Below are 70,137 nucleotides of genomic sequence, written 5' to 3' on the forward strand. Positions count from 1 at the left end.
CAGCTGTCTCGCCCCCTCTCCTGCCTGCCCCCAGCTCCCTGCAGTGCAGCGGCAGGGCCCTTGCGCCACCACTTCCTGCCCTCCCAGCCCCACTCAACCCCTTCTCTCCCTCCTCCCACAGGCCATGGCTGACACAACCTTCCTCCCCCTGCTCGTGCAGAGCATCCTCCAGCTCCTGCACATGGTCTGCCAGGAGCTGGGTGAGGCCACCTGCGGGCACATGCGGCAGCACGCGCAGCAGCTGAGCCAGCCCAAGACTCGGCTGCTGCAGGACATGGAGCAGAACGCCTCGGCCTGGGGAGACCTGCTCTTCGCTGCCTTGCAGCACTGGCAGGTCTGGGCGCTCGCTGCAGTCCTCGTCCTGATCTTCAGGCTCTGCCGGCACCTCAGCAAAAGGAGCCCCCAGCCAGGCAGCAGCGCTGCAGAGGAGAGCTCAGGCAGCAGCACAGAGTGCGGCAACGAACAATGTGCAGGAGAAGGTTCTGGCGACTATGAGAAGCGTGTGTTTGGGAGGTTTGCAAAGCGCATCCGGTCATCAGTGCAGCGCCTGGCCTACAGGAGCCGCGTGGTGGAGGAGCTGGTGGGCGACCTCCTGGCTGTCCTGCAAGAGCGCTTGTCCAACAGTTTCTTCCCGGTCCTGCAGCCAGCCATCGGGGTGGGCAGCGCCTTCGAAGGTTGGAGTCCCCGTGGGCGTGATGCTGTGTACCGCCTGCTTGTGCCCCTTAAGCCCCCCCGTGGGCACGTTTTCCACCTGGAGCTGGGCACTGCAGCGGAGATGCCGGCAAAGAACTCCCGCGTCCGCGTGGAGCTGGCGTGTACCTGCAGCAGGGATCAGCTGGTGGAGAACACGCCGTTCTACCTCCACCACCCCCAGGAGGAGGAGCTGAGGAAAAATCCGTCTGCCAGCCTCCTTGGCACCCTCTGCACCGGCTCCTACCTGGATGTGCACAAAACCGCCCAGTGGTTGCAGAACCTGGTGAGCTCAGCCTGGGAAGAGATGCCTCAAGCGCAGCACTACAGCATGAAGGTGCTGCCTTCCAGCCGCTCCTGCAAGCTGCAGCTGACAAACGCCTCTGGGAAAAGCCTCCTCGTTGACATCATGTTTGGGGTGCGGCGAGGCGACTCGGACATCTTCCTGAGCAGCCGGGAGACTCCAGAGGCCATCCTCACCCCCAGCACAACATGGGCAGAGAACTACGCGGTGGCAGAGGTGAAGTTCTTCAGGCATGTGGCCAGGCAGGCCCCACACGACACCTCCCACCTCAAATGCCTCCAGCTCTTTGCCGCTATCCTGCTGGGCACTGGCTTTTCCACCGCTACCTTCAAGACGGTTGCCATGCACCTCCTCAACACCTTACCAGTGTCGAGCTGGAGCAGGAGGGAATTCCTCATGCGGCTGCAGGATATCCTGTGGTACCTGCGCAGCTGCCTGCACGACAAACGCCTCGACCACTTCTTCTTTGCTAATGAGAACATGCCCGAGGACATCGTCTTGCCCCCAGCCCTCCAAACAGCGGAGCCACTCAACCTCTTCCAGCGCCTGCTGCATGACCCAGCCGCCCACGCCAAGGCAATGCGTGAGGCTGATGAGCTGCAAGATCGGCTCACAAGCCTGCTCTTCTACGGACACCGAAAGAGCTCCTCACGCACGGAGCTCTCTTAGTGTCCCCTAGATACTCCCCTGGGAGCTGGTGCTGCGGAACTGAGCACGCTGGGCACGCACAACACGCTACTCAGTCGGCTCTGGGAACTGCTGCCACACCTTTCCTCTGCAGCAGAACCGCACTCTGGGGAGTGGGACGCGATGCGGCTGGAGTCGCCCTTGCAAGGAGCCTTGCGACAGAGACTCCTGTTACCACGGGCACAGCCACTGCTCTGTCCCTCGCGGAGCTTTACCCTGTACATAGATGTCAATAAATCATTTGTTTCACACCCAAACGTGCGTCTGTGCATGTGTGGACATGGGTTTTGGGGGGAAGGCGGGCATAGGGTGCTGAGCGCTCGGCTGCCCTAGAGTGGCGGAGCATTTTGCTGAAGAGCTGATGTGCTGGGCTCTGCTTTCACTGATTGTGGAGCTAAGGCTGGCACCTGTCTCTGCTCCAGTGCTGGGGCAATGGCAATCACTTGTTCCCCTCCACAGCTCTGCACATTGCCTGGGTGGCTCCGTAGGTAGGGAGCCTGCAGTGGCCCTGGTAGCCCGACAGCCCTTGGGTGACCCCCGTGAGGTGGTTAGGACGCTGCCCGAGTGGGGAGCCCTGTGCACAGGGAACAAGTGTCACGACTGCTGAGCAGGGCTCTGCCTCCTGTACGAGCACCAGGCTCATTCTCCATACCCTCGTGGGACCTGCGCAACCTTCACCCGGCACACGTCACACGTGTTTTTTTTCCCTTGTTGCCCTGTAACAGCACAGAACATCCTCTCTAGCCAGAAGGAAGGGGGAATGTATACATGTATATCCACAGTCTAAGGAGGGTCACCTTTTGCTGGAACTTGGATCTCACTCCCTACCCCAATCCAAAATGCGAGAACAGAGCTAGCTCTGGAAGGACAGAGCCCTCTACGAGCTAGGAGCCACGAGGCAATCAGTAGATCGCAGGCTGATGATTTGCTTTCTGCATCTGAATGATCTTGCCGAAGCCACCTCTTCCCACATCGTAGTCTGTCCGGTATTCATCTCGCACCTGTCCTCCAGTTTTTCCTCTTCCATACTGTCGCCCCTCCTTAAACCCTGCATCCCAGTCAGTTTGAATGATGCGATCATCTAGTCGCGTGTCGTTGATAAATCGCATTGCGTGTTCAGCGTCTGCTCTTGTGTAGTATTCGACGAAGCAGAAGCCACGTGCAGCGAGGTTCCAGAAAGCTTTGGAGATGTCTCCAATTCAAGGCACGCACTTGCGCCATCCAGGCCACCTTGAGGAGAAGCCATGGCCTGATGGCAGCTGCGTGGCAGGAGACCTGTACTCATACCTCTCTTTGGGACACCTGCTGTGGAAATCCAATGACCCTATATGGGCAAAGACTTGCAAGATCTCTGAGAATTGTCCCCTCAAAAGAGCTGCCTCTGTCTGAGAGCTAAAGAAGCCCAATGGGCGCCCGCTGCCCATCAGCCCAAGGGACGTGGCTTCTCCGGGCTCTCCCAGGGCCCTGCTCTTACAACACCCACTCTGGCCTTTTTTTGCAGCAGGCCAAGTCGCGGACAGCTCCTGCTCCCTGTCTCTCCTGGCACCCGGCTCACAGCTGCCAATAACCTCTCCTCCAAGACCAAGGCAAGAGCAAAGTGCCAGCTCTTCTCAGTAGCAACCTACAGGGGGTAGCGGGAGGTGCAGCGACTCACTGAGTGTCTGCCAAAGCCATCACTGCCCGAGTTACACCACCAATGCGCCTTCTAGAGTAGTGGCCACACACCCATGTGCAGCTGCTGAGAAAAAACAGCCCCTTACTCAAGAGAAAAACCACCCTCCGACTCAAGACCAATCGAACCCGCTCCGAGATGTCCTGTGTCTTTGCCTCTGCAACTATGGAGAGAACATGAGGAAGTGGGAGGGAGAACTGGAAGGCTGCTCTGACCTATGGTAGGCCATCCTACGGACCAGGTAGGAACTCCTCTGCTAATCGTAGGTGCTGTGGTCAACGTTTGAGGTGCCCTGCCTCCAGCCATGAGGAGGAGAGGGACAACTGGATTTGTTGGACTGTGTGGATTCGATGGCCTGGCACGTCAGAGCCACAAAAGTATAAAGCCCTAGTGGGCACTGGTGCCCAGCGTAAAGATCAGCAGGTGCCAATTGCTGCTGCCACGGTGCATCGACAGCAGTATCGCACCAACTGGGACTCCCTCATTCCTATCAACGGCTAGAGAGCCAAGGAGTGATCAGCAAAACTCGCTCACCCTTGAACAGCCTTATATGGCCAGCGCAAAAGTCTGATGGGAACTGGAGACTAACAGTAGACTATCGTGGCCTGAATGAAGTCACACCACCTGGTCCTGAGGCACAGCTCCTCCTGGCACCCCCATTACCAGGACTGAGCTGGATGTTCAAGGGTAAAGTTCCCTCTACTCATCACACCACCGATGCTACCCTGGAGTAAGTGGATTGCCTCAATGACACAGCGAGCTCAAACAGGAAACCCTAATTGCCCAGGAATGGTAGAAGTGATCACAAACTGGCCCGAAGGCAAGGCCTTTGGGGTGCCACCAGAGGAGGTGGTGACACGTGCTGAGGAAGCTCCACCATATCATGAACTCTCATTCTCTCAGCTAATGAGAACCAGCATGCTCTGGTTACTGATGGGCCTTGTCGTACTGTAGGAAAGCATCGAAGGTGGAATGCTGCGGTGTGGAGTCCTACAGGACGAGTGGCAGAAGCTGCTGAAGGACAAGGTGAGCGGAGTCAATCTGCAGAGGGAAAAGCCATCCAGCTGGCGTTAGCTGTTGCTGAAGGAGAAAAGTGGCCAAGACTCTCTCTCTCTCCTGACTCCGGGACGGCAGCAAATGCTCTGCGGGGGCGGCTAAAGCAGTGGAAGCAGAGCAACTGGCAGCCCTGTCCTGCCGGCTGGGCCTGTACTCTGTGTCTGTCGGGGCTCTGGTTGCCGGGGGCAGCTGTGAGGCGCTGAGGCGGGGGGGCTGGTTGGCGGCTGTGCCGGTGATGCGCTCTGGCGCTTGTGACATCAGAGGGGCCGTGTCACAATGGGGGCAGCTATAAAAGGCGCCCGCAGGCAGCACTGCCCCAGCACAGCCTGAGCCAGAGGTGAGTGCGCAGGCGGCGGGAGGCTGGGCCGGAGCGGGGCCCGGGCAGAACGGCGGGCCCCCGGGGGGGTGGGTTCTCATCCTGCATCAAGGGCCCAGCCGCTGGCGGGAGCGCCTGGGGCCGGGCACGCTGCCACCGCCGCCACCGGGGCTGGGCGCAGGCCTTGCTGCCCCCCAGCTGTCTCGCCCCCTCTCCTGCCTGCCCCCAGCTCCCTGCAGTGCAGCGGCAGGGCCCTTGCGCCACCACTTCCTGCCCTCCCAGCCCCACTCAACCCCTTCTCTCCCTCCTCCCACAGGCCATGGCTGACACAACCTTCCTCCCCCTGCTCGTGCAGAGCATCCTCCAGCTCCTGCACATGGTCTGCCAGGAGCTGGGTGAGGCCACCTGCGGGCACATGCGGCAGCACGCGCAGCAGCTGAGCCAGCCCAAGACTCGGCTGCTGCAGGACATGGAGCAGAACGCCTCGGCCTGGGGAGACCTGCTCTTCGCTGCCTTGCAGCACTGGCAGGTCTGGGCGCTCGCTGCAGTCCTCGTCCTGATCTTCAGGCTCTGCCGGCACCTCAGCAAAAGGAGCCCCCAGCCAGGCAGCAGCGCTGCAGAGGAGAGCTCAGGCAGCAGCACAGAGTGCGGCAACGAACAATGTGCAGGAGAAGGTTCTGGCGACTATGAGAAGCGTGTGTTTGGGAGGTTTGCAAAGCGCATCCGGTCGTCAGTGCAGCGCCTGGCCTACAGGAGCCGCGTGGTGGAGGAGCTGGTGGGCGACCTCCTGGCTGTCCTGCAAGAGCGCTTGTCCAACAGTTTCTTCCCGGTCCTGCAGCCAGCCATCGGGGTGGGTAGCGCCTTCGAAGGTTGGAGTCCCCGTGGGCGTGATGCTGTGTACCGCCTCCTTGTGCCCCTTAAGCCCCCCCGTGGGCACGTTTTCCACCTGGAGCTGGGCACTGCAGCGGAGATGCCGGCAAAGAACTCCCGCGTCCGCGTGGAGCTGGCGTGTACCTGCAGCAGGGATCAGCTGGTGGAGAACACGCCGTTCTACCTCCACCACCCCCAGGAGGAGGAGCTGAGGAAAAATCCGTCTGCCAGCCTCCTTGGCACCCTCTGCACCGGCTCCTACCTGGATGTGCACAAAACCGCCCAGTGGTTGCAGAACCTGGTGAGCTCAGCCTGGGAAGAGATGCCTCAGGCGCAGCACTACAGCATGAAGGTGCTGCCTTCCAGCCGCTCCTGCAAGCTGCAGCTGACAAACGCCTCTGGGAAAAGCCTCCTCGTTGACATCATGTTTGGGGTGCGGCGAGGCGACTCGGACATCTTCCTGAGCAGCCGGGAGACTCCAGAGGCCATCCTCACCCCCAGCACAACATGGGCAGAGAGCTACGCGGTGGCAGAGGTGAAGTTCTTCAGGCATGTGGCCAGGCAGGCCCCACACGACACCTCCCACCTCAAATGCCTCCAGCTCTTTGCCGCTATCCTGCTGGGCACCGGCTTTTCCACCGCTACCTTCAAGACGGTTGCCATGCACCTCCTCAACACCTTACCAGTGTCGAGCTGGAGCAGGAGGGAATTCCTCATGCGGCTGCAGGATATCCTGTGGTACCTGCGCGGCTGCCTGCACGACAAACGCCTCGACCACTTCTTCTTTGCTAATGAGAACATGCCCGAGGACATCGTCTTGCCCCCAGCCCTCCAAACAGCGGAGCCACTCAACCTCTTCCAGCGCCTGCTGCATGACCCAGCCGCCCACGCCAAGGCAATGCATGAGGCTGATGAGCTGCAAGATCGGCTCACAAGCCTGCTCTTCTACGGACACCGAAAGAGCTCCTCACGCACGGAGCTCTCTTAGTGTCCCCTAGATACTCCCCTGGGAGCTGGTGCTGCGGAACTGAGCACGCTGGGCACGCACAACACGCTACTCAGTCGGCTCTGGGAACTGCTGCCACACCTTTCCTCTGCAGCAGAACCGCACTCTGGGGAGTGGGACGCGATGCGGCTGGAGTCGCCCTTGCAAGGAGCCTTGCGACAGAGACTCCTGTTACCACGGGCACAGCCACCGCCCTGTCCCTCGCGGAGCTTTACCCTGTACATAGATGTCAATAAATCATTTGTTTCACACCCAAACGTGCGTCTGTGCATGTGTGGACATGGGTTTTGGGGGGAAGGCGGGCATAGGGTGCTGAGCGCTCGGCTGCCCTAGAGTGGCGGAGCATTTTGCTGAAGAGCTGATGTGCTGGGCTCTGCTTTCACTGATTGTGGAGCTAAGGCTGGCACCTGTCTCTGCTCCATTGCTGGGGCAATGGCAATCACTTGTTCCCCTCCACAGCTCTGCACATTGCCTGGGTGGCTCCGTAGGTAGGGAGCCTGCAGTGGCCCTGGTAGCCCGACAGCCCTTGGGTGACCCCCGTGAGGTGGTTAGGACGCTGCCCGAGTGGGGAGCCCTGTGCACAGGGAACAAGTGTCACGACTGCTGAGCAGGGCTCTGCCTCCTGTACGAGCACCAGGCTCATTCTCCATACCCTCGTGGGACCTGCGCAACCTTCACCCGGCACATGTCACACGTGTTTTTTTTCCCTTGTTGCCCTGTAACAGCACAGAACATCCTCTCTAGCCAGAAGGAAGGGGGAATGTATACATGTATATCCACAGTCTAAGGAGGGTCACCTTTTGCTGGAACTTGGATCTCACTCCCTACCCCAATCCAAAATGCGAGAACAGAGCTAGCTCTGGAAGGACAGAGCCCTCTACGAGCTAGGAGCCACGAGGCAATCAGTAGATCGCAGGCTGATGATTTGCTTTCTGCATCTGAATGATCTTGCCGAAGCCACCTCTTCCCACATCGTAGTCTGTCCGGTATTCATCTCGCACCTGTCCTCCAGTTTTTCCTCTTCCATACTGTCGCCCCTCCTTAAACCCTGCATCCCAGTCAGTTTGAATGATGCGATCATCTAGTCGCGTGTCGTTGATAAATCGCATTGCGTGTTCAGCGTCTGCTCTTGTGTAGTATTCGACGAAGCAGAAGCCACGTGCAGCGAGGTTCCAGAAAGCTTTGGAGATGTCTCCAATTCAAGGCACGCACTTGCGCCATCCAGGCCACCTTGAGGAGAAGCCATGGCCTGATGGCAGCTGCGTGGCAGGAGACCTGTACTCATACCTCTCTTTGGGACACCTGCTGTGGAAATCCAATGACCCTATATGGGCAAAGACTTGCAAGATCTCTGAGAATTGTCCCCTCAAAAGAGCTGCCTCTGTCTGAGAGCTAAAGAAGCCCAATGGGCGCCCGCTGCCCATCAGCCCAAGGGACGTGGCTTCTCCGGGCTCTCCCAGGGCCCTGCTCTTACAACACCCACTCTGGCCTTTTTTTGCAGCAGGCCAAGTCGCGGACAGCTCCTGCTCCCTGTCTCTCCTGGCACCCGGCTCACAGCTGCCAATAACCTCTCCTCCAAGACCAAGGCAAGAGCAAAGTGCCAGCTCTTCTCAGTAGCAACCTACAGGGGGTAGCGGGAGGTGCAGCGACTCACTGAGTGTCTGCCAAAGCCATCACTGCCCGAGTTACACCACCAATGCGCCTTCTAGAGTAGTGGCCACACACCCATGTGCAGCTGCTGAGAAAAAACAGCCCCTTACTCAAGAGAAAAACCACCCTCCGACTCAAGACCAATCGAACCCGCTCCGAGATGTCCTGTGTCTTTGCCTCTGCAACTATGGAGAGAACATGAGGAAGTGGGAGGGAGAACTGGAAGGCTGCTCTGACCTATGGTAGGCCATCCTACGGACCAGGTAGGAACTCCTCTGCTAATCGTAGGTGCTGTGGTCAACGTTTGAGGTGCCCTGCCTCCAGCCATGAGGAGGAGAGGGACAACTGGATTTGTTGGACTGTGTGGATTCGATGGCCTGGCACGTCAGAGCCACAAAAGTATAAAGCCCTAGTGGGCACTGGTGCCCAGCGTAAAGATCAGCAGGTGCCAATTGCTGCTGCCACGGTGCATCGACAGCAGTATCGCACCAACTGGGACTCCCTCATTCCTATCAACGGCTAGAGAGCCAAGGAGTGATCAGCAAAACTCGCTCACCCTTGAACAGCCTTATATGGCCAGCGCAAAAGTCTGATGGGAACTGGAGACTAACAGTAGACTATCGTGGCCTGAATTAAGTCACACCACCTGGTCCTGAGGCACAGCTCCTCCTGGCACCCCCATTACCAGGACTGAGCTGGATGTTCAAGGGTAAAGTTCCCTCTACTCATCACACCACCGATGCTACCCTGGAGTAAGTGGATTGCCTCAATGACACAGCGAGCTCAAACAGGAAACCCTAATTGCCCAGGAATGGTAGAAGTGATCACAAACTGGCCCGAAGGCAAGGCCTTTGGGGTGCCACCAGAGGAGGTGGTGACACGTGCTGAGGAAGCTCCACCATATCATGAACTCTCATTCTCTCAGCTAATGAGAACCAGCATGCTCTGGTTACTGATGGGCCTTGTCGTACTGTAGGAAAGCATCGAAGGTGGAATGCTGCGGTGTGGAGTCCTACAGGACGAGTGGCAGAAGCTGCTGAAGGACAAGGTGAGCGGAGTCAATCTGCAGAGGGAAAAGCCATCCAGCTGGCGTTAGCTGTTGCTGAAGGAGAAAAGTGGCCAAGACTCTCTCTCTCTCCTGACTCCGGGACGGCAGCAAATGCTCTGCGGGGGCGGCTAAAGCAGTGGAAGCAGAGCAACTGGCAGCCCTGTCCTGCCGGCTGGGCCTGTACTCTGTGTCTGTCGGGGCTCTGGTTGCCGGGGGCAGCTGTGAGGCGCTGAGGCAGGGGGGCTGGTTGGCGGCTGTGCCGGTGATGCGCTCTGGCGCTTGTGACATCAGAGGGGCCGTGTCACAATGGGGGCAGCTATAAAAGGCGCCCGCAGGCAGCGCTGCCCCAGCACAGCCTGAGCCAGAGGTGAGTGCGCAGGCGGCGGGAGGCTGGGCCGGAGCGGGGCCCGGGCAGAACGGCGGGCCCCCGGGGGGTGGGTTCTCATCCTGCATCAAGGGCCCAGCCGCTGGCGGGAGCGCCTGGGGCCGGGCACGCTGCCACCGCCGCCACCGGGGCTGGGCGCAGGCCTTGCTGCCCCCCAGCTGTCTCGCCCCCTCTCCTGCCTGCCCCCAGCTCCCTGCAGTGCAGCGGCAGGGCCCTTGCGCCACCACTTCCTGCCCTCCCAGCCCCACTCAACCCCTTCTCTCCCTCCTCCCACAGGCCATGGCTGACACAACCTTCCTCCCCCTGCTCGTGCAGAGCATCCTCCAGCTCCTGCACATGGTCTGCCAGGAGCTGGGTGAGGCCACCTGCGGGCACATGCGGCAGCACGCGCAGCAGCTGAGCCAGCCCAAGACTCGGCTGCTGCAGGACATGGAGCAGAACGCCTCGGCCTGGGGAGACCTGCTCTTCGCTGCCTTGCAGCACTGGCAGGTCTGGGCGCTCGCTGCAGTCCTCGTCCTGATCTTCAGGCTCTGCCGGCACCTCAGCAAAAGGAGCCCCCAGCCAGGCAGCAGCGCTGCAGAGGAGAGCTCAGGCAGCAGCACAGAGTGCGGCAACGAACAATGTGCAGGAGAAGGTTCTGGCGACTATGAGAAGCGTGTGTTTGGGAGGTTTGCAAAGCGCATCCGGTCGTCAGTGCAGCGCCTGGCCTACAGGAGCCGCGTGGTGGAGGAGCTGGTGGGCGACCTCCTGGCTGTCCTGCAAGAGCGCTTGTCCAACAGTTTCTTCCCGGTCCTGCAGCCAGCCATCGGGGTGGGCAGCGCCTTCGAAGGTTGGAGTCCCCGTGGGCGTGATGCTGTGTACCGCCTGCTTGTGCCCCTTAAGCCCCCCCGTGGGCACGTTTTCCACCTGGAGCTGGGCACTGCAGCGGAGATGCCGGCAAAGAACTCCCGCGTCCGCGTGGAGCTGGCGTGTACCTGCAGCAGGGATCAGCTGGTGGAGAACACGCCGTTCTACCTCCACCACCCCCAGGAGGAGGAGCTGAGGAAAAGTCCGTCTGCCAGCCTCCTTGGCACCCTCTGCACCGGCTCCTACCTGGATGTGCACAAAACCGCCCAGTGGTTGCAGAACCTGGTGAGCTCAGCCTGGGAAGAGATGCCTCAGGCGCAGCACTACAGCATGAAGGTGCTGCCTTCCAGCCGCTCCTGCAAGCTGCAGCTGACAAACGCCTCTGGGAAAAGCCTCCTCGTTGACATCATGTTTGGGGTGCGGCGAGGCGACTCGGACATCTTCCTGAGCAGCCGGGAGACTCCAGAGGCCATCCTCACCCCCAGCACAACATGGGCAGAGAGCTACGCGGTGGCAGAGGTGAAGTTCTTCAGGCATGTGGCCAGGCAGGCCCCACACGACACCTCCCACCTCAAATGCCTCCAGCTCTTTGCCGCTATCCTGCTGGGCACCGGCTTTTCCACCGCTACCTTCAAGACGGTTGCCATGCACCTCCTCAACACCTTACCAGTGTCGAGCTGGAGCAGGAGGGAATTCCTCATGCGGCTGCAGGATATCCTGTGGTACCTGCGCGGCTGCCTGCACGACAAACGCCTCAACCACTTCTTCTTTGCTAATGAGAACATGCCCGAGGACATCGTCTTGCCCCCAGCCCTCCAAACAGCGGAGCCACTCAACCTCTTCCAGCGCCTGCTGCATGACCCAGCCGCCCACGCCAAGGCAATGCGTGAGGCCGATGAGCTGCAAGATCGGCTCACAAGCCTGCTCTTCTACGGACACCGAAAGAGCTCCTCACGCACGGAGCTCTCTTAGTGTCCCCTAGATACTCCCCTGGGAGCTGGTGCTGCGGAACTGAGCACGCTGGGCACGCACAACACGCTACTCAGTCGGCTCTGGGAACTGCTGCCACACCTTTCCTCTGCAGCAGAACCGCACTCTGGGGAGTGGGACGCGATGCGGCTGGAGTCGCCCTTGCAAGGAGCCTTGCGACAGAGACTCCTGTTACCACGGGCACAGCCACCGCCCTGTCCCTCGCGGAGCTTTACCCTGTACATAGATGTCAATAAATCATTTGTTTCACACCCAAACGTGCGTCTGTGCATGTGTGGACATGGGTTTTGGGGGGAAGGCGGGCATAGGGTGCTGAGCGCTCGGCTGCCCTAGAGTGGCGGAGCATTTTGCTGAAGAGCTGATGTGCTGGGCTCTGCTTTCACTGATTGTGGAGCTAAGGCTGGCACCTGTCTCTGCTCCAGTGCTGGGGCAATGGCAATCACTTGTTCCCCTCCACAGCTCTGCACATTGCCTGGGTGGCTCCGTAGGTAGGGAGCCTGCAGTGGCCCTGGTAGCCCGACAGCCCTTGGGTGACCCCCGTGAGGTGGTTAGGACGCTGCCCGAGTGGGGAGCCCTGTGCACAGGGAACAAGTGTCACGACTGCTGAGCAGGGCTCTGCCTCCTGTACGAGCACCAGGCTCATTCTCCATACCCTCGTGGGACCTGCGCAACCTTCACCCGGCACACGTCACACGTGTTTTTTTTCCCTTGTTGCCCTGTAACAGCACAGAACATCCTCTCTAGCCAGAAGGAAGGGGGAATGTATACATGTATATCCACAGTCTAAGGAGGGTCACCTTTTGCTGGAACTTGGATCTCACTCCCTACCCCAATCCAAAATGCGAGAACAGAGCTAGCTCTGGAAGGACAGAGCCCTCTACGAGCTAGGAGCCACGAGGCAATCAGTAGATCGCAGGCTGATGATTTGCTTTCTGCATCTGAATGATCTTGCCGAAGCCACCTCTTCCCACATCGTAGTCTGTCCGGTATTCATCTCGCACCTGTCCTCCAGTTTTTCCTCTTCCATACTGTCGCCCCTCCTTAAACCCTGCATCCCAGTCAGTTTGAATGATGCGATCATCTAGTCGCGTGTCGTTGATAAATCGCATTGCGTGTTCAGCGTCTGCTCTTGTGTAGTATTCGACGAAGCAGAAGCCACGTGCAGCGAGGTTCCAGAAAGCTTTGGAGATGTCTCCAATTCAAGGCACGCACTTGCGCCATCCAGGCCACCTTGAGGAGAAGCCATGGCCTGATGGCAGCTGCATGGCAGGAGACCTGTACTCATACCTCTCTTTGGGACACCTGCTGTGGAAATCCAATGACCCTATATGGGCAAAGACTTGCAAGATCTCTGAGAATTGTCCCCTCAAAAGAGCTGCCTCTGTCTGAGAGCCAAAGAAGCCCAATGGGCGCCCGCTGCCCATCAGCCCAAGGGACGTGGCTTCTCCGGGCTCTCCCAGGGCCCTGCTCTTACAACACCCACTCTGGCCTTTTTTTGCAGCAGGCCAAGTCGCGGACAGCTCCTGCTCCCTGTCTCTCCTGGCACCCGGCTCACAGCTGCCAATAACCTCTCCTCCAAGACCAAGGCAAGAGCAAAGTGCCAGCTCTTCTCAGTAGCAACCTACAGGGGGTAGCGGGAGGTGCAGCGACTCACTGAGTGTCTGCCAAAGCCATCACTGCCCGAGTTACACCACCAATGCGCCTTCTAGAGTAGTGGCCACACACCCATGTGCAGCTGCTGAGAAAAATCAGCCCCTTACTCAAGAGAAAAACCACCCTCCGACTCAAGACCAATCGAACCCGCTCCGAGATGTCCTGTGTCTTTGCCTCTGCAACTATGGAGAGAACATGAGGAAGTGGGAGGGAGAACTGGAAGGCTGCTCTGACCTATGGTAGGCCATCCTACGGACCAGGTAGGAACTCCTCTGCTAATCGTAGGTGCTGTGGTCAACGTTTGAGGTGCCCTGCCTCCAGCCATGAGGAGGAGAGGGACAACTGGATTTGTTGGACTGTGTGGATTCGATGGCCTGGCACGTCAGAGCCACAAAAGTATAAAGCCCTAGTGGGCACTGGTGCCCAGCGTAAAGATCAGCAGGTGCCAATTGCTGCTGCCACGGTGCATCGACAGCAGTATCGCACCAACTGGGACTCCCTCATTCCTATCAACGGCTAGAGAGCCAAGGAGTGATCAGCAAAACTCGCTCACCCTTGAACAGCCTTATATGGCCAGCGCAAAAGTCTGATGGGAACTGGAGACTAACAGTAGACTATCGTGGCCTGAATGAAGTCACACCACCTGGTCCTGAGGCACAGCTCCTCCTGGCACCCCCATTACCAGGACTGAGCTGGATGTTCAAGGGTAAAGTTCCCTCTACTCATCACACCACCGATGCTACCCTGGAGTAAGTGGATTGCCTCAATGACACAGCGAGCTCAAACAGGAAACCCTAATTGCCCAGGAATGGTAGAAGTGATCACAAACTGGCCCGAAGGCAAGGCCTTTGGGGTGCCACCAGAGGAGGTGGTGACACGTGCTGAGGAAGCTCCACCATATCATGAACTCTCATTCTCTCAGCTAATGAGAACCAGCATGCTCTGGTTACTGATGGGCCTTGTCGTACTGTAGGAAAGCATCGAAGGTGGAATGCTGCGGTGTGGAGTCCTACAGGACGAGTGGCAGAAGCTGCTGAAGGACAAGGTGAGCGGAGTCAATCTGCAGAGGGAAAAGCCATCCAGCTGGCGTTAGCTGTTGCTGAAGGAGAAAAGTGGCCAAGACTCTCTCTCTCTCCTGACTCCGGGACGGCAGCAAATGCTCTGCGGGGGCGGCTAAAGCAGTGGAAGCAGAGCAACTGGCAGCCCTGTCCTGCCGGCTGGGCCTGTACTCTGTGTCTGTCGGGGCTCTGGTTGCCGGGGGCAGCTGTGAGGCGCTGAGGCGGGGGGGCTGGTTGGCGGCTGTGCCGGTGATGCGCTCTGGCGCTTGTGACATCAGAGGGGCCGTGTCACAATGGGGGCAGCTATAAAAGGCGCCCGCAGGCAGCGCTGCCCCAGCACAGCCTGAGCCAGAGGTGAGTGCGCAGGCGGCGGGAGGCTGGGCCGGAGCGGGGCCCGGGCAGAACGGCGGGCCCCCGGGGGGGTGGGTTCTCATCCTGCATCAAGGGCCCAGCCGCTGGCGGGAGCGCCTGGGGCCCGGCACGCTGCCACCGCCGCCACCGGGGCTGGGCGCAGGCCTTGCTGCCCCCCAGCTGTCTCGCCCCCTCTCCTGCCTGCCCCCAGCTCCCTGCAGTGCAGCGGCAGGGCCCTTGCGCCACCACTTCCTGCCCTCCCAGCCCCACTCAACCCCTTCTCTCCCTCCTCCCACAGGCCATGGCTGACACAACCTTCCTCCCCCTGCTCGTGCAGAGCATCCTCCAGCTCCTGCACATGGTCTGCCAGGAGCTGGGTGAGGCCACCTGCGGGCACATGCGGCAGCACGCGCAGCAGCTGAGCCAGCCCAAGACTCGGCTGCTGCAGGACATGGAGCAGAACGCCTCGGCCTGGGGAGACCTGCTCTTCGCTGCCTTGCAGCACTGGCAGGTCTGGGCGCTCGCTGCAGTCCTCGTCCTGATCTTCAGGCTCTGCCGGCTCCTCAGCAAAAGGAGCCCCCAGCCAGGCAGCAGCGCTGCAGAGGAGAGCTCAGGCAGCAGCACAGAGTGCGGCAACGAACAATGTGCAGGAGAAGGTTCTGGCGACTATGAGAAGCGTGTGTTTGGGAGGTTTGCAAAGCGCATCCGGTCGTCAGTGCAGCGCCTGGTCTACAGGAGCCGCGTGGTGGAGGAGCTGGTGGGCGACCTCCTGGCTGTCCTGCAAGAGCGCTTGTCCAACAGTTTCTTCCCGGTCCTGCAGCCAGCCATCGGGGTGGGTAGCGCCTTCGAAGGTTGGAGTCCCCGTGGGCATGATGCTGTGTACCGCCTGCTTGTGCCCCTTAAGCCCCCCCGTGGGCACGTTTTCCACCTGGAGCTGGGCACTGCAGCGGAGATGCCGGCAAAGAACTCCCGCGTCCGCGTGGAGCTGGCGTGTACCTGCAGCAGGGATCAGCTGGTGGAGAACACGCCGTTCTACCTCCACCACCCCCAGGAGGAGGAGCTGAGGAAAAGTCCGTCTGCCAGCCTCCTTGGCACCCTCTGCACCGGCTCCTACCTGGATGTGCACAAAACCGCCCAGTGGTTGCAGAACCTGGTGAGCTCAGCCTGGGAAGAGATGCCTCAGGCGCAGCACTACAGCATGAAGGTGCTGCCTTCCAGCCGCTCCTGCAAGCTGCAGCTGACAAACGCCTCTGGGAAAAGCCTCCTCGTTGACATCATGTTTGGGGTGCGGCGAGGCGACTCGGACATCTTCCTGAGCAGCCGGGAGACTCCAGAGGCCATCCTCACCCCCAGCACAACATGGGCAGAGAGCTACGCGGTGGCAGAGGTGAAGTTCTTCAGGCATGTGGCCAGGCAGGCCCCACACGACACCTCCCACCTCAAATGCCTCCAGCTCTTTGCCGCTATCCTGCTGGGCACCGGCTTTTCCACCGCTACCTTCAAGACGGTTGCCATGCACCTCCTCAACACCTTACCAGTGTCGAGCTGGAGCAGGAGGGAATTCCTCATGCGGCTGCAGGATATCCTGTGGTACCTGCGCGGCTGCCTGCACGACAAACGCCTCGACCACTTCTTCTTTGCTAATGAGAACATGCCCGAGGACATCGTCTTGCCCCCAGCCCTCCAAACAGCGGAGCCACTCAACCTCTTCCAGCGCCTGCTGCATGACCCAGCCGCCCACGCCAAGGCAATGCGTGAGGCCGATGAGCTGCAAGATCGGCTCACAAGCCTGCTCTTCTACGGACACCGAAAGAGCTCCTCACGCACGGAGCTCTCTTAGTGTCCCCTAGATACTCCCCTGGGAGCTGGTGCTGCGGAACTGAGCACGCTGGGCACGCACAACACGCTACTCAGTCGGCTCTGGGAACTGCTGCCACACCTTTCCTCTGCAGCAGAACCGCACTCTGGGGAGTGGGACGCGATGCGGCTGGAGTCGCCCTTGCAAGGAGCCTTGCGACAGAGACTCCTGTTACCACGGGCACAGCCACCGCCCTGTCCCTCGCGGAGCTTTACCCTGTACATAGATGTCAATAAATCATTTGTTTCACACCCAAACGTGCGTCTGTGCATGTGTGGACATGGGTTTTGGGGGGAAGGCGGGCATAGGGTGCTGAGCGCTCGGCTGCCCTAGAGTGGCGGAGCATTTTGCTGAAGAGCTGATGTGCTGGGCTCTGCTTTCACTGATTGTGGAGCTAAGGCTGGCACCTGTCTCTGCTCCAGTGCTGGGGCAATGGCAATCACTTGTTCCCCTCCACAGCTCTGCACATTGCCTGGGTGGCTCCGTAGGTAGGGAGCCTGCAGTGGCCCTGGTAGCCCGACAGCCCTTGGGTGACCCCCGTGAGGTGGTTAGGACGCTGCCCGAGTGGGGAGCCCTGTGCACAGGGAACAAGTGTCACGACTGCTGAGCAGGGCTCTGCCTCCTGTACGAGCACCAGGCTCATTCTCCATACCCTCGTGGGACCTGCGCAACCTTCACCCGGCACATGTCACACGTGTTTTTTTTCCCTTGTTGCCCTGTAACAGCACAGAACATCCTCTCTAGCCAGAAGGAAGGGGGAATGTATACATGTATATCCACAGTCTAAGGAGGGTCACCTTTTGCTGGAACTTGGATCTCACTCCCTACCCCAATCCAAAATGCGAGAACAGAGCTAGCTCTGGAAGGACAGAGCCCTCTACGAGCTAGGAGCCACGAGGCAATCAGTAGATCGCAGGCTGATGATTTGCTTTCTGCATCTGAATGATCTTGCCGAAGCCACCTCTTCCCACATCGTAGTCTGTCCGGTATTCATCTCGCACCTGTCCTCCAGTTTTTCCTCTTCCATACTGTCGCCCCTCCTTAAACCCTGCATCCCAGTCAGTTTGAATGATGCGATCATCTAGTCGCGTGTCGTTGATAAATCGCATTGCGTGTTCAGCGTCTGCTCTTGTGTAGTATTCGACGAAGCAGAAGCCACGTGCAGCGAGGTTCCAGAAAGCTTTGGAGATGTCTCCAATTCAAGGCACGCACTTGCGCCATCCAGGCCACCTTGAGGAGAAGCCATGGCCTGATGGCAGCTGCGTGGCAGGAGACCTGTACTCATACCTCTCTTTGGGACACCTGCTGTGGAAATCCAATGACCCTATATGGGCAAAGACTTGCAAGATCTCTGAGAATTGTCCCCTCAAAAGAGCTGCCTCTGTCTGAGAGCTAAAGAAGCCCAATGGGCGCCCGCTGCCCATCAGCCCAAGGGACGTGGCTTCTCCGGGCTCTCCCAGGGCCCTGCTCTTACAACACCCACTCTGGCCTTTTTTTGCAGCAGGCCAAGTCGCGGACAGCTCCTGCTCCCTGTCTCTCCTGGCACCTGGCTCACAGCTGCCAATAACCTCTCCTCCAAGACCAAGGCAAGAGCAAAGTGCCAGCTCTTCTCAGTAGCAACCTACAGGGGGTAGCGGGAGGTGCAGCGACTCACTGAGTGTCTGCCAAAGCCATCACTGCCCGAGTTACACCACCAATGCGCCTTCTAGAGTAGTGGCCACACACCCATGTGCAGCTGCTGAGAAAAAACAGCCCCTTACTCAAGAGAAAAACCACCCTCCGACTCAAGACCAATCGAACCCGCTCCGAGATGTCCTGTGTCTTTGCCTCTGCAACTATGGAGAGAACATGAGGAAGTGGGAGGGAGAACTGGAAGGCTGCTCTGACCTATGGTAGGCCATCCTACGGACCAGGTAGGAACTCCTCTGCTAATCGTAGGTGCTGTGGTCAACGTTTGAGGTGCCCTGCCTCCAGCCATGAGGAGGAGAGGGACAACTGGATTTGTTGGACTGTGTGGATTCGATGGCCTGGCACGTCAGAGCCATAAAAGTATAAAGCCCTAGTGGGCACTGGTGCCCAGCGTAAAGATCAGCAGGTGCCAATTGCTGCTGCCACGGTGCATCGACAGCAGTATCGCACCAACTGGGACTCCCTCATTCCTATCAACGGCTAGAGAGCCAAGGAGTGATCAGCAAAACTCGCTCACCCTTGAACAGCCTTATATGGCCAGCGCAAAAGTCTGATGGGAACTGGAGACTAACAGTAGACTATCGTGGCCTGAATTAAGTCACACCACCTGGTCCTGAGGCACAGCTCCTCCTGGCGCCCCCATTACCAGGACTGAGCTGGATGTTCAAGGGTAAAGTTCCCTCTACTCATCACACCACCGATGCTACCCTGGAGTAAGTGGGTTGCCTCAATGACACAGCGAGCTCAAACAGGAAACCCTAATTGCCCAGGAATGGTAGAAGTGATCACAAACTGGCCCGAAGGCAAGGCCTTTGGGGTGCCACCAGAGGAGGTGGTGACACGTGCTGAGGAAGCTCCACCATATCATGAACTCTCATTCTCTCAGCTAATGAGAACCAGCATGCTCTGGTTACTGATGGGCCTTGTCGTACTGTAGGAAAGCATCGAAGGTGGAATGCTGCGGTGTGGAGTCCTACAGGACGAGTGGCAGAAGCTGCTGAAGGACAAGGTGAGCGGAGTCAATCTGCAGAGGGAAAAGCCATCCAGCTGGCGTTAGCTGTTGCTGAAGGAGAAAAGTGGCCAAGACTCTCTCTCTCTCCTGACTCCGGGACGGCGGCAAATGCTCTGCGGGGGCGGCTAAAGCAGTGGAAGCAGAGCAACTGGCAGCCCTGTCCTGCCGGCTGGGCCTGTACTCTGTGTCTGTCGGGGCTCTGGTTGCCGGGGGCAGCTGTGAGGCGCTGAGGCGGGGGGGCTGGTTGGCGGCTGTGCCGGTGATGCGCTCTGGCGCTTGTGACATCAGAGGGGCCGTGTCACAATGGGGGCAGCTATAAAAGGCACCCGCAGGCAGCGCTGCCCCAGCACAGCCTGAGCCAGAGGTGAGTGCGCAGGCGGCGGGAGGCTGGGCCGGAGCGGGGCCCGGGCAGAACGGTGGGCCCCCGGGGGGGTGGGTTCTCATCCTGCATCAAGGGCCCAGCCGCTGGCGGGAGCGCCTGGGGCCGGGCACGCTGCCACCGCCGCCACCGGGGCTGGGCGCAGGCCTTGCTGCCCCCCAGCTGTCTCGCCCCCTCTCCTGCCTGCCCCCAGCTCCCTGCAGTGCAGCGGCAGGGCCCTTGCGCCACCACTTCCTGCCCTCCCAGCCCCACTCAACCCCTTCTCTCCCTCCTCCCACAGGCCATGGCTGACACAACCTTCCTCCCCCTGCTCGTGCAGAGCATCCTCCAGCTCCTGCACATGGTCTGCCAGGAGCTGGGTGAGGCCACCTGCGGGCACATGCGGCAGCACGCGCAGCAGCTGAGCCAGCCCAAGACTCGGCTGCTGCAGGACATGGAGCAGAACGCCTCGGCCTGGGGAGACCTGCTCTTCGCTGCCTTGCAGCACTGGCAGGTCTGGGCGCTCGCTGCAGTCCTCGTCCTGATCTTCAGGCTCTGCCGGCACCTCAGCAAAAGGAGCCCCCAGCCAGGCAGCAGCGCTGCAGAGGAGAGCTCAGGCAGCAGCACAGAGTGCGGCAACGAACAATGTGCAGGAGAAGGTTCTGGCGACTATGAGAAGCGTGTGTTTGGGAGGTTTGCAAAGCGCATCCGGTCGTCAGTGCAGCGCCTGGCCTACAGGAGCCGCGTGGTGGAGGAGCTGGTGGGCGACCTCCTGGCTGTCCTGCAAGAGCGCTTGTCCAACAGTTTCTTCCCGGTCCTGCAGCCAGCCATCGGGGTGGGCAGCGCCTTCGAAGGTTGGAGTCCCCGTGGGCGTGATGCTGTGTACCGCCTGCTTGTGCCCCTTAAGCCCCCCCGTGGGCACGTTTTCCACCTGGAGCTGGGCACTGCAGCGGAGATGCCGGCAAAGAACTCCCGCGTCCGCGTGGAGCTGGCGTGTACCTGCAGCAGGGATCAGCTGGTGGAGAACACGCCGTTCTACCTCCACCACCCCCAGGAGGAGGAGCTGAGGAAAAATCCGTCTGCCAGCCTCCTTGGCACCCTCTGCACCGGCTCCTACCTGGATGTGCACAAAACCGCCCAGTGGTTGCAGAACCTGGTGAGCTCAGCCTGGGAAGAGATGCCTCAGGCGCAGCACTACAGCATGAAGGTGCTGCCTTCCAGCCGCTCCTGCAAGCTGCAGCTGACAAACGCCTCTGGGAAAAGCCTCCTCGTTGACATCATGTTTGGGGTGCGGCGAGGCGACTCGGACATCTTCCTGAGCAGCCGGGAGACTCCAGAGGCCATCCTCACCCCCAGCACAACATGGGCAGAGAGCTACGCGGTGGCAGAGGTGAAGTTCTTCAGGCATGTGGCCAGGCAGGCCCCACACGACACCTCCCACCTCAAATGCCTCCAGCTCTTTGCCGCTATCCTGCTGGGCACCGGCTTTTCCACCGCTACCTTCAAGACGGTTGCCATGCACCTCCTCAACACCTTACCAGTGTCGAGCTGGAGCAGGAGGGAATTCCTCATGCGGCTGCAGGATATCCTGTGGTACCTGCGCGGCTGCCTGCACGACAAACGCCTCGACCACTTCTTCTTTGCTAATGAGAACATGCCCGAGGACATCGTCTTGCCCCCAGCCCTCCAAACAGCGGAGCCACTCAACCTCTTCCAGCGCCTGCTGCATGACCCAGCCGCCCACGCCAAGGCAATGCGTGAGGCCGATGAGCTGCAAGATCGGCTCACAAGCCTGCTCTTCTACGGACACCGAAAGAGCTCCTCACGCACGGAGCTCTCTTAGTGTCCCCTAGATACTCCCCTGGGAGCTGGTGCTGCGGAACTGAGCACGCTGGGCACGCACAACACGCTACTCAGTCGGCTCTGGGAACTGCTGCCACACCTTTCCTCTGCAGCAGAACCGCACTCTGGGGAGTGGGACGCGATGCGGCTGGAGTCGCCCTTGCAAGGAGCCTTGCGACAGAGACTCCTGTTACCACGGGCACAGCCACCGCCCTGTCCCTCGCGGAGCTTTACCCTGTACATAGATGTCAATAAATCATTTGTTTCACACCCAAACGTGCGTCTGTGCATGTGTGGACATGGGTTTTGGGGGGAAGGCGGGCATAGGGTGCTGAGCGCTCGGCTGCCCTAGAGTGGCGGAGCATTTTGCTGAAGAGCTGATGTGCTGGGCTCTGCTTTCACTGATTGTGGAGCTAAGGCTGGCACCTGTCTCTGCTCCAGTGCTGGGGCAATGGCAATCACTTGTTCCCCTCCACAGCTCTGCACATTGCCTGGGTGGCTCCGTAGGTAGGGAGCCTGCAGTGGCCCTGGTAGCCCGACAGCCCTTGGGTGACCCCCGTGAGGTGGTTAGGACGCTGCCCGAGTGGGGAGCCCTGTGCACAGGGAACAAGTGTCACGACTGCTGAGCAGGGCTCTGCCTCCTGTACGAGCACCAGGCTCATTCTCCATACCCTCGTGGGACCTGCGCAACCTTCACCCGGCACACGTCACACGTGTTTTTTTTCCCTTGTTGCCCTGTAACAGCACAGAACATCCTCTCTAGCCAGAAGGAAGGGGGAATGTATACATGTATATCCACAGTCTAAGGAGGGTCACCTTTTGCTGGAACTTGGATCTCACTCCCTACCCCAATCCAAAATGCGAGAACAGAGCTAGCTCTGGAAGGACAGAGCCCTCTACGAGCTAGGAGCCACGAGGCAATCAGTAGATCGCAGGCTGATGATTTGCTTTCTGCATCTGAATGATCTTGCCGAAGCCACCTCTTCCCACATCGTAGTCTGTCCGGTATTCATCTCGCACCTGTCCTCCAGTTTTTCCTCTTCCATACTGTCGCCCCTCCTTAAACCCTGCATCCCAGTCAGTTTGAATGATGCGATCATCTAGTCGCGTGTCGTTGATAAATCGCATTGCGTGTTCAGCGTCTGCTCTTGTGTAGTATTCGACGAAGCAGAAGCCACGTGCAGCGAGGTTCCAGAAAGCTTTGGAGATGTCTCCAATTCAAGGCACGCACTTGCGCCATCCAGGCCACCTTGAGGAGAAGCCATGGCCTGATGGCAGCTGCGTGGCAGGAGACCTGTACTCATACCTCTCTTTGGGACACCTGCTGTGGAAATCCAATGACCCTATATGGGCAAAGACTTGCAAGATCTCTGAGAATTGTCCCCTCAAAAGAGCTGCCTCTGTCTGAGAGCTAAAGAAGCCCAATGGGCGCCCGCTGCCCATCAGCCCAAGGGACGTGGCTTCTCCGGGCTCTCCCAGGGCCCTGCTCTTACAACACCCACTCTGGCCTTTTTTTGCAGCAGGCCAAGTCGCGGACAGCTCCTGCTCCCTGTCTCTCCTGGCACCTGGCTCACAGCTGCCAATAACCTCTCCTCCAAGACCAAGGCAAGAGCAAAGTGCCAGCTCTTCTCAGTAGCAACCTACAGGGGGTAGCGGGAGGTGCAGCGACTCACTGAGTGTCTGCCAAAGCCATCACTGCCCGAGTTACACCACCAATGCGCCTTCTAGAGTAGTGGCCACACACCCATGTGCAGCTGCTGAGAAAAAACAGCCCCTTACTCAAGAGAAAAACCACCCTCCGACTCAAGACCAATCGAACCCGCTCCGAGATGTCCTGTGTCTTTGCCTCTGCAACTATGGAGAGAACATGAGGAAGTGGGAGGGAGAACTGGAAGGCTGCTCTGACCTATGGTAGGCCATCCTACGGACCAGGTAGGAACTCCTCTGCTAATCGTAGGTGCTGTGGTCAACGTTTGAGGTGCCCTGCCTCCAGCCATGAGGAGGAGAGGGACAACTGGATTTGTTGGACTGTGTGGATTCGATGGCCTGGCACGTCAGAGCCACAAAAGTATAAAGCCCTAGTGGGCACTGGTGCCCAGCGTAAAGATCAGCAGGTGCCAATTGCTGCTGCCACGGTGCATCGACAGCAGTATCGCACCAACTGGGACTCCCTCATTCCTATCAACGGCTAGAGAGCCAAGGAGTGATCAGCAAAACTCGCTCACCCTTGAACAGCCTTATATGGCCAGCGCAAAAGTCTGATGGGAACTGGAGACTAACAGTAGACTATCGTGGCCTGAATTAAGTCACACCACCTGGTCCTGAGGCACAGCTCCTCCTGGCGCCCCCATTACCAGGACTGAGCTGGATGTTCAAGGGTAAAGTTCCCTCTACTCATCACACCACCGATGCTACCCTGGAGTAAGTGGGTTGCCTCAATGACACAGCGAGCTCAAACAGGAAACCCTAATTGCCCAGGAATGGTAGAAGTGATCACAAACTGGCCCGAAGGCAAGGCCTTTGGGGTGCCACCAGAGGAGGTGGTGACACGTGCTGAGGAAGCTCCACCATATCATGAACTCTCATTCTCTCAGCTAATGAGAACCAGCATGCTCTGGTTACTGATGGGCCTTGTCGTACTGTAGGAAAGCATCGAAGGTGGAATGCTGCGGTGTGGAGTCCTACAGGACGAGTGGCAGAAGCTGCTGAAGGACAAGGTGAGCGGAGTCAATCTGCAGAGGGAAAAGCCATCCAGCTGGCGTTAGCTGTTGCTGAAGGAGAAAAGTGGCCAAGACTCTCTCTCTCTCCTGACTCCGGGACGGCGGCAAATGCTCTGCGGGGGCGGCTAAAGCAGTGGAAGCAGAGCAACTGGCAGCCCTGTCCTGCCGGCTGGGCCTGTACTCTGTGTCTGTCGGGGCTCTGGTTGCCGGGGGCAGCTGTGAGGCGCTGAGGCGGGGGGGCTGGTTGGCGGCTGTGCCGGTGATGCGCTCTGGCGCTTGTGACATCAGAGGGGCCGTGTCACAATGGGGGCAGCTATAAAAGGCACCCGCAGGCAGCGCTGCCCCAGCACAGCCTGAGCCAGAGGTGAGTGCGCAGGCGGCGGGAGGCTGGGCCGGAGCGGGGCCCGGGCAGAACGGTGGGCCCCCGGGGGGGTGGGTTCTCATCCTGCATCAAGGGCCCAGCCGCTGGCGGGAGCGCCTGGGGCCGGGCACGCTGCCACCGCCGCCACCGGGGCTGGGCGCAGGCCTTGCTGCCCCCCAGCTGTCTCGCCCCCTCTCCTGCCTGCCCCCAGCTCCCTGCAGTGCAGCGGCAGGGCCCTTGCGCCACCACTTCCTGCCCTCCCAGCCCCACTCAACCCCTTCTCTCCCTCCTCCCACAGGCCATGGCTGACACAACCTTCCTCCCCCTGCTCGTGCAGAGCATCCTCCAGCTCCTGCACATGGTCTGCCAGGAGCTGGGTGAGGCCACCTGCGGGCACATGCGGCAGCACGCGCAGCAGCTGAGCCAGCCCAAGACTCGGCTGCTGCAGGACATGGAGCAGAACGCCTCGGCCTGGGGAGACCTGCTCTTCGCTGCCTTGCAGCACTGGCAGGTCTGGGCGCTCGCTGCAGTCCTCGTCCTGATCTTCAGGCTCTGCCGGCACCTCAGCAAAAGGAGCCCCCAGCCAGGCAGCAGCGCTGCAGAGGAGAGCTCAGGCAGCAGCACAGAGTGCGGCAACGAACAATGTGCAGGAGAAGGTTCTGGCGACTATGAGAAGCGTGTGTTTGGGAGGTTTGCAAAGCGCATCCGGTCGTCAGTGCAGCGCCTGGCCTACAGGAGCCGCGTGGTGGAGGAGCTGGTGGGCGACCTCCTGGCTGTCCTGCAAGAGCGCTTGTCCAACAGTTTCTTCCCGGTCCTGCAGCCAGCCATCGGGGTGGGCAGCGCCTTCGAAGGTTGGAGTCCCCGTGGGCGTGATGCTGTGTACCGCCTGCTTGTGCCCCTTAAGCCCCCCCGTGGGCACGTTTTCCACCTGGAGCTGGGCACTGCAGCGGAGATGCCGGCAAAGAACTCCCGCGTCCGCGTGGAGCTGGCGTGTACCTGCAGCAGGGATCAGCTGGTGGAGAACACGCCGTTCTACCTCCACCACCCCCAGGAGGAGGAGCTGAGGAAAAATCCGTCTGCCAGCCTCCTTGGCACCCTCTGCACCGGCTCCTACCTGGATGTGCACAAAACCGCCCAGTGGTTGCAGAACCTGGTGAGCTCAGCCTGGGAAGAGATGCCTCAGGCGCAGCACTACAGCATGAAGGTGCTGCCTTCCAGCCGCTCCTGCAAGCTGCAGCTGACAAACGCCTCTGGGAAAAGCCTCCTCGTTGACATCATGTTTGGGGTGCGGCGAGGCGACTCGGACATCTTCCTGAGCAGCCGGGAGACTCCAGAGGCCATCCTCACCCCCAGCACAACATGGGCAGAGAGCTACGCGGTGGCAGAGGTGAAGTTCTTCAGGCATGTGGCCAGGCAGGCCCCACACGACACCTCCCACCTCAAATGCCTCCAGCTCTTTGCCGCTATCCTGCTGGGCACCGGCTTTTCCACCGCTACCTTCAAGACGGTTGCCATGCACCTCCTCAACACCTTACCAGTGTCGAGCTGGAGCAGGAGGGAATTCCTCATGCGGCTGCAGGATATCCTGTGGTACCTGCGCGGCTGCCTGCACGACAAACGCCTCGACCACTTCTTCTTTGCTAATGAGAACATGCCCGAGGACATCGTCTTGCCCCCAGCCCTCCAAACAGCGGAGCCACTCAACCTCTTCCAGCGCCTGCTGCATGACCCAGCCGCCCACGCCAAGGCAATGCGTGAGGCCGATGAGCTGCAAGATCGGCTCACAAGCCTGCTCTTCTACGGACACCGAAAGAGCTCCTCACGCACGGAGCTCTCTTAGTGTCCCCTAGATACTCCCCTGGGAGCTGGTGCTGCGGAACTGAGCACGCTGGGCACGCACAACACGCTACTCAGTCGGCTCTGGGAACTGCTGCCACACCTTTCCTCTGCAGCAGAACCGCACTCTGGGGAGTGGGACGCGATGCGGCTGGAGTCGCCCTTGCAAGGAGCCTTGCGACAGAGACTCCTGTTACCACGGGCACAGCCACCGCCCTGTCCCTCGCGGAGCTTTACCCTGTACATAGATGTCAATAAATCATTTGTTTCACACCCAAACGTGCGTCTGTGCATGTGTGGACATGGGTTTTGGGGGGAAGGCGGGCATAGGGTGCTGAGCGCTCGGCTGCCCTAGAGTGGCGGAGCATTTTGCTGAAGAGCTGATGTGCTGGGCTCTGCTTTCACTGATTGTGGAGCTAAGGCTGGCACCTGTCTCTGCTCCATTGCTGGGGCAATGGCAATCACTTGTTCCCCTCCACAGCTCTGCACATTGCCTGGGTGGCTCCGTAGGTAGGGAGCCTGCAGTGGCCCTGGTAGCCCGACAGCCCTTGGGTGACCCCCGTGAGGTGGTTAGGACGCTGCCCGAGTGGGGAGCCCTGTGCACAGGGAACAAGTGTCACGACTGCTGAGCAGGGCTCTGCCTCCTGTACGAGCACCAGGCTCATTCTCCATACCCTCGTGGGACCTGCGCAACCTTCACCCGGCACACGTCACACGTGTTTTTTTTCCCTTGTTGCCCTGTAACAGCACAGAACATCCTCTCTAGCCAGAAGGAAGGGGGAATGTATACATGTATATCCACAGTCTAAGGAGGGTCACCTTTTGCTGGAACTTGGATCTCACTCCCTACCCCAATCCAAAATGCGAGAACAGAGCTAGCTCTGGAAGGACAGAGCCCTCTACGAGCTAGGAGCCACGAGGCAATCAGTAGATCGCAGGCTGATGATTTGCTTTCTGCATCTGAATGATCTTGCCGAAGCCACCTCTTCCCACATCGTAGTCTGTCCGGTATTCATCTCGCACCTGTCCTCCAGTTTTTCCTCTTCCATACTGTCGCCCCTCCTTAAACCCTGCATCCCAGTCAGTTTGAATGATGCGATCATCTAGTCGCGTGTCGTTGATAAATCGCATTGCGTGTTCAGCGTCTGCTTTTGTGTAGTATTCGACGAAGCAGAAGCCACGTGCAGCGAGGTTCCAGAAAGCTTTGGAGATGTCTCCAATTCAAGGCACGCACTTGCGCCATCCAGGCCACCTTGAGGAGAAGCCATGGCCTGATGGCAGCTGCGTGGCAGGAGACCTGTACTCATACCTCTCTTTGGGACACCTGCTGTGGAAATCCAATGACCCTATATGGGCAAAGACTTGCAAGATCTCTGAGAATTGTCCCCTCAAAAGAGCTGCCTCTGTCTGAGAGCTAAAGAAGCCCAATGGGCGCCCGCTGCCCATCAGCCCAAGGGACGTGGCTTCTCCGGGCTCTCCCAGGGCCCTGCTCTTACAACACCCACTCTGGCCTTTTTTTGCAGCAGGCCAAGTCGCGGACAGCTCCTGCTCCCTGTCTCTCCTGGCACCTGGCTCACAGCTGCCAATAACCTCTCCTCCAAGACCAAGGCAAGAGCAAAGTGCCAGCTCTTCTCAGTAGCAACCTACAGGGGGTAGCGGGAGGTGCAGCGACTCACTGAGTGTCTGCCAAAGCCATCACTGCCCGAGTTACACCACCAATGCGCCTTCTAGAGTAGTGGCCACACACCCATGTGCAGCTGCTGAGAAAAAACAGCCCCTTACTCAAGAGAAAAACCACCCTCCGACTCAAGACCAATCGAACCCGCTCCGAGATGTCCTGTGTCTTTGCCTCTGCAACTATGGAGAGAACATGAGGAAGTGGGAGGGAGAACTGGAAGGCTGCTCTGACCTATGGTAGGCCATCCTACGGACCAGGTAGGAACTCCTCTGCTAATCGTAGGTGCTGTGGTCAACGTTTGAGGTGCCCTGCCTCCAGCCATGAGGAGGAGAGGGACAACTGGATTTGTTGGACTGTGTGGATTCGATGGCCTGGCACGTCAGAGCCACAAAAGTATAAAGCCCTAGTGGGCACTGGTGCCCAGCGTAAAGATCAGCAGGTGCCAATTGCTGCTGCCACGGTGCATCGACAGCAGTATCGCACCAACTGGGACTCCCTCATTCCTATCAACGGCTAGAGAGCCAAGGAGTGATCAGCAAAACTCGCTCACCCTTGAACAGCCTTATATGGCCAGCGCAAAAGTCTGATGGGAACTGGAGACTAACAGTAGACTATCGTGGCCTGAATTAAGTCACACCACCTGGTCCTGAGGCACAGCTCCTCCTGGCGCCCCCATTACCAGGACTGAGCTGGATGTTCAAGGGTAAAGTTCCCTCTACTCATCACACCACCGATGCTACCCTGGAGTAAGTGGGTTGCCTCAATGACACAGCGAGCTCAAACAGGAAACCCTAATTGCCCAGGAATGGTAGAAGTGATCACAAACTGGCCCGAAGGCAAGGCCTTTGGGGTGCCACCAGAGGAGGTGGTGACACGTGCTGAGGAAGCTCCACCATATCATGAACTCTCATTCTCTCAGCTAATGAGAACCAGCATGCTCTGGTTACTGATGGGCCTTGTCGTACTGTAGGAAAGCATCGAAGGTGGAATGCTGCGGTGTGGAGTCCTACAGGACGAGTGGCAGAAGCTGCTGAAGGACAAGGTGAGCGGAGTCAATCTGCAGAGGGAAAAGCCATCCAGCTGGCGTTAGCTGTTGCTGAAGGAGAAAAGTGGCCAAGACTCTCTCTCTCTCCTGACTCCGGGACGGCGGCAAATGCTCTGCGGGGGCGGCTAAAGCAGTGGAAGCAGAGCAACTGGCAGCCCTGTCCTGCCGGCTGGGCCTGTACTCTGTGTCTGTCGGGGCTCTGGTTGCCGGGGGCAGCTGTGAGGCGCTGAGGCGGGGGGGCTGGTTGGCGGCTGTGCCGGTGATGCGCTCTGGCGCTTGTGACATCAGAGGGGCCGTGTCACAATGGGGGCAGCTATAAAAGGCACCCGCAGGCAGCGCTGCCCCAGCACAGCCTGAGCCAGAGGTGAGTGCGCAGGCGGCGGGAGGCTGGGCCGGAGCGGGGCCCGGGCAGAACGGTGGGCCCCCGGGGGGGTGGGTTCTCATCCTGCATCAAGGGCCCAGCCGCTGGCGGGAGCGCCTGGGGCCGGGCACGCTGCCACCGCCGCCACCGGGGCTGGGCGCAGGCCTTGCTGCCCCCCAGCTGTCTCGCCCCCTCTCCTGCCTGCCCCCAGCTCCCTGCAGTGCAGCGGCAGGGCCCTTGCGCCACCACTTCCTGCCCTCCCAGCCCCACTCAACCCCTTCTCTCCCTCCTCCCACAGGCCATGGCTGACACAACCTTCCTCCCCCTGCTCGTGCAGAGCATCCTCCAGCTCCTGCACATGGTCTGCCAGGAGCTGGGTGAGGCCACCTGCGGGCACATGCGGCAGCACGCGCAGCAGCTGAGCCAGCCCAAGACTCGGCTGCTGCAGGACATGGAGCAGAACGCCTCGGCCTGGGGAGACCTGCTCTTCGCTGCCTTGCAGCACTGGCAGGTCTGGGCGCTCGCTGCAGTCCTCGTCCTGATCTTCAGGCTCTGCCGGCACCTCAGCAAAAGGAGCCCCCAGCCAGGCAGCAGCGCTGCAGAGGAGAGCTCAGGCAGCAGCACAGAGTGCGGCAACGAACAATGTGCAGGAGAAGGTTCTGGCGACTATGAGAAGCGTGTGTTTGGGAGGTTTGCAAAGCGCATCCGGTCGTCAGTGCAGCGCCTGGCCTACAGGAGCCGCGTGGTGGAGGAGCTGGTGGGCGACCTCCTGGCTGTCCTGCAAGAGCGCTTGTCCAACAGTTTCTTCCCGGTCCTGCAGCCAGCCATCGGGGTGGGCAGCGCCTTCGAAGGTTGGAGTCCCCGTGGGCGTGATGCTGTGTACCGCCTGCTTGTGCCCCTTAAGCCCCCCCGTGGGCACGTTTTCCACCTGGAGCTGGGCACTGCAGCGGAGATGCCGGCAAAGAACTCCCGCGTCCGCGTGGAGCTGGCGTGTACCTGCAGCAGGGATCAGCTGGTGGAGAACACGCCGTTCTACCTCCACCACCCCCAGGAGGAGGAGCTGAGGAAAAATCCGTCTGCCAGCCTCCTTGGCACCCTCTGCACCGGCTCCTACCTGGATGTGCACAAAACCGCCCAGTGGTTGCAGAACCTGGTGAGCTCAGCCTGGGAAGAGATGCCTCAGGCGCAGCACTACAGCATGAAGGTGCTGCCTTCCAGCCGCTCCTGCAAGCTGCAGCTGACAAACGCCTCTGGGAAAAGCCTCCTCGTTGACATCATGTTTGGGGTGCGGCGAGGCGACTCGGACATCTTCCTGAGCAGCCGGGAGACTCCAGAGGCCATCCTCACCCCCAGCACAACATGGGCAGAGAGCTACGCGGTGGCAGAGGTGAAGTTCTTCAGGCATGTGGCCAGGCAGGCCCCACACGACACCTCCCACCTCAAATGCCTCCAGCTCTTTGCCGCTATCCTGCTGGGCACCGGCTTTTCCACCGCTACCTTCAAGACGGTTGCCATGCACCTCCTCAACACCTTACCAGTGTCGAGCTGGAGCAGGAGGGAATTCCTCATGCGGCTGCAGGATATCCTGTGGTACCTGCGCGGCTGCCTGCACGACAAACGCCTCGACCACTTCTTCTTTGCTAATGAGAACATGCCCGAGGACATCGTCTTGCCCCCAGCCCTCCAAACAGCGGAGCCACTCAACCTCTTCCAGCGCCTGCTGCATGACCCAGCCGCCCACGCCAAGGCAATGCGTGAGGCCGATGAGCTGCAAGATCGGCTCACAAGCCTGCTCTTCTACGGACACCGAAAGAGCTCCTCACGCACGGAGCTCTCTTAGTGTCCCCTAGATACTCCCCTGGGAGCTGGTGCTGCGGAACTGAGCACGCTGGGCACGCACAACACGCTACTCAGTCGGCTCTGGGAACTGCTGCCACACCTTTCCTCTGCAGCAGAACCGCACTCTGGGGAGTGGGACGCGATGCGGCTGGAGTCGCCCTTGCAAGGAGCCTTGCGACAGAGACTCCTGTTACCACGGGCACAGCCACCGCCCTGTCCCTCGCGGAGCTTTACCCTGTACATAGATGTCAATAAATCATTTGTTTCACACCCAAACGTGCGTCTGTGCATGTGTGGACATGGGTTTTGGGGGGAAGGCGGGCATAGGGTGCTGAGCGCTCGGCTGCCCTAGAGTGGCGGAGCATTTTGCTGAAGAGCTGATGTGCTGGGCTCTGCTTTCACTGATTGTGGAGCTAAGGCTGGCACCTGTCTCTGCTCCAGTGCTGGGGCAATGGCAATCACTTGTTCCCCTCCACAGCTCTGCACATTGCCTGGGTGGCTCCGTAGGTAGGGAGCCTGCAGTGGCCCTGGTAGCCCGACAGCCCTTGGGTGACCCCCGTGAGGTGGTTAGGACGCTGCCCGAGTGGGGAGCCCTGTGCACAGGGAACAAGTGTCACGACTGCTGAGCAGGGCTCTGCCTCCTGTACGAGCACCAGGCTCATTCTCCATACCCTCGTGGGACCTGCGCAACCTTCACCCGGCACACGTCACACGTGTTTTTTTTCCCTTGTTGCCCTGTAACAGCACAGAACATCCTCTCTAGCCAGAAGGAAGGGGGAATGTATACATGTATATCCACAGTCTAAGGAGGGTCACCTTTTGCTGGAACTTGGATCTCACTCCCTACCCCAATCCAAAATGCGAGAACAGAGCTAGCTCTGGAAGGACAGAGCCCTCTACGAGCTAGGAGCCACGAGGCAATCAGTAGATCGCAGGCTGATGATTTGCTTTCTGCATCTGAATGATCTTGCCGAAGCCACCTCTTCCCACATCGTAGTCTGTCCGGTATTCATCTCGCACCTGTCCTCCAGTTTTTCCTCTTCCATACTGTCGCCCCTCCTTAAACCCTGCATCCCAGTCAGTTTGAATGATGCGATCATCTAGTCGCGTGTCGTTGATAAATCGCATTGCGTGTTCAGCGTCTGCTTTTGTGTAGTATTCGACGAAGCAGAAGCCACGTGCAGCGAGGTTCCAGAAAGCTTTGGAGATGTCTCCAATTCAAGGCACGCACTTGCGCCATCCAGGCCACCTTGAGGAGAAGCCATGGCCTGATGGCAGCTGCGTGGCAGGAGACCTGTACTCATACCTCTCTTTGGGACACCTGCTGTGGAAATCCAATGACCCTATATGGGCAAAGACTTGCAAGATCTCTGAGAATTGTCCCCTCAAAAGAGCTGCCTCTGTCTGAGAGCTAAAGAAGCCCAATGGGCGCCCGCTGCCCATCAGCCCAAGGGACGTGGCTTCTCCGGGCTCTCCCAGGGCCCTGCTCTTACAACACCCACTCTGGCCTTTTTTTGCAGCAGGCCAAGTCGCGGACAGCTCCTGCTCCCTGTCTCTCCTGGCACCTGGCTCACAGCTGCCAATAACCTCTCCTCCAAGACCAAGGCAAGAGCAAAGTGCCAGCTCTTCTCAGTAGCAACCTACAGGGGGTAGCGGGAGGTGCAGCGACTCACTGAGTGTCTGCCAAAGCCATCACTGCCCGAGTTACACCACCAATGCGCCTTCTAGAGTAGTGGCCACACACCCATGTGCAGCTGCTGAGAAAAAACAGCCCCTTACTCAAGAGAAAAACCACCCTCCGACTCAAGACCAATCGAACCCGCTCCGAGATGTCCTGTGTCTTTGCCTCTGCAACTATGGAGAGAACATGAGGAAGTGGGAGGGAGAACTGGAAGGCTGCTCTGACCTATGGTAGGCCATCCTACGGACCAGGTAGGAACTCCTCTGCTAATCGTAGGTGCTGTGGTCAACGTTTGAGGTGCCCTGCCTCCAGCCATGAGGAGGAGAGGGACAACTGGATTTGTTGGACTGTGTGGATTCGATGGCCTGGCACGTCAGAGCCACAAAAGTATAAAGCCCTAGTGGGCACTGGTGCCCAGCGTAAAGATCAGCAGGTGCCAATTGCTGCTGCCACGGTGCATCGACAGCAGTATCGCACCAACTGGGACTCCCTCATTCCTATCAACGGCTAGAGAGCCAAGGAGTGATCAGCAAAACTCGCTCACCCTTGAACAGCCTTATATGGCCAGCGCAAAAGTCTGATGGGAACTGGAGACTAACAGTAGACTATCGTGGCCTGAATTAAGTCACACCACCTGGTCCTGAGGCACAGCTCCTCCTGGCGCCCCCATTACCAGGACTGAGCTGGATGTTCAAGGGTAAAGTTCCCTCTACTCATCACACCACCGATGCTACCCTGGAGTAAGTGGGTTGCCTCAATGACACAGCGAGCTCAAACAGGAAACCCTAATTGCCCAGGAATGGTAGAAGTGATCACAAACTGGCCCGAAGGCAAGGCCTTTGGGGTGCCACCAGAGGAGGTGGTGACACGTGCTGAGGAAGCTCCACCATATCATGAACTCTCATTCTCTCAGCTAATGAGAACCAGCATGCTCTGGTTACTGATGGGCCTTGTCGTACTGTAGGAAAGCATCGAAGGTGGAATGCTGCGGTGTGGAGTCCTACAGGACGAGTGGCAGAAGCTGCTGAAGGACAAGGTGAGCGGAGTCAATCTGCAGAGGGAAAAGCCATCCAGCTGGCGTTAGCTGTTGCTGAAGGAGAAAAGTGGCCAAGACTCTCTCTCTCTCCTGACTCCGGGACGGCGGCAAATGCTCTGCGGGGGCGGCTAAAGCAGTGGAAGCAGAGCAACTGGCAGCCCTGTCCTGCCGGCTGGGCCTGTACTCTGTGTCTGTCGGGGCTCTGGTTGCCGGGGGCAGCTGTGAGGCGCTGAGGCGGGGGGGCTGGTTGGCGGCTGTGCCGGTGATGCGCTCTGGCGCTTGTGACATCAGAGGGGCCGTGTCACAATGGGGGCAGCTATAAAAGGCACCCGCAGGCAGCGCTGCCCCAGCACAGCCTGAGCCAGAGGTGAGTGCGCAGGCGGCGGGAGGCTGGGCCGGAGCGGGGCCCGGGCAGAACGGTGGGCCCCCGGGGGGGTGGGTTCTCATCCTGCATCAAGGGCCCAGCCGCTGGCGGGAGCGCCTGGGGCCGGGCACGCTGCCACCGCCGCCACCGGGGCTGGGCGCAGGCCTTGCTGCCCCCCAGCTGTCTCGCCCCCTCTCCTGCCTGCCCCCAGCTCCCTGCAGTGCAGCGGCAGGGCCCTTGCGCCACCACTTCCTGCCCTCCCAGCCCCACTCAACCCCTTCTCTCCCTCCTCCCACAGGCCATGGCTGACACAACCTTCCTCCCCCTGCTCGTGCAGAGCATCCTCCAGCTCCTGCACATGGTCTGCCAGGAGCTGGGTGAGGCCACCTGCGGGCACATGTGGCAGCACGCGCAGCAGCTGAGCCAGCCCAAGACTCGGCTGCTGCAGGACATGGAGCAGAACGCCTCGGCCTGGGGAGACCTGCTCTTCGCTGCCTTGCAGCACTGGCAGGTCTGGGCGCTCGCTGCAGTCCTCGTCCTGATCTTCAGGCTCTGCCGGCACCTCAGCAAAAGGAGCCCCCAGCCAGGCAGCAGCGCTGCAGAGGAGAGCTCAGGCAGCAGCACAGAGTGCGGCAACGAACAATGTGCAGGAGAAGGTTCTGGCGACTATGAGAAGCGTGTGTTTGGGAGGTTTGCAAAGCGCATCCGGTCGTCAGTGCAGCGCCTGGCCTACAGGAGCCGCGTGGTGGAGGAGCTGGTGGGCGACCTCCTGGCTGTCCTGCAAGAGCGCTTGTCCAACAGTTTCTTCCCGGTCCTGCAGCCAGCCATCGGGGTGGGCAGCGCCTTCGAAGGTTGGAGTCCCCGTGGGCGTGATGCTGTGTACCGCCTGCTTGTGCCCCTTAAGCCCCCCCGTGGGCACGTTTTCCACCTGGAGCTGGGCACTGCAGCGGAGATGCCGGCAAAGAACTCCCGCGTCCGCGTGGAGCTGGCGTGTACCTGCAGCAGGGATCAGCTGGTGGAGAACACGCCGTTCTACCTCCACCACCCCCAGGAGGAGGAGCTGAGGAAAAATCCGTCTGCCAGCCTCCTTGGCACCCTCTGCACCGGCTCCTACCTGGATGTGCACAAAACCGCCCAGTGGTTGCAGAACCTGGTGAGCTCAGCCTGGGAAGAGATGCCTCAGGCGCAGCACTACAGCATGAAGGTGCTGCCTTCCAGCCGCTCCTGCAAGCTGCAGCTGACAAACGCCTCTGGGAAAAGCCTCCTCGTTGACATCATGTTTGGGGTGCGGCGAGGCGACTCGGACATCTTCCTGAGCAGCCGGGAGACTCCAGAGGCCATCCTCACCCCCAGCACAACATGGGCAGAGAGCTACGCGGTGGCAGAGGTGAAGTTCTTCAGGCATGTGGCCAGGCAGGCCCCACACGACACCTCCCACCTCAAATGCCTCCAGCTCTTTGCCGCTATCCTGCTGGGCACCGGCTTTTCCACCGCTACCTTCAAGACGGTTGCCATGCACCTCCTCAACACCTTACCAGTGTCGAGCTGGAGCAGGAGGGAATTCCTCATGCGGCTGCAGGATATCCTGTGGTACCTGCGCGGCTGCCTGCACGACAAACGCCTCGACCACTTCTTCTTTGCTAATGAGAACATGCCCGAGGACATCGTCTTGCCCCCAGCCCTCCAAACAGCGGAGCCACTCAACCTCTTCCAGCGCCTGCTGCATGACCCAGCCGCCCACGCCAAGGCAATACGTGAGGCCGATGAGCTGCAAGATCGGCTCACAAGCCTGCTCTTCTACAGACACCGAAAGAGCTCCTCACGCACGGAGCTCTCTTAGTGTCCCCTAGATACTCCCCTGGGAGCTGGTGCTGCGGAACTGAGCACGCTGGGCACGCACAACACGCTACTCAGTCGGCTCTGGGAACTGCTGCCACACCTTTCCTCTGCAGCAGAACCGCACTCTGGGGAGTGGGACGCGATGCGGCTGGAGTCGCCCTTGCAAGGAGCCTTGCGACAGAGACTCCTGTTACCACGGGCACAGCCACCGCCCTGTCCCTCGCGGAGCTTTACCCTGTACATAGATGTCAATAAATCATTTGTTTCACACCCAAACGTGCGTCTGTGCATGTGTGGACATGGGTTTTGGGGGGAAGGCGGGCATAGGGTGCTGAGCGCTCGGCTGCCCTAGAGTGGCGGAGCATTTTGCTGAAGAGCTGATGTGCTGGGCTCTGCTTTCACTGATTGTGGAGCTAAGGCTGGCACCTGTCTCTGCTCCAGTGCTGGGGCAATGGCAATCACTTGTTCCCCTCCACAGCTCTGCACATTGCCTGGGTGGCTCCGTAGGTAGGGAGCCTGCAGTGGCCCTGGTAGCCCGACAGCCCTTGGGTGACCCCCGTGAGGTGGTTAGGACGCTGCCCGAGTGGGGAGCCCTGTGCACAGGGAACAAGTGTCACGACTGCTGAGCAGGGCTCTGCCTCCTGTACGAGCACCAGGCTCATTCTCCATACCCTCGTGGGACCTGCGCAACCTTCACCCGGCACACGTCACACGTGTTTTTTTTCCCTTGTTGCCCTGTAACAGCACAGAACATCCTCTCTAGCCAGAAGGAAGGGGGAATGTATACATGTATATCCACAGTCTAAGGAGGGTCACCTTTTGCTGGAACTTGGATCTCACTCCCTACCCCAATCCAAAATGCGAGAACAGAGCTAGCTCTGGAAGGACAGAGCCCTCTACGAGCTAGGAGCCACGAGGCAATCAGTAGATCGCAGGCTGATGATTTGCTTTCTGCATCTGAATGATCTTGCCGAAGCCACCTCTTCCCACATCGTAGTCTGTCCGGTATTCATCTCGCACCTGTCCTCCAGTTTTTCCTCTTCCATACTGTCGCCCCTCCTTAAACCCTGCATCCCAGTCAGTTTGAATGATGCGATCATCTAGTCGCGTGTCGTTGATAAATCGCATTGCGTTTTCAGCGTCTGCTCTTGTGTAGTATTCGACGAAGCAGAAGCCACGTGCAGCGAGGTTCCAGAAAGCTTTGGAGATGTCTCCAATTCAAGGCACGCACTTGCGCCATCCAGGCCACCTTGAGGAGAAGCCATGGCCTGATGGCAGCTGCATGGCAGGAGACCTGTACTCATACCTCTCTTTGGGACACCTGCTGTGGAAATCCAATGACCCTATATGGGCAAAGACTTGCAAGATCTCTGAGAATTGTCCCCTCAAAAGAGCTGCCTCTGTCTGAGAGCTAAAGAAGCCCAATGGGCGCCCGCTGCCCATCAGCCCAAGGGACGTGGCTTCTCCGGGCTCTCCCAGGGCCCTGCTCTTACAACACCCACTCTGGCCTTTTTTTTGCAGCAGGCCAAGTCGCGGACAGCTCCTGCTCCCTGTCTCTCCTGGCACCCGGCTCACAGCTGCCAATAACCTCTCCTCCAAGACCAAGGCAAGAGCAAAGTGCCAGCTCTTCTCAGTAGCAACCTACAGGGGGTAGCGGGAGGTGCAGCGACTCACTGAGTGTCTGCCAAAGCCATCACTGCCCGAGTTACACCACCAATGCGCCTTCTAGAGTAGTGGCCACACACCCATGTGCAGCTGCTGAGAAAAATCAGCCCCTTACTCAAGAGAAAAACCACCCTCCGACTCAAGACCAATCGAACCCGCTCCGAGATGTCCTGTGTCTTTGCCTCTGCAACTATGGAGAGAACATGAGGAAGTGGGAGGGAGAACTGGAAGGCTGCTCTGACCTATGGTAGGCCATCCTACGGACCAGGTAGGAACTCCTCTGCTAATCGTAGGTGCTGTGGTCAACGTTTGAGGTGCCCTGCCTCCAGCCATGAGGAGGAGAGGGACAACTGGATTTGTTGGACTGTGTGGATTCGATGGCCTGGCACGTCAGAGCCACAAAAGTATAAAGCCCTAGTGGGCACTGGTGCCCAGCGTAAAGATCAGCAGGTGCCAATTGCTGCTGCCACGGTGCATCGACAGCAGTATCGCACCAACTGGGACTCCCTCATTCCTATCAACGGCTAGAGAGCCAAGGAGTGATCAGCAAAACTCGCTCACCCTTGAACAGCCTTATATGGCCAGCGCAAAAGTCTGATGGGAACTGGAGACTAACAGTAGACTATCGTGGCCTGAATGAAGTCACACCACCTGGTCCTGAGGCACAGCTCCTCCTGGCACCCCCATTACCAGGACTGAGCTGGATGTTCAAGGGTAAAGTTCCCTCTACTCATCACACCACCGATGCTACCCTGGAGTAAGTGGATTGCCTCAATGACACAGCGAGCTCAAACAGGAAACCCTAATTGCCCAGGAATGGTAGAAGTGATCACAAACTGGCCCGAAGGCAAGGCCTTTGGGGTGCCACCAGAGGAGGTGGTGACACGTGCTGAGGAAGCTCCACCATATCATGAACTCTCATTCTCTCAGCTAATGAGAACCAGCATGCTCTGGTTACTGATGGGCCTTGTCGTACTGTAGGAAAGCATCGAAGGTGGAATGCTGCGGTGTGGAGTCCTACAGGACGAGTGGCAGAAGCTGCTGAAGGACAAGGTGAGCGGAGTCAATCTGCAGAGGGAAAAGCCATCCAGCTGGCGTTAGCTGTTGCTGAAGGAGAAAAGTGGCCAAGACTCTCTCTCTCTCCTGACTCCGGGACGGCAGCAAATGCTCTGCGGGGGCGGCTAAAGCAGTGGAAGCAGAGCAACTGTCAGCCCTGTCCTGCCGGCTGGGCCTGTACTCTGTGTCTGTCGGGGCTCTGGTTGCCGGGGGCAGCTGTGAGGCGCTGAGGCGGGGGGGCTGGTTGGCGGCTGTGCCGGTGATGCGCTCTGGCGCTTGTGACATCAGAGGGGCCGTGTCACAATGGGGGCAGCTATAAAAGGCACCCGCAGGCAGCGCTGCCCCAGCACAGCCTGAGCCAGAGGTGAGTGCGCAGGCGGCGGGAGGCTGGGCCGGAGCGGGGCCCGGGCAGAACGGCGGGCCCCCGGGGGGGTGGGTTCTCATCCTGCATCAAGGGCCCAGCCGCTGGCGGGAGCGCCTGGGGCCCGGCACGCTGCCACCGCCGCCACCGGGGCTGGGCGCAGGCCTTGCTGCCCCCCAGCTGTCTCGCCCCCTCTCCTGCCTGCCCCCAGCTCCCTGCAGTGCAGCGGCAGGGCCCTTGCGCCACCACTTCCTGCCCTCCCAGCCCCACTCAACCCCTTCTCTCCCTCCTCCCACAGGCCATGGCTGACACAACCTTCCTCCCCCTGCTCGTGCAGAGCATCCTCCAGCTCCTGCACATGGTCTGCCAGGAGCTGGGTGAGGCCACCTGCGGGCACATGCGGCAGCACGCGCAGCAGCTGAGCCAGCCCAAGACTCGGCTGCTGCAGGACATGGAGCAGAACGCCTCGGCCTGGGGAGACCTGCTCTTCGCTGCCTTGCAGCACTGGCAGGTCTGGGCGCTCGCTGCAGTCCTCGTCCTGATCTTCAGGCTCTGCCGGCGCCTCAGCAAAAGGAGCCCCCAGCCAGGCAGCAGCGCTGCAGAGGAGAGCTCAGGCAGCAGCACAGAGTGCGGCAACGAACAATGTGCAGGAGAAGGTTCTGGCGACTATGAGAAGCGTGTGTTTGGGAGGTTTGCAAAGCGCATCCGGTCGTCAGTGCAGCGCCTGGCCTACAGGAGCCGCGTGGTGGAGGAGCTGGTGGGCGACCTCCTGGCTGTCCTGCAAGAACGCTTGTCCAACAGTTTCTTCCCGGTCCTGCAGCCAGCCATCGGGGTGGGTAGCGCCTTCGAAGGTTGGAGTCCCCGTGGGCGTGATGCTGTGTACCGCCTGCTTGTGCCCCTTAAGCCCCCCCGTGGGCACGTTTTCCACCTGGAGCTGGGCACTGCAGCGGAGATGCCGGCAAAGAACTCCCGCGTCCGCGTGGAGCTGGCGTGTACCTGCAGCAGGGATCAGCTGGTGGAGAACACGCCGTTCTACCTCCACCACCCCCAGGAGGAGGAGCTGAGGAAAAGTCCGTCTGCCAGCCTCCTTGGCACCCTCTGCACCGGCTCCTACCTGGATGTGCACAAAACCGCCCAGTGGTTGCAGAACCTGGTGAGCTCAGCCTGGGAAGAGATGCCTCAGGCGCAGCACTACAGCATGAAGGTGCTGCCTTCCAGCCGCTCCTGCAAGCTGCAGCTGACAAACGCCTCTGGGAAAAGCCTCCTCGTTGACATCATGTTTGGGGTGCGGCGAGGCGACTCGGACATCTTCCTGAGCAGCCGGGAGACTCCAGAGGCCATCCTCACCCCCAGCACAACATGGGCAGAGAGCTACGCGGTGGCAGAGGTGAAGTTCTTCAGGCATGTGGCCAGGCAGGCCCCACACGACACCTCCCACCTCAAATGCCTCCAGCTCTTTGCCGCTATCCTGCTGGGCACCGGCTTTTCCACCGCTACCTTCAAGACGGTTGCCATGCACCTCCTCAACACCTTACCAGTGTCGAGCTGGAGCAGGAGGGAATTCCTCATGCGGCTGCAGGATATCCTGTGGTACCTGCGCGGCTGCCTGCACGACAAACGCCTCGACCACTTCTTCTTTGCTAATGAGAACATGCCCGAGGACATTGTCTTGCCCCCAGCCCTCCAAACAGCGGAGCCACTCAACCTCTTCCAGCGCCTGCTGCATGACCCAGCCGCCCACGCCAAGGCAATGCGTGAGGCCGATGAGCTGCAAGATCGGCTCACAAGCCTGCTCTTCTACGGACACCGAAAGAGCTCCTCACGCACGGAGCTCTCTTAGTGTCCCCTAGATACTCCCCTGGGAGCTGGTGCTGCGGAACTGAGCACGCTGGGCACGCACAACACGCTACTCAGTCGGCTCTGGGAACTGCTGCCACACCTTTCCTCTGCAGCAGAACCGCACTCTGGGGAGTGGGACGCGATGCGGCTGGAGTCGCCCTTGCAAGGAGCCTTGCGACAGAGACTCCTGTTACCACGGGCACAGCCACCGCCCTGTCCCTCGCGGAGCTTTACCCTGTACATAGATGTCAATAAATCATTTGTTTCACACCCAAACGTGCGTCTGTGCATGTGTGGACATGGGTTTTGGGGGGAAGGCGGGCATAGGGTGCTGAGCGCTCGGCTGCCCTAGAGTGGCGGAGCATTTTGCTGAAGAGCTGATGTGCTGGGCTCTGCTTTCACTGATTGTGGAGCTAAGGCTGGCACCTGTCTCTGCTCCAGTGCTGGGGCAATGGCAATCACTTGTTCCCCTCCACAGCTCTGCACATTGCCTGGGTGGCTCCGTAGGTAGGGAGCCTGCAGTGGCCCTGGTAGCCCGACAGCCCTTGGGTGACCCCCGTGAGGTGGTTAGGACGCTGCCCGAGTGGGGAGCCCTGTGCACAGGGAACAAGTGTCACGACTGCTGAGCAGGGCTCTGCCTCCTGTACGAGCACCAGGCTCATTCTCCATACCCTCGTGGGACCTGCGCAACCTTCACCCGGCACACGTCACACGTGTTTTTTTTCCCTTGTTGCCCTGTAACAGCACAGAACATCCTCTCTAGCCAGAAGGAAGGGGGAATGTATACATGTATATCCACAGTCTAAGGAGGGTCACCTTTTGCTGGAACTTGGATCTCACTCCCTACCCCAATCCAAAATGCGAGAACAGAGCTAGCTCTGGAAGGACAGAGCCCTCTACGAGCTAGGAGCCACGAGGCAATCAGTAGATCGCAGGCTGATGATTTGCTTTCTGCATCTGAATGATCTTGCCGAAGCCACCTCTTCCCACATCGTAGTCTGTCCGGTATTCATCTCGCACCTGTCCTCCAGTTTTTCCTCTTCCATACTGTCGCCCCTCCTTAAACCCTGCATCCCAGTCAGTTTGAATGATGCGATCATCTAGTCGCGTGTCGTTGATAAATCGCATTGCGTGTTCAGCGTCTGCTCTTGTGTAGTATTCGACGAAGCAGAAGCCACGTGCAGCGAGGTTCCAGAAAGCTTTGGAGATGTCTCCAATTCAAGGCACGCACTTGCGCCATCCAGGCCACCTTGAGGAGAAGCCATGGCCTGATGGCAGCTGCGTGGCAGGAGACCTGTACTCATACCTCTCTTTGGGACACCTGCTGTGGAAATCCAATGACCCTATATGGGCAAAGACTTGCAAGATCTCTGAGAATTGTCCCCTCAAAAGAGCTGCCTCTGTCTGAGAGCTAAAGAAGCCCAATGGGCGCCCGCTGCCCATCAGCCCAAGGGACGTGGCTTCTCCGGGCTCTCCCAGGGCCCTGCTCTTACAACACCCACTCTGGCCTTTTTTTGCAGCAGGCCAAGTCGCGGACAGCTCCTGCTCCCTGTCTCTCCTGGCACCCGGCTCACAGCTGCCAATAACCTCTCCTCCAAGACCAAGGCAAGAGCAAAGTGCCAGCTCTTCTCAGTAGCAACCTACAGGGGGTAGCGGGAGGTGCAGCGACTCACTGAGTGTCTGCCAAAGCCATCACTGCCCGAGTTACACCACCAATGCGCCTTCTAGAGTAGTGGCCACACACCCATGTGCAGCTGCTGAGAAAAATCAGCCCCTTACTCAAGAGAAAAACCACCCTCCGACTCAAGACCAATCGAACCCGCTCCGAGATGTCCTGTGTCTTTGCCTCTGCAACTATGGAGAGAACATGAGGAAGTGGGAGGGAGAACTGGAAGGCTGCTCTGACCTATGGTAGGCCATCCTACGGACCAGGTAGGAACTCCTCTGCTAATCGTAGGTGCTGTGGTCAACGTTTGAGGTGCCTTGCCTCCAGCCATGAGGAGGAGAGGGACAACTGGATTTGTTGGACTGTGTGGATTCGATGGCCTGGCACGTCAGAGCCACAAAAGTATAAAGCCCTAGTGGGCACTGGTGCCCAGCGTAAAGATCAGCAGGTGCCAATTGCTGCTGCCACGGTGCATCGACAGCAGTATCGCACCAACTGGGACTCCCTCATTCCTATCAACGGCTAGAGAGCCAAGGAGTGATCAGCAAAACTCGCTCACCCTTGAACAGCCTTATATGGCCAGCGCAAAAGTCTGATGGGAACTGGAGACTAACAGTAGACTATCGTGGCCTGAATTAAGTCACACCACCTGGTCCTGAGGCACAGCTCCTCCTGGCGCCCCCATTACCAGGACTGAGCTGGATGTTCAAGGGTAAAGTTCCCTCTACTCATCACACCACCGATGCTACCCTGGAGTAAGTGGATTGCCTCAATGACACAGCGAGCTCAAACAGGAAACCCTAATTGCCCAGGAATGGTAGAAGTGATCACAAACTGGCCCGAAGGCAAGGCCTTTGGGGTGCCACCAGAGGAGGTGGTGACACGTGCTGAGGAAGCTCCACCATATCATGAACTCTCATTCTCTCAGCTAATGAGAACCAGCATGCTCTGGTTACTGATGGGCCTTGTCGTACTGTAGGAAAGCATCGAAGGTGGAATGCTGCGGTGTGGAGTCCTACAGGACGAGTGGCAGAAGCTGCTGAAGGACAAGGTGAGCGGAGTCAATCTGCAGAGGGAAAAGCCATCCAGCTGGCGTTAGCTGTTGCTGAAGGAGAAAAGTGGCCAAGACTCTCTCTCTCTCCTGACTCCGGGACGGCGGCAAATGCTCTGCGGGGGCGGCTAAAGCAGTGGAAGCAGAGCAACTGTCAGCCCTGTCCTGCCGGCTGGGCCTGTACTCTGTGTCTGTCGGGGCTCTGGTTGCCGGGGGCAGCTGTGAGGCGCTGAGGCGGGGGGGCTGGTTGGCGGCTGTGCCGGTGATGCGCTCTGGCGCTTGTGACATCAGAGGGGCCGTGTCACAATGGGGGCAGCTATAAAAGGCGCCCGCAGGCAGCGCTGCCCCAGCACAGCCTGAGCCAGAGGTGAGTGCGCAGGCGGCGGGAGGCTGGGCTGGAGCGGGGCCCGGGCAGAACGGCGGGCCCCCGGGGGGGTGGGTTCTCATCCTGCATCAAGGGCCCAGCCGCTGGCGGGAGCGCCTGGGGCCGGGCACGCTGCCACCGCCGCCACCGGGGCTGGGCGCAGGCCTTGCTGCCCCCCAGCTGTCTCGCCCCCTCTCCTGCCTGCCCCCAGCTCCCTGCAGTGCAGCGGCAGGGCCCTTGCGCCACCACTTCCTGCCCTCCCAGCCCCACTCAACCCCTTCTCTCCCTCCTCCCACAGGCCATGGCTGACACAACCTTCCTCCCCCTGCTCGTGCAGAGCATCCTCCAGCTCCTGCACATGGTCTGCCAGGAGCTGGGTGAGGCCACCTGCGGGCACATGCGGCAGCACGCGCAGCAGCTGAGCCAGCCCAAGACTCGGCTGCTGCAGGACATGGAGCAGAACGCCTCGGCCTGGGGAGACCTGCTCTTCGCTGCCTTGCAGCACTGGCAGGTCTGGGCGCTCGCTGCAGTCCTCGTCCTGATCTTCAGGCTCTGCCGGCACCTCAGCAAAAGGAGCCCCCAGCCAGGCAGCAGCGCTGCAGAGGAGAGCTCAGGCAGCAGCACAGAGTGCGGCAACGAACAATGTGCAGGAGAAGGTTCTGGCGACTATGAGAAGCGTGTGTTTGGGAGGTTTGCAAAGCGCATCCGGTCGTCAGTGCAGCGCCTGGCCTACAGGAGCCGCGTGGTGGAGGAGCTGGTGGGCGACCTCCTGGCTGTCCTGCAAGAGCGCTTGTCCAACAGTTTCTTCCCGGTCCTGCAGCCAGCCATCGGGGTGGGCAGCGCCTTCGAAGGTTGGAGTCCCCGTGGGCGTGATGCTGTGTACCGCCTGCTTGTGCCCCTTAAGCCCCCCCGTGGGCACGTTTTCCACCTGGAGCTGGGCACTGCAGCGGAGATGCCGGCAAAGAACTCCCGCGTCCGCGTGGAGCTGGCGTGTACCTGCAGCAGGGATCAGCTGGTGGAGAACACGCCGTTCTACCTCCACCACCCCCAGGAGGAGGAGCTGAGGAAAAGTCCGTCTGCCAGCCTCCTTGGCACCCTCTGCACCGGCTCCTACCTGGATGTGCACAAAACCGCCCAGTGGTTGCAGAACCTGGTGAGCTCAGCCTGGGAAGAGATGCCTCAGGCGCAGCACTACAGCATGAAGGTGCTGCCTTCCAGCCGCTCCTGCAAGCTGCAGCTGACAAACGCCTCTGGGAAAAGCCTCCTCGTTGACATCATGTTTGGGGTGCGGCGAGGCGACTCGGACATCTTCCTGAGCAGCCGGGAGACTCCAGAGGCCATCCTCACCCCCAGCACAACATGGGCAGAGAGCTACGCGGTGGCAGAGGTGAAGTTCTTCAGGCATGTGGCCAGGCAGGCCCCACACGACACCTCCCACCTCAAATGCCTCCAGCTCTTTGCCGCTATCCTGCTGGGCACCGGCTTTTCCACCGCTACCTTCAAGACGGTTGCCATGCACCTCCTCAACACCTTACCAGTGTCGAGCTGGAGCAGGAGGGAATTCCTCATGCGGCTGCAGGATATCCTGTGGTACCTGCGCGGCTGCCTGCACGACAAACGCCTCGACCACTTCTTCTTTGCTAATGAGAACATGCCCGAGGACATCGTCTTGCCCCCAGCCCTCCAAACAGCGGAGCCACTCAACCTCTTCCAGCGCCTGCTGCATGACCCAGCCGCCCACGCCAAGGCAATGCGTGAGGCCGATGAGCTGCAAGATCGGCTCACAAGCCTGCTCTTCTACAGACACCGAAAGAGCTCCTCACGCACGGAGCTCTCTTAGTGTCCCCTAGATACTCCCCTGGGAGCTGGTGCTGCGGAACTGAGCACGCTGGGCACGCACAACACGCTACTCAGTCGGCTCTGGGAACTGCTGCCACACCTTTCCTCTGCAGCAGAACCGCACTCTGGGGAGTGGGACGCGATGCGGCTGGAGTCGCCCTTGCAAGGAGCCTTGCGACAGAGACTCCTGTTACCACGGGCACAGCCACCGCCCTGTCCCTCGCGGAGCTTTACCCTGTACATAGATGTCAATAAATCATTTGTTTCACACCCAAACGTGCGTCTGTGCATGTGTGGACATGGGTTTTGGGGGGAAGGCGGGCATAGGGTGCTGAGCGCTCGGCTGCCCTAGAGTGGCGGAGCATTTTGCTGAAGAGCTGATGTGCTGGGCTCTGCTTTCACTGATTGTGGAGCTAAGGCTGGCACCTGTCTCTGCTCCAGTGCTGGGGCAATGGCAATCACTTGTTCCCCTCCACAGCTCTGCACATTGCCTGGGTGGCTCCGTAGGTAGGGAGCCTGCAGTGGCCCTGGTAGCCCGACAGCCCTTGGGTGACCCCCGTGAGGTGGTTAGGACGCTGCCCGAGTGGGGAGCCCTGTGCACAGGGAACAAGTGTCACGACTGCTGAGCAGGGCTCTGCCTCCTGTACGAGCACCAGGCTCATTCTCCATACCCTCGTGGGACCTGCGCAACCTTCACCCGGCACACGTCACACGTGTTTTTTTTCCCTTGTTGCCCTGTAACAGCACAGAACATCCTCTCTAGCCAGAAGGAAGGGGGAATGTATACATGTATATCCACAGTCTAAGGAGGGTCACCTTTTGCTGGAACTTGGATCTCACTCCCTACCCCAATCCAAAATGCGAGAACAGAGCTAGCTCTGGAAGGACAGAGCCCTCTACGAGCTAGGAGCCACGAGGCAATCAGTAGATCGCAGGCTGATGATTTGCTTTCTGCATCTGAATGATCTTGCCGAAGCCACCTCTTCCCACATCGTAGTCTGTCCGGTATTCATCTCGCACCTGTCCTCCAGTTTTTCCTCTTCCATACTGTCGCCCCTCCTTAAACCCTGCATCCCAGTCAGTTTGAATGATGCGATCATCTAGTCGCGTGTCGTTGATAAATCGCATTGCGTGTTCAGCGTCTGCTCTTGTGTAGTATTCGACGAAGCAGAAGCCACGTGCAGCGAGGTTCCAGAAAGCTTTGGAGATGTCTCCAATTCAAGGCACGCACTTGCGCCATCCAGGCCACCTTGAGGAGAAGCCATGGCCTGATGGCAGCTGCGTGGCAGGAGACCTGTACTCATACCTCTCTTTGGGACACCTGCTGTGGAAATCCAATGACCCTATATGGGCAAAGACTTGCAAGATCTCTGAGAATTGTCCCCTCAAAAGAGCTGCCTCTGTCTGAGAGCTAAAGAAGCCCAATGGGCGCCCGCTGCCCATCAGCCCAAGGGACGTGGCTTCTCCGGGCTCTCCCAGGGCCCTGCTCTTACAACACCCACTCTGGCCTTTTTTTTGCAGCAGGCCAAGTCGCGGACAGCTCCTGCTCCCTGTCTCTCCTGGCACCCGGCTCACAGCTGCCAATAACCTCTCCTCCAAGACCAAGGCAAGAGCAAAGTGCCAGCTCTTCTCAGTAGCAACCTACAGGGGGTAGCGGGAGGTGCAGCGACTCACTGAGTGTCTGCCAAAGCCATCACTGCCCGAGTTACACCACCAATGCGCCTTCTAGAGTAGTGGCCACACACCCATGTGCAGCTGCTGAGAAAAAACAGCCCCTTACTCAAGAGAAAAACCACCCTCCGACTCAAGACCAATCGAACCCGCTCCGAGATGTCCTGTGTCTTTGCCTCTGCAACTATGGAGAGAACATGAGGAAGTGGGAGGGAGAACTGGAAGGCTGCTCTGACCTATGGTAGGCCATCCTACGGACCAGGTAGGAACTCCTCTGCTAATCGTAGGTGCTGTGGTCAACGTTTGAGGTGCCCTGCCTCCAGCCATGAGGAGGAGAGGGACAACTGGATTTGTTGGACTGTGTGGATTCGATGGCCTGGCACGTCAGAGCCACAAAAGTATAAAGCCCTAGTGGGCACTGGTGCCCAGCGTAAAGATCAGCAGGTGCCAATTGCTGCTGCCACGGTGCATCGACAGCAGTATCGCACCAACTGGGACTCCCTCATTCCTATCAACGGCTAGAGAGCCAAGGAGTGATCAGCAAAACTCGCTCACCCTTGAACAGCCTTATATGGCCAGCGCAAAAGTCTGATGGGAACTGGAGACTAACAGTAGACTATCGTGGCCTGAATTAAGTCACACCACCTGGTCCTGAGGCACAGCTCCTCCTGGCGCCCCCATTACCAGGACTGAGCTGGATGTTCAAGGGTAAAGTTCCCTCTACTCATCACACCACCGATGCTACCCTGGAGTAAGTGGGTTGCCTCAATGACACAGCGAGCTCAAACAGGAAACCCTAATTGCCCAGGAATGGTAGAAGTGATCACAAACTGGCCCGAAGGCAAGGCCTTTGGGGTGCCACCAGAGGAGGTGGTGACACGTGCTGAGGAAGCTCCACCATATCATGAACTCTCATTCTCTCAGCTAATGAGAACCAGCATGCTCTGGTTACTGATGGGCCTTGTCGTACTGTAGGAAAGCATCGAAGGTGGAATGCTGCGGTGTGGAGTCCTACAGGACGAGTGGCAGAAGCTGCTGAAGGACAAGGTGAGCGGAGTCAATCTGCAGAGGGAAAAGCCATCCAGCTGGCGTTAGCTGTTGCTGAAGGAGAAAAGTGGCCAAGACTCTCTCTCTCTCCTGACTCCGGGACGGCGGCAAATGCTCTGCGGGGGCGGCTAAAGCAGTGGAAGCAGAGCAACTGGCAGCCCTGTCCTGCCGGCTGGGCCTGTACTCTGTGTCTGTCGGGGCTCTGGTTGCCGGGGGCAGCTGTGAGGCGCTGAGGCGGGGGGGCTGGTTGGCGGCTGTGCCGGTGATGCGCTCTGGCGCTTGTGACATCAGAGGGGCCGTGTCACAATGGGGGCAGCTATAAAAGGCGCCCGCAGGCAGCGCTGCCCCAGCACAGCCTGAGCCAGAGGTGAGTGCACAGGCAGCGGGAGGCTGGGCCGGAGCGGGGCCCGGGCAGAACGGTGGGCCCCCGGGGGGGTGGGTTCTCATCCTGCATCAAGGGCCCAGCCGCTGGCGGGAGCGCCTGGGGCCGGGCACGCTGCCACCGCCGCCACCGGGGCTGGGCGCAGGCCTTGCTGCCCCCCAGCTGTCTCGCCCCCTCTCCTGCCTGCCCCCAGCTCCCTGCAGTGCAGCTGCAGGGCCCTTGCGCCACCACTTCCTGCCCTCCCAGCCCCACTCAACCCCTTCTCTCCCTCCTCCCACAGGCCATGGCTGACACAACCTTCCTCCCCCTGCTCGTGCAGAGCATCCTCCAGCTCCTGCACATGGTCTGCCAGGAGCTGGGTGAGGCCACCTGCGGGCACATGCGGCAGCACGCGCAGCAGCTGAGCCAGCCCAAGACTCGGCTGCTGCAGGACATGGAGCAGAACGCCTCGGCCTGGGGAGACCTGCTCTTCGCTGCCTTGCAGCACTGGCAGGTCTGGGCGCTCGCTGCAGTCCTCGTCCTGATCTTCAGGCTCTGCCGGCACCTCAGCAAAAGGAGCCCCCAGCCAGGCAGCAGCGCTGCAGAGGAGAGCTCAGGCAGCAGCACAGAGTGCGGCAACGAACAATGTGCAGGAGAAGGTTCTGGCGACTATGAGAAGCGTGTGTTTGGGAGGTTTGCAAAGCGCATCCGGTCGTCAGTGCAGCGCCTGGCCTACAGGAGCCGCGTGGTGGAGGAGCTGGTGGGCGACCTCCTGGCTGTCCTGCAAGAGCGCTTGTCCAACAGTTTCTTCCCGGTCCTGCAGCCAGCCATCGGGGTGGGCAGCGCCTTCGAAGGTTGGAGTCCCCGTGGGCGTGATGCTGTGTACCGCCTGCTTGTGCCCCTTAAGCCCCCCCGTGGGCACGTTTTCCACCTGGAGCTGGGCACTGCAGCGGAGATGCCGGCAAAGAACTCCCGCGTCCGCGTGGAGCTGGCGTGTACCTGCAGCAGGGATCAGCTGGTGGAGAACACGCCGTTCTACCTCCACCACCCCCAGGAGGAGGAGCTGAGGAAAAGTCCGTCTGCCAGCCTCCTTGGCACCCTCTGCACCGGCTCCTACCTGGATGTGCACAAAACCGCCCAGTGGTTGCAGAACCTGGTGAGCTCAGCCTGGGAAGAGATGCCTCAGGCGCAGCACTACAGCATGAAGGTGCTGCCTTCCAGCCGCTCCTGCAAGCTGCAGCTGACAAACGCCTCTGGGAAAAGCCTCCTCGTTGACATCATGTTTGGGGTGCGGCGAGGCGACTCGGACATCTTCCTGAGCAGCCGGGAGACTCCAGAGGCCATCCTCACCCCCAGCACAACATGGGCAGAGAGCTACGCGGTGGCAGAGGTGAAGTTCTTCAGGCATGTGGCCAGGCAGGCCCCACACGACACCTCCCACCTCAAATGCCTCCAGCTCTTTGCCGCTATCCTGCTGGGCACTGGCTTTTCCACCGCTACCTTCAAGATGGTTGCCATGCACCTCCTCAACACCTTACCAGTGTCGAGCTGGAGCAGGAGGGAATTCCTCATGCGGCTGCAGGATATCCTGTGGTACCTGCGCGGCTGCCTGCACGACAAACGCCTCGACCACTTCTTCTTTGCTAATGAGAACATGCCCGAGGACATCGTCTTGCCCCCAGCCCTCCAAACAGCGGAGCCACTCAACCTCTTCCAGCGCCTGCTGCATGACCCAGCCGCCCACGCCAAGGCAATGCGTGAGGCCGATGAGCTGCAAGATCGGCTCACAAGCCTGCTCTTCTACGGACACCGAAAGAGCTCCTCACGCACGGAGCTCTCTTAGTGTCCCCTAGATACTCCCCTGGGAGCTGGTGCTGCGGAACTGAGCACGCTGGGCACGCACAACAAGCTACTCAGTCGGCTCTGGGAACTGCTGCCACACCTTTCCTCTGCAGCAGAACCGCACTCTGGGGAGTGGGACGCGATGCGGCTGGAGTCGCCCTTGCAAGGAGCCTTGCGACAGAGACTCCTGTTACCACGGGCACAGCCACCGCCCTGTCCCTCGCGGAGCTTTACCCTGTACATAGATGTCAATAAATCATTTGTTTCACACCCAAACGTGCGTCTGTGCATGTGTGGACATGGGTTTTGGGGGGAAGGCGGGCATAGGGTGCTGAGCGCTCGGCTGCCCTAGAGTGGCGGAGCATTTTGCTGAAGAGCTGATGTGCTGGGCTCTGCTTTCACTGATTGTGGAGCTAAGGCTGGCACCTGTCTCTGCTCCATTGCTGGGGCAATGGCAATCACTTGTTCCCCTCCACAGCTCTGCACATTGCCTGGGTGGCTCCGTAGGTAGGGAGCCTGCAGTGGCCCTGGTAGCCCGACAGCCCTTGGGTGACCCCCGTGAGGTGGTTAGGACGCTGCCCGAGTGGGGAGCCCTGTGCACAGGGAACAAGTGTCACGACTGCTGAGCAGGGCTCTGCCTCCTGTACGAGCACCAGGCTCATTCTCCATACCCTCGTGGGACCTGCGCAACCTTCACCCGGCACACGTCACACGTGTTTTTTTTCCCTTGTTGCCCTGTAACAGCACAGAACATCCTCTCTAGCCAGAAGGAAGGGGGAATGTATACATGTATATCCACAGTCTAAGGAGGGTCACCTTTTGCTGGAACTTGGATCTCACTCCCTACCCCAATCCAAAATGCGAGAACAGAGCTAGATCTGGAAGGACAGAGCCCTCTACGAGCTAGGAGCCACGAGGCAATCAGTAGATCGCAGGCTGATGATTTGCTTTCTGCATCTGAATGATCTTGCCGAAGCCACCTCTTCCCACATCGTAGTCTGTCCGGTATTCATCTCGCACCTGTCCTCCAGTTTTTCCTCTTCCATACTGTCGCCCCTCCTTAAACCCTGCATCCCAGTCAGTTTGAATGATGCGATCATCTAGTCGCGTGTCGTTGATAAATCGCATTGCGTGTTCAGCGTCTGCTCTTGTGTAGTATTCGACGAAGCAGAAGCCACGTGCAGCGAGGTTCCAGAAAGCTTTGGAGATGTCTCCAATTCAAGGCACGCACTTGCGCCATCCAGGCCACCTTGAGGAGAAGCCATGGCCTGATGGCAGCTGCGTGGCAGGAGACCTGTACTCATACCTCTCTTTGGGACACCTGCTGTGGAAATCCAATGACCCTATATGGGCAAAGACTTGCAAGATCTCTGAGAATTGTCCCCTCAAAAGAGCTGCCTCTGTCTGAGAGCTAAAGAAGCCCAATGGGCGCCCGCTGCCCATCAGCCCAAGGGACGTGGCTTCTCCGGGCTCTCCCAGGGCCCTGCTCTTACAACACCCACTCTGGCCTTTTTTTTGCAGCAGGCCAAGTCGCGGACAGCTCCTGCTCCCTGTCTCTCCTGGCACCCGGCTCACAGCTGCCAATAACCTCTCCTCCAAGACCAAGGCAAGAGCAAAGTGCCAGCTCTTCTCAGTAGCAACCTACAGGGGGTAGCGGGAGGTGCAGCGACTCACTGAGTGTCTGCCAAAGCCATCACTGCCCGAGTTACACCACCAATGCGCCTTCTAGAGTAGTGGCCACACACCCATGTGCAGCTGCTGAGAAAAAAACAGCCCCTTACTCAAGAGAAAAACCACCCTCCGACTCAAGACCAATCGAACCCGCTCCGAGATGTCCTGTGTCTTTGCCTCTGCAACTATGGAGAGAACATGAGGAAGTGGGAGGGAGAACTGGAAGGCTGCTCTGACCTATGGTAGGCCATCCTACGGACCAGGTAGGAACTCCTCTGCTAATCGTAGGTGCTGTGGTCAATGTTTGAGGTGCCCTGCCTCCAGCCATGAGGAGGAGAGGGACAACTGGATTTGTTGGACTGTGTGGATTCGATGGCCTGGCACGTCAGAGCCACAAAAGTATAAAGCCCTAGTGGGCACTGGTGCCCAGCGTAAAGATCAGCAGGTGCCAATTGCTGCTGCCACGGTGCATCGACAGCAGTATCGCACCAACTGGGACTCCCTCATTCCTATCAACGGCTAGAGAGCCAAGGAGTGATCAGCAAAACTCGCTCACCCTTGAACAGCCTTATATGGCCAGCGCAAAAGTCTGATGGGAACTGGAGACTAACAGTAGACTATCGTGGCCTGAATGAAGTCACACCACCTGGTCCTGAGGCACAGCTCCTCCTGGCACCCCCATTACCAGGACTGAGCTGGATGTTCAAGGGTAAAGTTCCCTCTACTCATCACACCACCGATGCTACCCTGGAGTAAGTGGATTGCCTCAATGACACAGCGAGCTCAAACAGGAAACCCTAATTGCCCAGGAATGGTAGAAGTGATCACAAACTGGCCCGAAGGCAAGGCCTTTGGGGTGCCACCAGAGGAGGTGGTGACACGTGCTGAGGAAGCTCCACCATATCATGAACTCTCATTCTCTCAGCTAATGAGAACCAGCATGCTCTGGTTACTGATGGGCCTTGTCGTACTGTAGGAAAGCATCGAAGGTGGAATGCTGCGGTGTGGAGTCCTACAGGACGAGTGGCAGAAGCTGCTGAAGGACAAGGTGAGCGGAGTCAATCTGCAGAGGGAAAAGCCATCCAGCTGGCGTTAGCTGTTGCTGAAGGAGAAAAGTGGCCAAGACTCTCTCTCTCTCCTGACTCCGGGACGGCAGCAAATGCTCTGCGGGGGCGGCTAAAGCAGTGGAAGCAGAGCAACTGGCAGCCCTGTCCTGCCGGCTGGGCCTGTACTCTGTGTCTGTCGGGGCTCTGGTTGCCGGGGGCAGCTGTGAGGCGCTGAGGCGGGGGGGCTGGTTGGCGGCTGTGCCGGTGATGCGCTCTGGCGCTTGTGACATCAGAGGGGCCGTGTCACAATGGGGGCAGCTATAAAAGGCGCCCGCAGGCAGCGCTGCCCCAGCACAGCCTGAGCCAGAGGTGAGTGCGCAGGCGGCGGGAGGCTGGGCCAGAGCGGGGCCCGGGCAGAACGGCGGGCCCCCGGGGGGGTGGGTTCTCATCCTGCATCAAGGGCCCAGCTGCTGGCGGGAGCGCCTGGGGCCGGGCACGCTGCCACCGCCACCGCCGGGGCTGGGCGCAGGCCTTGCTGCCCCCCAGCTGTCTCGCCCCCTCTCCTGCCTGCCCCCAGCTCCCTGCAGTGCAGCTGCAGGGCCCTTGCGCCACCACCTCCTGCCCTCCCAGCCCCACTCAACCTCTTCTCTCCCTCCTCCCACAGGCCATGGCTGACACAAGCTTCCTCGACTTGCTCGTGCAGAGCATCCTCCGGCTCCTGCACATGGTCTGCCAGGGGCTGGGTGAGGCCACCTGCGGGCACATGCGGCAGCACGCGCAGCAGCTGAACCAGCCCAAGACTCGGCTGCTGCAGGACATGGAGCAGAACGCCTCGGCCTGGGGAGACCTGCTCTTTGCTGCCTTGCAGCACTGGCAGGTCTGGGCGCTCGCTGCAGTCCTCATCCTGATCTTCAGGTTCTGCTGGTGCCTCAGCAAAAGGAGCCCCCAGCCAGGCAGCAGCGCTGCAGAGGAGAGCTCCAGCAGCAGCACAGAGTGTGGCAACGAACAATGTGCAGGAGAAGGTTCTGGCGACTACGAGAAGTGTGTGTTTGGGCAACTTTGGACAAGGCAGAAGGCAAGAAAACGAGCAGGTTCTATGGAGACTGCTGCGGAGGGGCTTCTTCCTTCTGCCATAGTTGGCTAGCACGATAACGTAGAGGGCTGGGCAAAGGTGCTGACACAGGGGTTAAATTCTCTTGACCATCGGAGTCACTGGAAATAAGTCACAGATACTACTTTTGTTCTCACCATAAAAGCCTGAGTATCTCACGTGGATCTAGAAGGAAAGAAGAATTGCTCAGTACAGGGAACTAGAGAGAGAGCACGAGGTGGAGGTAGTTAAAATATACGTGTTATCTCGTGTAATCCAAGTTATTCCTGAAAGCGCAGTGTCGAGATGCCGAATGTGATACCTGGCCAGTTTGGCACAGTGTTGCGGTCACACCTCTCATGACTGAAACTTCAGACTTTGGGGACATTATTGTCTTTTGCCCGGTTAGGTGCAGAGTCGGTCACTCCGTGTGGGTTAGTAGTCGGTCCAGAAGGGACTGCAATGGGATGATTACTGGCAGTTGTGTATGCAGCTTGTATTGTAAAGCTGCTCACTTTGTCCACGAGTGGGGACAAATCGCTACTCGTGAAGAGAAACACCAGAAATGGAGCACTGAATGCTCTCTTCTATCCCTTCAACACATGAACTGTTATCTTGTAGCAGAGAGTACCTTGTACATGTCTTAACTTTTTACACCCAGTGGTGATCTGAAAGGAAAAGCAGCATTTCACTGTCCTCGGTTTCATCTAGTTCAACTTGAAGTTAGTCTGTTTGATAATGAATATTGCCTTAACGGACCCTTTTTAACTTCAGGGGATTGAAGATAGTGCAGCACTGGGAGCATCTCCGTGTCAAGGAATGGGCCAGATTGACACTGCTCATGAGATAAAAACGGCAGTCGGTCCCAGAAGAAGTGCAAGAAAACAGAAAAACCTTAAGGTACAATTTGCTGAAAATAGTCAGGGATGAAGAGGCGCAGCCTAGTGACCAACCTCTTTTAGCTGGGGAAGCAGACCATCCTGTGCAGCTTCAGGATTTAGACCCGGACTTGTCTTGCCAACCTGTCTTCTCGCCCCCTCTTTTGAGGTCGAGGGGAAAAAAATGTGTCTAGCATTTCCCGAATTGTGAAAGAACCAGTAAGCAAACCTCTGGTTGTCTCATGTTCTTGATTTTTGCTCTGTACCGCTTTTTCAAATCATACTTAGCAAGGCCTTGCCTTTTTCCTTGAAAGTATATCGAAAGAGAGCTTGAAATTAATCAGCTAAATGATTTGATTATTTTTTTCCTTCATGGAAACTAGCGACAAAAATCACCGTTGAATCTGTGTAAGTCAAGAATTAGGAAGCGTTGCTTTGCCTTTAACAAAAGGCAGAGTAGCTTTCTTTAAACTTACTTGGTGGGCTACCTCTTAATTGCAGACTTTCAGCTTGTAGGATGGTAGGAGAATTTGAGAGGGAAGGTTTGTTTTTGTGGAGAGAAACTGTCATGCTTTTGGGAATCACTCTGTCATGACTTCTTCATGAAAGAAACATTCATTTGTGTTCTGTAGAAGTGTAAGAACTTGTGCACGAGTAATGTTTTTGTTGCCTTGACACAGGAGCTTCCAACTCAAGAGGAGGAGGATACCAACTCCCGAGAGTCTGTGGGAAAGCAAAAACTCAAGAGAGGGAGAGCTGCAAAATCAAAAATGAAGCAAGCAAGCAAGTATGAAATTCTTTTTGAGCACTTATTTGCATTCCTTTGTCGTGCTAGCGATTCAGCTTTTAGCCACCGAACTGCCTCTTCCTCACTTGGCTCTACAGTTCTGCTCTGACTTTCTGAGCCTGTGCAGCTTGCTGGTCTGCTGGGCACCATTTTCCCCACTTAGGGGTTTAGTTTTCTAATGGAAACAGAAGAGGGATGGGAGAGAAAAGGGCAAGTGGGCACTACTCTTTGCAACGATGGTGCGCTCTTCTATCTGTCTGTCTGTCTATCTGTCTATCTAAGGTCTTATTCCACCTTATGAAACCACACTCTTATTCCACCTTATGAAACCACACCACTTTAGCTCCCTATAGAATGCAGGAGAAGGTCAGACAACGAGTAAAGAGAACTGCTTGTTTCTGGCCATGTTGTCCGGTTCCCTCTGGAAAACCGTTTGAGGACGGTTGCCTCTTAAAACCTGGGAGGTGGGAGGGGCTCTAAAAGCTCATGCGAATAGTGACTGAGAATGCTTGGGACAGTCTGGCAAGGAATGACAGCAGAAGGAAGCTTCTTGATGTACCTTTTCTGCCTTGATCCTGTCTACAAAGAAGGCCATAAATAATTCCTTGGCATTGATTTTGTAACTCCACAGGGTTTCTTTTCCTCTACTAAATACTGTTGGTAATAAAAGAATCAATTTGATACTTCTCTGTCTTTTCAGAACCACAAGAAAAGAAGGTCCTTGGTCACCTCCCCCAGTGGAAACAAGATTCATCTCTCCTTTTGGAAGCGCACTAGCTAGAGCGACGGATCGTCTTGCAAGAATATGCCCAGTGTGCATGTCCACAGCCAACCAAGTAGTTTAATTCCCCTTCAGAACTTCCTCTCGTAGAAGACTGCTCTCAGGGTTGTTAATGCATTAAATTTATTTCCTGCCATTTCTTCAGTTCTCATGTAACTGCCCCTAAATAGCTTTGTAGTTGATTTTAGGGGGGGGAGGGGAAGAAGCCACAGGTAGAAGCCAATCCATAGTTTCTCGTGAGTCGTTGCCTTTTAATTCTTATCCATAGTCTTGCTGTTAGAGAACGGGTTTTTTGGAGTTAGTTGGTCACCTCCACCAGTGGAAATAAAATTCATCTCTCCGTTTGGAAGTCCAGTGGATGGAACAAAAAGCAAACAGAAAGAAACTGCAGACGCGGCAGAGAAGACTCTACAAAAGAACAAAAAAAGACTGTCTCATTTTCCACAGCCACTTGTGCACCAGAAGATGCTGTAACTGTTTTTCAAGTTTATAATGAACACCACTGTTTGTAAAGTCATCCAAATGGTGTGGATTAGGAGAAAAGAAAAACGTCATCTAATTTGGAAGAGATCATTTATAGAAATGACTGTAAAATTTCATAAACAACGTCAGAAACTCCACCAGCGTCTTCACCTGCACACATGACAGCCTTGGTTTCAGCGCAGGTGCCTGAAAACGCGTCAAGCAGCCTTTCCTACTCCTGACCCTGGCCTCTGCGCAGAAGGCTGTCACTGCGGGGCTGCTCTTCCAGGTAGCCGCCCCACCAGCGCTTGTTGGAGAAAGGGGACAGCCAGGGACCTCTGCACAGCCAAGCTCTGATGGGCCAGGAAGGCTGCAGCTGGCTGGTCGTTACAGCGTACCTTCTCAGACACCTCCAGCATGGCCTCCAGTGGGAGCAGGTCCTCGTTGGGTGGGCTCAGCAGGTTTGGCCCAACGCAGATGGCCAGATTGCTGCAGCTCATCCTGCTGGTGGACGACGCGTTGTGGCCGATATGCTGGAGAAGGGACAGCAGCCGCTCGAGAAGGAGGACATTTGCTGCAGGCAACTTGCCGGCCACCCTGAGGGAACAGGAATACAACGTTAAAAAAGTCACAGCCATCCCCGAAACTTGCACAAGGCAGGTGGGAGCCAGCGGTTGTGCTCTGCAGCTTTCCAGGTGCTCTCAGCCAGCGGTCAGTGCTCCTGCGCTTCAGGAAGGAAGCACGGTGTTGCTCCCCAGCTCCTGATTTCCCCCAAGCCCGTGCAAGGGAAGGCTCCCTGTCCGTGTGCTTTTCCTCAAAACCCAACTCCACCCCAGCAACACTGGGCTGCCAGGAAACATGGCTTTTTAAGGAGCCTGTCCCTTTGCAGGCAAGTCCCAGGCCTCTACCAGTTGCTGCTCAAAAGGCAAGCTGCTGGCCACACTTACGCTTTCAGCTCTTCCACCTTCTTGCTTGGCTTCTCCATGGCTTGCATCCAGTCCCCATAGAGGTCAATGACGAGGAGCTTGGCAGGGATGCTTCAGAGGAAGTCCTGCAGTGCCAAGAGCTCCAGGTGAGCCTTTGAACACTCACAGTATCACAGTATCACAGTATCACAGTATGCTAGGGATTGGAAGGGACCTCAAAAGATCATCTAGTCCAATCCCCCTGTCAGAGCAGGAACACCTAGATGAGGTTGCACAGGAAGGCGTCCAGGCGAGTTTTGAATGTCTCCAGAGAAGGAGACTCCACAACCTCCCTGGGCAGCCTGTTCCAGTGCTCTGTCACCCTCACTGAGAAGAAGTTTCTTCTCAAATTTAAGTGGAACCTCTTGTGTTCCAGCTTGAATCCATTACCCCTTGTCCTATCATTGGTTGCTACTGAGAAGAGCCTGGCTCCATCCTCATGACATTCCCCCTTTATATATTTATAAACGCTAATAACATCACCCCTCAGTCTCCTCTTCTCCAAACTAAAGAGACCCAGCTCCCTCAGTCTTTCCTCATAAGGGAGATGCTCCACTCCCTTAATCATCTTAGTTGCCCTACGCTGGACTCTCTCCAGCAGCTCTCTGTCCCTCTTGAACTGAGGGGCCCAGAACTGGACACAATATTCCAGATGCGGTCTCACCAGGGCAGAGTAGAGGGCAAGGAGGACCTCTCTCGATCTGCTAACCACCCCCCTTCTAATACAGCCCAGGATGCCATTGGCCTTCTTGGCCACAAGGGCACAGTGCTGGCTCATGGTCATCCTGCTGTCCACCAGGACCCCCAGGTCCCTTTCCTCTACACTGCTCTCTAACAGGTAGCTCCCCATCCTATACTGGAACCTGGGGTTGTTTCTGCCCAAATGTAGGACCCTACACTTTCCCTTGTTGTATTTCATTAAGTTATTCCCTGCCCAAATCTCCAGCCTGTCCAAGTCTCTCTGGATGGCAGCACAGCCCTCTGGCGTGTCAGCCACTCCTCCTAGCTTAGTGTCATCAGCAAACTTGCTGATAGTACACTCAGTTCCCTCATCTAAATCATTGATGAATATATTGAATAATATGGGCCCCAGTACCGACCCTTGAGGCACTCCACTGGTTACCGGCCTCCAACTGGACTCTGCCCCATTGACTACGACTCTCTGGCTTCTCTCCTTCAGCCAGTTCACAGTCCACCTAATTATCCGATCATCCAGTCCACACTTCCTCAGTTTAGCCATGAGGATGCTGTGGGAGACCCTGTCAAATGCTTTACTGAAGTCAAGGTAGACCACATCTACTGCTCTGCCATCATCCATCCACCTCGTTATTTCCTCATAAAAGGCTATGAGGTTGGTCAAGCATGACTTCCCCTTGGAAAAGCCATGCTGACTGCCCCTAATAACCCTCTTACCCTTGATATGCCTTGAGAGGGCACCAAGGATAAGCTGTTCCATCAGTTTCCCAGGGATGGAGGTGAGGCTGACCGGTCTATAGTTACCCAGGTCCTCCTTCTTGCCCTTTTTGAAGACTGCAGTGACATTTGCTTTCCTCCAGTCCTCAGGCACCTCGCCCGTTTCCCAAGACTTGGTAAAGATGGTGGAGAGTGGTCCAGCAATGACTTCAGACAGCTCCTTCAGCACCCGTGGGTGCATCCCATCTGGACCCATGGATTTATGGATGTCCAGGTTGCTTAACTGGTCTCTGACCCAGTCCTCATCAACTAAGGCAAACTCATCCATTGACTTGACTTCATCTTCATCTGAGGTCTCAGCGGAACAGGACTCCTCAGGACAGCCCCCGACAGAGTAGACAGAGACAAAGAAGGCATTCAGTAGTTCTGCCTTCTCTGTATCTTCTGTCACCAGGGCACCCACCCCATTCAGTAGTGGGCCTACATTGCCTCTGGTGTTAGTTTTATCTGCCATGTATTTGAAAAAGCTCTTCCTGTTGTCCTTGACCCCTCTTGCCAGGTTTAACTCTAAGGAGGCCTTAGCTTTCCTAGTTGCCTCTCTACATCCCCTGACAGCAGCCCTGTACTCTTCCCAAGTGGTCAGCCCCTCCTTCCATGATCTATAAACTTTCTTCCACTTGAGCTTGCCAAGCAGTTCCCTGTTTAGCCACACAGGTCTCCTGGCTCCCTTCCTTGACTTCCTACATGTCGGGATGCTCTGATCTTGAGCTTGGTAGAAGCAGTCCCTGAACGCTGACCAGCTACCCTGGGCACCTTTACCTTCAAACAGCTTTGTCCACGGGATTTCCCCTAGTAATTGTTTGAAAAGGCCAAAGTTTGCCCTGCTGAAGTCCAGGGTTGCAATTCTGCTTGCTATTCTGCTTCCACCAGCCGAGATCATGAACTCCACCGTCTCATGGTCGCTGCAGCCAAGGCAGCCTTCAACCTTTACTCCTTGCACCAGACCCTCCTCGTTAGTGAGGACGAGATCCAGCAGTGCACCTCTCCTAGTCGGCTCCTCCACCATTTGCATCAGAAAGTTGTCATCAATGCATTGGAGGAACCTCCTAGACTGAGGCTGGCTGTCTGAGTAGTCCTTCCAGCAAACATCTGGAAAGTTAAAATCCCCCACGACAACCAGGGCCTGTGACTGTGAGGCCACTCTCAGCTGCCCATAGAAGGCCTCATCAACTTCCTCCCCTCATCTGGTGGCCTGTAATAGACACCCACAACAGTGTCACCCCTGCCAGCCTGTCCCTTAATCCTCACCCACAGACTCTCAACTTGCTCCTCAACTGCACGTGGACAGTACTTGGTACATTGTAGTTGCTCTCTCACGTAAAGGGCAACTCCACCACCTCGCCTGGCTGGCCTGTCTTTCCTGAAAAGGACATAGCCACCCATGACCACATTCCAGTCATGTGAGCTGTCCCACCATGTCTCTGTAATTGCCACCAGATCATAATCTCCTGACCGAACAAAAGTTTCTAACTCTTCCTGCTTATTCCCCATGCTGCGTGCATTGGTGTACAGGCATTTCAGGGAGCGAGCTGAGCACACCGATTTCACCCTATGGGTATGGGAGGCCTCCCGGCCTTTATCAATTCTGGAGTGCTGCCCCACCAATGCAAGCTCAGTAACAACCCCATCCCCCTTCGAATCTAGTTTAAAGCTCTCTAAATGAGCCCGGCTAGCTCCTGCCCCAGCATCCTTTTGCCCCTGTGAGATAAACCTTTCCCACGTCCAGGCCAGCCAGGAGCTCTTCCAGCTGCAGGTGAGAAGCGCTCACCTTCAAGATGACGGCCAGCAGGAGCACGGGCTGGCTGCCCAGGTCAACATCTGCGCCGCTGTCGAGGGCCTCCTTCAGCTCCTGAACTGCTGTCCCGCTGGCAGCTCTCCGGAATATTCCCTCTGTCGACGGTCCTTGTTGGTGCAGGATATTCAGGAGCTCTTGCAGGAGACACAGCAGAACAGTTGCTTGGCTGAAAAGCTGCCTTTTGACAGCAGTGGCCATGGCCAGAGCTCTGCCCCAGACCCGGCTGCCTCCCCCGCAAAGGGGCTGGGGCCAGAAGCGTGAGCCAGGGGTGAAGAGCCCAATGACCCGTCCTCGGCGCTCCTCGGGACACTGCCCCTCCGGAGCAGCCGGAGGGAGGGCTGGGGCCCCCTGTCCAGACTGGCTTACCTGGATGGGCTGGGGCAGCGTGCCATCATCCCCGCAGAGGGCTGCAAGGGGCTGTCCAAAGAGCGCCCTGCGGCAGTCTGCCTGCCGGGAGGCTGGGCAGCGAGCGGGGTCCGCCGCAAAGCAAAGGGCCAGGGCAGCCCTCTCCTCCTCCTCCTCCCGGTCCCTCCTGCCACAAAGGAAAACAGAGCAAGAGCCCCTCAGTGGAGACCACCGGAGCAGCACTCTTGGAGCCTGCCCTGCCCTGCCCTGCCCTGCCCTGCCTGCAGCACAGTGATGAGTGGTGCAGCAGGACCGGCAGGGAGCCAACAGCTGGAACCGCCTCTGCTGCTCAGCGGCTCCAGCTCGAGGCTCCTGACAGCCAGCGTGCCACCGGGACAGCCTGGCCCAGCCCTCGCCCTGCCCTCCACCAAGCTCTGCGCAGCAGCAGAGGCTCCGTCTCCTCGGAGAACCACATTCAGCAGCCGCTGCCCAGCGAGAGTCCTTCCTCGTCCAGGTGACATCCTTCCTTGGGGGGCCAAACCTGCATGGCAACACTCAGGGGACAAGTGAGCAGAGCTCCTGCTGACTCCAGCCGAGGGGCAGAGAGCCATCTGCCTGGCTCTCGGGATGGAGCAGAGGCAGGCATCACCTCGAGCGCGCTGCCCTGCACGCAAGGGACACATGTCAGGTGGGAGCAAAGGGACCTCAAGGGCTCAGCTCTCTCCTGCTCTACAGCGATGGGGACCGACTTGCTCAAGGCGAAGGGCAGCTGCAGCAGCATCCCGTCTTCTGCAGAAGTGCTGGTTGCAGAAGCAAAGGTGCCTTTCCTCACCTTTTTTTCCAAAACTCACCTTCCGAGTGGCAACGTCCCCCTTCTTTGCCAGAAGGGACTGGCAGAGGCCCTTGCTTGAGATCACCCTGCAAGAACCAGGCTGTGCTTAGAGAGCAGCCCTGCAGCAGAAAGGGCCACCAGTGAGCTGCCACCCGGCACCAGCAGCCTGAGCGTGGCAGAGCTGGGACCATCAGCCCTGCCAGACTCTCTGCCCCGTGCAGCAGGTTTCCTCCCAGCATCGCCAGCAAGGACGTGCCAGTGTTCCTGGTGGCTCGCCAACCCTCTCAGCTCCCCAGGTGGTACCTTGGGACCCTCCCGCAGAAGCTCACCCCACTCGCCAGAGATGCCTGGCAGTCCAGCACAGCGAGAGGTGGGTGAAAGGCAGCCACTCTCACCTTTGCCTGGCCCTTGATCAGGGTCTCCAGGCTCCTGGTGCTTAATGTCCTCCACTGGGCAAGAGAGAAGGAGTGGAGGAAGGTGAGAAGCGATGCCTCTGCTGCTCGGCTGGAGGAGCAGTGCTCAGGGGACAGAGCTGAGATGAGAGACACTCACAGCATGGCGGTTGCTCAGCTTCTTCTCTAGGAGTTTGAGGGAGGGCAGTCGCGTCACCCGGGCTCTCTTCACTCCACCTGGTGGCCTATGCAGCAGAAGAGAAAGAGTGAGCCCCAAGCCACCTCTTCTCTCTCCAGTGAAAGGGATCCTGACCCTCCTTGGGTACCACCCCAGCGCCAAGCAGAGAACAGAGCTGCCTGCAGAGCTCCTGCCTGCCAAGCACTCCACCCTACTTCTCCCTCTTCTCCTCCTTGCTGTAAACAGAGGAAGAAGAGGCTTTCCGTTCCCGCTCATCCCTCGCCTGCCCAAGAGCTGCCCACAGCCATGCAGAGCTGTGTTCCCCCATACGGATGCACCTGGAGCATCCCCTCGGCTTACCCCAGCAGCGTGTCTACCCACAGCTCCTTCACCACGCATGAACTGCAGAAAGAGAGGAGAAACAGCGTCAGGCCCCACTGCCCCCCAGCCCGTGGGCAGAGTGTGCGCCTGCACAGCCCTGCCCTGTGGGGAGGGACACAGTGGCAGGATGAAGCCCCGTGGGGCAGGACAGAGGCGCTGCCAAAGCCCTGGCCTCCCTCTGTCATGCCAGAGCAGCTGCTTTTGGCCTTCCCTTCTGGTGACCAAAAGGTGAGCAGGGGATGCAGGACACAGAAATGCCCCCACCCCTCTCCTTCCAGCTGCCTGCAGGCCCACCCCTCAGCCCTCACCCGGCCAACCCGGCCTCCCTCCTTCCCTGCCGGTGTACTGCCTGCTCCCTGCCCAGGGTCTGCACGGCGGCCAGAGGCCCTTCACAGGATGGCGTGGGCATGGTAGGGATCCTCTCCTGCTTCTTGCCAGCCCTGACTGCAGCTGCCAGACCCCAGAGATGATGGGGGCCAGCACCACCCTGCACCGCCCAGCCCATGGGATGTGGCATCACAACTTACTTGAAAGTGGCAAGGCAGTAGCCTGTGGGCCAGACAAGGATGAGGGAGTTGCTGCCCTCGCTGCTGCCATCCTCGTCTTCTTCTTCCTCCCCTGCTGCGTCCATCCTCCTGCTCAGCACCCACAGCTGGTCCAGGGCCAGGCGGAGCTGTGGGCGCACACTGGTGCCATGTCTGCTGAGAGGAGAGGCAGGCAGTGAGCTGGAGGTGGCCTCCTCAGCCCCTGGCCAAAGCCCTGTCTCCACCTGCCCTTGGGTTGGACACCACAGGGCCTGGGACTGGTGGCAGGGTGTCCATGCCCTGGTCCCAGGGCTGGGGATGGGGCAAAGGCAGCCGGGGTCTCAGGGGCTTACTGCCGCTTGGCAATCACCAGTTCCTCCTGCAGGAGGAGCAGGCGCCTCTCATTCCTCTTGCGGCCCCGGGTCAGCTGCACGCCAGTGCTCAGCACCGGCTCAACGTCAGTGAGAGCCTCCCTGCAGAGCAGAGAGTGGGGGGCATGAGCGCTGAGGGGCCCTGCTGTGCCCCCGTGTCCCTCCTCTGTGGAGGGAGCCCACCTGGGCCTGCAGCAGCAGTTGGCCTGGCCCATCCAGCCCAGGCCAGGAGGACCGTCGTGGTGTGCAGCGCTGGCTGACACCAAGGACGTGGGCCAGTGTGCAGGAGCGTGGCTGGGAAGCCAGTGCCAGTGGTGGTGCCCGGGCAGCGCTCCTCGGCTAGACCCTGCCTCCTCCAAACGCCGCTCTGCACCTGCACAGCTCCGTCCTGCCGCACTGGTGGCTGTTGGCTCCAACAGACCAACGTTCCGACCCCAACAGAAACTTGGGGGGAGCTGGGGGCGGAGCTGGGCTGGGGGTTCTCTCCAGTAGGGCCATGTCTGTCTGGCACTGGGGAGCCCAGGGGTGGACGCAGCAGAAGGTAAGCATCACCTCCCTCCACCTGCTGCTACGGCTTTGCCTATTGCAGCCCAGGACGCAGTTCACCTTCCTGGCCCTGAGGGCACTTTGCGGGCTCCAAATCGGTCAGCACGGGGTCCACTGTAAGCCCAGGTGTCCAGCTGGGTTTCCCCAAGCATATACTGGTGCAAGGGCTCGTTCCTCCCCGGGTGCAGGACTTGGCTCTTCCCCTTGTTGAACTGTACCAGGTTCCTGCCAGCCCCTTTCTCCAGCCTGTCAAGCCCCCTCTGCTTGGCAGCACCACCCTCCAGTGCATGAGCCTCTCCTCCCGGTTTTGTGCCACCTGCAAGCTGTCTGAGGGGGCGCTGCCCCATCCTCCACATCACTGAATGCCAACAGGACCCACATCATGCAGCGCAGGGGGTTGCAGACATGCACCTTGATGTGGCATGACTTGTCACAGAAGGTTCAGAAATTTAGGGGAAAAATCCATGTGATTTTTTTATTATCTATACAGTGCTTCCCCTTTTTATTCATTCAAGCTATTAAAAGGTGTTCAAATTGTCTCATTTTTCATTTGAACATCACGTCTCTTCATAGTTCTGATGTTACGTGGAACATCGGATCGGGTTGTATTCTTGCATAGATCGTTAGACAGTAGGTAGCCGAGATTATTCAATAGTAGGTAGCAGATTACCTGCATTAGTTGTGCTAACAGCAGTGGCAGGAGGTTGCATTTAGCGCCTGAGCCAAAGGATAAAAATCCAAGGGCTCCAATGAACTCAGTGGGCTTTTGATCAGCAGATTGAATTCGCCACATTCAGAAAAAGAAAAGGTACATGAGAAAGGCGTGCTCTACCTGGACTGCCACAATGCATGTTTTAGGAGGTATGAAGCTAAATTATTCTAGCCCTTCCCCTCACCCCCTTCCAAAAAACCCAAAGCACTAGAAAAAAAAAAACAACAACAACTTCCAGAGCAATGGGGCTTCTAATAGCCAAGTAATTTTCTCCGTATCATTCCCATTCAATGAGCCACTTTGTCTGCTGGGTACCAACGTAAGACTCTTCCAGGAAAAAGTAAACAAAGAAAAAAACTTGTTGCTCAGGCAGTTACCCCTGCTATGCTATGGAAGATGCAGAATTCCTCCCTCATCCAGAACCTTCCACCTACATACAAAACCGTGCTGACGTTTTCCTCCATCTCAACAACTCACAGGTGCCTCTTCCCTGGGAAAGTCTTTCCACTGTCACGCTGTGGGGATGGCTGATCATAGGCAATGCAAGCCCCAAGCCTCAGCCGCCATCTGAGGCCACCATCCTCCTTTGGCCATGAGCAACAGCTCAAATTCCTTTTCAGCTTTAGCACAATCTATTCCCGAATAGCCACAGTTGCTAAAAGCTTTCTGTGTCCTGGATTGGTGGTTTGCAGGACCACCTCCTGGCTCCACGTGAGCCAAGGCTAGCGACAGATGGATTTCAGGGAGGTCATTCAGGTTTGATCCTTTGTCCCCCGAACCATCCCCACAGGCCCAGCAGCACTGAAAGTCACAGCGGGCTGTGCGTGAGCAACCTGCTCCACTGGACTTTTGCCTCAGTCTTCACTGGCAAAGACTGCAGCCACACTACCCGTGAGGCAGAAGGCAAAGGCAAGGACTGGGAAAATGAAGAACTACCCACTGTAGGTGAAGATCAAGTCTGAGACCACCTGAAGGTGCACAAGTGCATGGGATCTGATGGGCTCTAGGGAGACCTTAGAGCCCCTTCCAGTCCCTAAAAGGACCCTACAGGAGAGCTGGGAGGGACTTTTTACAAGGGCATGTAGTGATAGGATGAGGGGGAATAGTTTCAAACCGGAAGAGGGTAGATTTAGATTAGATATTAGGAAGAAGTTTTTCACTCTGAGGGTGATGAGGCTGCCCAGGGAAGTTGTGGAGGCCCCATCCCCGGAGGTGTTCAAGGCCAGGTTGGACAGGTGGAGCAACCTGGTCTGGTGGGAGGTGTCCCTGCCCAGGGCAGGGGGGGGGGTGGAACTGGATGATCTTCAAGGTCCCTTCTGACCTAAACCGGTCTGTGATTTTCTGATGATAAGGAAGGAGCAAGACAAAAAGGAGGATGGGTACAGGGAGTGAGACATACAGGATGAGAGAGAAAAAGCAGGACAGGGAAGACGCCAGAGAGACTGTGAAAAACAGAGGGATGCAGAGCGGGACAAAGAGGCAGAGAATGAAAAAAAACATCAATGTGCTTCAGGACAGAGACAAAGAAAGAGAAAAAGAGGAGCAGGGAGCAGGACAGAGAAGGAACAAGAACAAAAAAGGGACAGGTAGAATGGAAGAGAAAGAGAGGGGCCGGAGACTAGAGCAGGGGCAGGCTGCAGGATACAAGAATCGCCAGATGAAGAGAGCTACAGGGAAGCAAAAGAGTGACACCAGCGAGGGAAAGGCTGGGGGGCACAGCCACAGGGAGGTACCCAGACGCGGCAGAGGGGCGACACAGCCCCAGGGGCACAGGACTCAATGCCGTTCCTGCTCTTGGTGCTACCAGCAGAATTTGACAGTTCAGGCGCTTCTGTCTCTGCCTCTCTCAGCTCTTACAACACGAAGCTTCCCGGAGACACAGCCTCGCACATGCACACTCACACTATATGGCCGTACCATACTTTTGGTTACGGATATGGACCCCACGGTGCATGTTGCGATCAGGTCTGCTGAGGACCACTCACAGGGACCCTTCCTCACCTGGAGAGGGCGGCTGTCTCTTGTCTGCAGCTGGGGGCAGCTTCCAGCTCCATCCCCTTTGTGTCCTTCTCCAGCAGCTTCACCTTTTCTGATCAACTTCAGCTAGAGCCAGAGGCAGCCACCAACATCCCAGGGGGAGGGACGGACAACTGAGCCCTCAGCGCGGCCTCGGGGAGAGGGAGAGAACGGCGATCCCCTCAGCCGGCTCCGGGCTGGAGCCCCTCCTGCTGCAGGAGCTGCTGCAGACACCGCTCCTTCCCCGAGCAGGCGCTGACAGCACTGCGTTACCAGGGATGGAGCGCGCCTGAGGCCCAGCTGGCTGCTGCCAGGCCAGGCCGTGGGGCGGCCTGGGGCTGTGGGACAGCCCTCGGGTGAGGCGCTGGGGCCGGGGCGGCTGAGGGGGGCTCAGGGGGTCGGGGGTCCCGCTGCCTCTGCCCGGCTCTGGCTGAGCGGGACCCCATCGCTGCGGGCGGTTCGGGGAAGCCCCAGCCCTGCCCTCAGCCTGCGGGGCCATGGCAGCTGCCGGAGTGCCCCGGGCAGGAACATGGCCGCCGGGCAGCCCCGTGCCCCGGGACTACAGCTCCCGGCATGCCCCGGGGCGCACCTGCTCCCAGCATGCCCGGCACGCACCTTCCCGCCCTCGGGCCCTGCGGGACACCGCCCCCGCCCCCCGCAGCAGCCATGGCCGCCTCCCCGAGGCCAGGCCCCGGAGCCCCGGTGGGGCCGGGAGGAGGGGCGGGAGGGAGGGGGAGAGCGGGGAGAGGGGTGGGACGGGGCGGTGGGGTGGGGTGGGGTGGGTGGAGAGGGGCGAGAGATTAGAGAGGGAGGGGAGAATACATAGGGGAGAGGGACAGAGAGCAGAGAGAGAGGAGGGGGACGGGGAGAGGAGAGGGATAGAGGGAGGTGTGAGAAACGCGCTCACTGTATTGAATTTTAGTCCGGGGCAAATTCGGTGGAGCAAAGAATATTTATTCCAGCGCTGGGAGTTACACGGGGGATTTCTCCTTTGGCTCATTTTTCCCTTTACAACCGCTTGTCTTTATTTCGTATTCCTTATAATTATTCATGTTTCTTCTTGGAACATAGTTTGCATAATCAATGAGTTTTTGGAACGCGACCCACCCCCAAATACATAATCAATGAGTTCTGGGAATGCAGCCCACCCCGCAATTTACATAATCAATGGCTTCTTGCAATGCAGCCCACCCCCGAGCACGCCCCTCCCTTCCAGCGGCGCAGGCGCTGCGCTGCCTCAGGGGTCTCCTGGTGGTCGTTGGAGGGAGGTTCGAAGTCTTTATCGCCATGTCCTTCCTGCGGCTTCTTCATTCCTTACACTCCTGTGGTTATCTTAGCTAACGACACCACCCTTTGCCCTGAAAGTTTCTGTACTTCCAACTGTTGCTCTCGTCTGATACCCTGTCTAACACTATCCCTTTCCCAAACGCACAGCGAGCACAGACCCATCTTAGCTGAAGCCATAGCGAGCACACATTTATTTGAGCTGAAGCAAAATTTTTGCCAAATTACTTACTACAATTCCACCCTTTTTATCATCTAATTTTGCTGAAGCGTTTTACATTTATCTTGCAGGATTCTTCCATTTTAGCAAGAATTTGAGTGGCTTCTTCGAGGTTTTCTTCTTTTTTGGCTTTTCTCAAGATCATGATTTTCTGAGGAGTGGCTGCCACTTGCAGTCTTTGGACTACACTGTGAATTAATCTTATGAAACAGGGTATTTAAACAAGGCAGAAATAAGAAACTTTCAAAAGGCACACAGCAGAATCAGTCTTAATTTCTTCCACCAAGCGATTTTCAGTAATTCATTTCACCAACTGGTGTTTACCATTGAATTTCTTTTTTGCACCAGCACGTGTTATTTTTTGGATATCAGCAGCGATTTCTCATACTGCTTTTTCATTATCATCAATTTTTAAACAACAATCAGATATGTTAAATTTTCTACACACCTCTCCTTTTACTGCTAGCAGATAGTCTAGTGCGAGCCGATTCTGGTTGACTGCTGCCCTTGTCTGAGTTTGTTGGT

The 70,137-nt window shown here is 58.2% G+C and overlaps 1 protein-coding gene across 1 annotated transcript; it reads left to right on the forward strand.

Moving 5' to 3' along the window:
• Positions 1-6,493: 6,493 nt before the first annotated feature.
• Positions 6,494-54,255, forward strand: LOC309685548 (inositol 1,4,5-trisphosphate receptor-interacting protein-like 1; the record flags this gene model as incomplete). The annotated part of the gene is made up of 4 exons (XM_082501295.1): positions 6,494-6,513; positions 49,760-49,952; positions 50,310-50,574; positions 54,245-54,255. 4 exons carry the CDS (start codon positions 6,494-6,496, stop codon positions 54,253-54,255), a joined length of 489 nt encoding a protein of 162 aa, XP_082357421.1.
• Between the last annotated feature and the right edge of the window lie 15,882 nt (positions 54,256-70,137).

The sequence above is a fragment of the Vanellus vanellus genome (assembly GCF_965231255.1).
Source record: "Vanellus vanellus genome assembly, contig: HAP1_SCAFFOLD_47, whole genome shotgun sequence".
NCBI lineage: Eukaryota > Metazoa > Chordata > Aves > Charadriiformes > Charadriidae > Vanellus > Vanellus vanellus.